The following is a 72,089-nucleotide window of genomic DNA, read 5'->3' on the forward strand; positions in this document are numbered from 1 at the left end:
ATCGTCACCGGCGCGACACCTTGATCTCCATCGTAGCATCGTTGTCGTCTCGCCAATCTTATGCTTCCACGACTATCGCTACCGCTTAGTGATAAAGTAAAGCATTACAGCGCGATTGCATTGCATACAATAAAGCGACAACCATATGGCTCCTGCCAGTTGCCGATAACTCGGTTACAAAACATGATCATCTCATACAATAAAATTTAGCATCATGTCTTAACCATATCACATCACAACATGCCCTGCAAAAACAAGTTAGACGTCCTCTACTTTGTTGTTGCAAGTTTTACGTGGCTGCTACGGGCTTAAGCAAGAACCAATCTTACCTACGCATCAAAACCACAACGATAGTTTGTCAAGTTGGTGCTGTTTTAACCTTCGCAAGGACCGGGCGTAGCCACACTCGGTTCAACTAAAGTTGGAGAAACTGTCACCCGCTAGCCACCTTTGTGCAAAGCACGTCGGGAGAACCGGTCTCGCGTAAGCGTACGCGTAATGTCGGTCCGGGCCGCTTCGTCCAACAATACCGCCGAACCAAAGTATGACATGCTGGTAAGCAGTATGACTTATATCGCCCACAACTCACTTGTGTTCTACTCGTGCATATAACATCAACACATAAAACCTAGGCTCGGATGCCACTGTTGGGTTTCGTAGTAATTTCAACAATTTTCCTACGCATACGCAAGATCATGGTGATGCATAGCAACGAGAGGGGAAGAGTGTGATCTACGTACCCTTGTAGATCGACAACGGAAGCGTTAACTTGGTTGATGTAGTCGTACGTCTCCACGGCCCGACCGATCAAGCACCGAAACTACGGCACCTCCGAGTTCTAGCACACGTTCAGCTCGATGACGATCCCCGGACTCTGATCCAGCAAAGTGTCGGGGAAGAGTTCCGTCAGCACGATGGCGTGGTGACGATCTTGATGTACTACCGTCGCAGGGCTTCGCCTAAGCACCGCTACAATATTATCGAGGACTATGGTGGAAGGGGGCACCGCACACGGCTAAGAATATGATCACGTGGATCAACTTGTGTCTAGAGGTGCCCCCTTGCCCCCGTATATAAAGGAGCAAGGGAGGAGGAGGCCGGCCCTAGGAGGGGGCGCGCCAAGTGTGGAGTCCTACTAGGACTCCCTAGTCCTAGTAGGATTCCACCTCCCATATGGAATAGGAAAAGAGGAAGGGAAAAGGAGAAGGAAGGAAGGAAGGGGGCGCCCCCCTTCCCTAGTCCAATTTGGACCAGACCAAGGGGAGGGGTGCGGCCACCCTTGAGGCCCTTTTTCTTCTTTCCCGTATGGCCCAATAAGGCCCAATACGTATTCCCGTAACTCTCCGGTACTTCAAAAAAATACCCGAATCACTCAGAACCTTTCCGATGTCCGAATATAGTCGTCCAATATATCGATCTTTACGTCTCGACCATTTCGAGACTCCTCGTCATGTCCCCGATCTCATCCGGGACTCCGAACTCCTTCGGTACATCAAAACTCATAAACTCATAATATAACTGTCATTGAAACCTTAAGCGTGCGGACCCTACGGGTTCTAGAACAATGTAGACATGACCGAGACACGTCTCCAGTCAATAACCAATAGCGGAACCTGGATGCTCATATTGGCCCCCACATATTCTACGAAGATCTTTATCGGTCAGACCGCATAACAACATACGTTGTTCCCTTTGTCATCGGTATGTTACTTGCCCGAGATTCGATCGTCGGTATCTTAATACCTAGTTCAATCTCGTTATCGGCAAGTCTCTTTACTTGTTCCGTAATACATCATCTCACAACTAACTCATTAGTTGCAATGCTTGCAAGGCTTATGTGATGTGCATTACCGAGAGGGCCCAGAGATACCTCTCCGACAATCGGAGTGACAAATCCTAATCTCGAAATACGCCAACCCAACATGTACCTTTGGAGACACCTGTAGAGCTCCTTTATAATCACCCAGTTACGTTGTGACGTTTGGTAGCACACAAAGTGTTCCTCCGGCAAACGGGAGTTGCATAATCTCATAGTCATTGGAACATGTATAATTCATGAAGAAAGCAATAGCAACATACTAAACGATCGGGTGCTAAGCTAATGGAATGGGTCATGTCAATCACATCATTCTCCTAATGATGTGATCCCGTTAATCAAATAACAACTCTTTTGTTTATGGTTAGGAAACATAATCATCTTCGATTAATGAGCTAGTCAAGTAGAGGCATACTAGTGACACTTTGTTTGTCTATGTATTCACACAAGTATTATGTTTCCGGTTAATACAATTCTAGCATGAATAATAAACATTTTCATGATATAAGGAAATAAATAATAACTTTATTATTGCCTCTAGGGCATATTTCCTTCATTCCCCCCAAGCCAAGTGGGGGGCGCCCCCACCCCTAGGGTTTCCCAACCCTAGGCGCAGGGGAGGCCCAAGGGGGGGTGCACCAGCCCACTAGGGGCTGGTTCCCCTCCCAATTCAGCCCATGGGGCCCTCCGGGATAGGTGGCCCCACCCGGTGGACCCCCGGGACCCTTCCGGTGGTCCCGGTACAATACCGGCGACCCCCGAAACCTTCCCGATGGCCGAAACTGGACTTCCTATATATAAATTTTACCTCCGGACCATTCCGGAACTCCTCGTGACGTCCGGGATCTCATCCGGGACTCCGAACAACTTTCGGGTTACTGCATACTAATATCTCTACAACCCTAGCGTCACCGAACCTTAAGTGTGTAGAACCTACGGGTTCGGGAGACATGCAGACATGACCGAGATGCCTCTCCGGTCAATAACCAACAGCGGGATCTGGATACCCATGTTGGCTCCCACATGCTCCACGATGATCTCATCGGATGAACCACGATGTCGAGGATTCAATCAATCCGTATACAATTCCCTTTGTCAATCGGTATGTTACTTGCCCGAGACTCGATCGTCGGTATCCCAATACCTCGTTGAATCTCGTTACCGGCAAGTCACTTTACTCATACCATAATGCATGATCCCGTGATCAACCACTTGGTCACATTGAGCTCATTATGATGATGCATTACCGAGTGGGCCCAGAGATACCTCTCCGTCATACGGAGTGACAAATCCCAGTCTCGATTCGTGCCAACCCAACAGACACTTTCGGAGATACCTGTAGTGTACCTTTATAGTCACCCAGTTACGTTGTGACGTTTGGCACACCCAAGGCACTCCTACGGTATCCGGGAGTTGCACAATCTCATGGTCTAAGGAAATGATACTTGACATTCGGAAAGGCTACAACAAACGAACTACATGATCTTTGAGCTATGCTTAGGATTGGGTCTTGTCCATCACATCATTCTCCTAATGATGTGATCCCGTTATCAATGACATCCAATGTCCATAGTCAGGAAACCATGACTATCTTTTGATCAACGAGCTAGTCAACTAGAGGCTCACTAGGGACGTGTTGTGGTCTATGTATTCCCACATGTATTACGATTTCCGGATAACACAATTATAGTATGAACAATAGACAATTATCATGAACAAAGAAATATAATAATAACCATTTTATTATTGCCTCTAGGGCATATATCCAACACCCTTTGTATGTGAACGTAGAGCTTATCACACCCGATCATCACATGGTGTCTCGGCACGACGAACTTTCGCAACGGTGCATACTTAGGGAGAACACTTATACCTTAAAATTTAGTGAGAGATCATCTTATAATGCTACCGCCGAACTAAGCAAAATAAGATGCATAAAGGATAAACATCACATGCAATCAAAATATGTGACATGATATGGCCATGATCATCTTGCGCCTTTGATCTCCATCTCCAAAGTACCATCATCATCTCTGATGTCTACTACACAACCTTCTTCTTGTAGACGTTGTTGGGCCTCCAAGTGTAGAGGTTTGGATAGTAGCAAATTTCCCTCAAGTGGATGACCTAAGGTTTATCAATCCGTAGGAGGCGTAGGATGAAGATGGTCTCTCTCAAGCAACCCTGCAACCAAATAACAAAGAGTCTCTTGTGTCCCCAACACACCCAATACAATGGTAAATTGTATAGGTGCACTAGTTCGGTGAAGAGATAGTGCTACAAGTGCAATATGGATAGTAGATAATAGTTTTTGTAATCTGAAAATATAAAAACATCAAGGTAACTAATGATAAAAGTGAGCGTAAACGGTATTGCAATGTGTGGAAATAAGGCCTAGGGTTCATACTTTCACTAGTGTAAGTTCCCTCAACAATAATAACATAATTGGATCACATAACTATCCCTCAACATGCAACAAAGAGTCACTCCAAAGTCACTAATAGCGGAGAACGAACGAAGAGATTATGGTAGGGTACGAAACCACCTCAAAGTTATTCTTTCCAATCAATCCGTTGGGCTATTCCTATAGGTGTCACAAACAGCCCTAGAGTTCGTACTAGACTAACACCTTAAGACACAAATCAACCAAAACCCTAATGTCACCTAGATACTCCAATATCACCTCAAGTATCCGTGGGCATGATTATACGACATGCATCACACAATCTCAGATTCATCTATTCAACCAACACATAGAACCTCAAAGAGTGCCCCAAAGTTTCTACCGGAGAATCACGACGAAAACGTGTGCCAACCCCTATGCATAGGTTCATAGGCGGAACCCGCAAGTTGATCACCAAAACATACATCAAGTGAATCACGTGGTATCCCATTGTCACCACAGATACGCACGGCAAGACATACATCAAGTGTTCTCAAATCTTTAAAGACTCAATCCGATAAGATAACTCCAAAGGGGAAACTCAATTCATTACAAGAGAGTAGAGGGGGAGGAGAAACATAAGATCCAACTATAATAGCAAAGCTCGTGATACATCAAGATCGTGCCAAATCAAGAACACGAGAGAGAGAGAGAGAGAGAGAGAGAGATCAAACACATAGCTACTGGTACATACCCTCAGCCCCGAGGGAGAACTACTCCCTCCTCGTCATGGAGAGCACTGGGATGATGAAGATGGCCACCGGAGAAGGATTCCCCCTCCGGCAGGGCGCCGAAACGGGTCTAGATTGGCTTTCGGTGGCTACGGAGGCTTCTGGCGGTGAAACTCCCGATATTGTGTTCTTCGGAAGTTTTAGGGTATATGAGTATATATGGGTGCAAGAAGTACGTCGGTGGAGCTTCGGGGGCCCCACGAGGCAAGGGGGTGCGCCCTAGGGGGGTGGGCGCGCCCCCCACCCTCGTGGGCACCTCCCTTCTCTCCTGACGTCGGGTCCAAGTCCATCTGGTAGCTTTCCTTCCAAAAATAACTTCTCAAGTTGATTTCATTCCGTTTCGACTCCATTTGATATTCCTTTTCTTTGAAACACTGAAATAGGCAAAAAACAGCAAATCTGGGCTGGGCCTCCGGTTAATAGGTTAGTCCCAAAAATAATATAAAAGTGGATAATAAAGCCCAATATTGCCCAAAACAGTAGATAACATAGCATGGAGCAATCAAAAATTATAGATACGTTGGAGACGTATCAAGCATCCCCAAGCTTAATTCCTACTCGTCCTCGAGTAGGTAAATGATAAAAGAAAGAATTTTTGATGTGGAATGCTAGTTGGCATAATTTCAATGCAATTCTTCTTAATTGTGGTATGAATATTCAGATCCGAAAGATTCAAGACAAAAGTTCATATTGACATAAAAATGATAATACTTCAAGCATACTAACTAAGCAATTATGTCTTCTCAAAATAACATGGCCAAAGAAAGTTCATCCCTACAAAATCATATAGTTTAGTCATGTTTCATTTTCGTCACACGAGAATGCTCTCATCATGCACAACCCCGATGACAAGCCAAGCAACTGTTTCATACTTTAGTAATTTCAAACTCATAAACTTTCACGCAATACATGAGCGCGAGCCATGGATATAGCACTATGGATGGAACAGAATATAATGAGTGGGGTTATGTGGAGAAGACAAAAAGGAGAAAGTCTCACATCAACGAGGCTAATCAATGGGCTATGGATATGCCCACCGATTGATGTTAATGCAAGGAGTAGGGATTGCCATGCAACAGATGCACTAGAGCTATAAATGTATGAAAGCTCAACAAAAGAAACTAGTGGGTGTGCATCCAACTTGCTTGCTCACGAAGACCTAGGGCACTTGAGGAGGCTCATTGTTGGAATATACAAGCCAAGTTTTATAATGAAAAATTCCCACTAGTATATGAAAGTGATAACATGAGAGACTCTCTACTATGAAGATCATGGTGCTACTTTGAAGCACAAGTGTGGTAAAAGGATAGTAACATTGTCCCTTCTCTCTTTTTCTCTCATTTTTTTGGGCCTTCTCTTTTTTTATGGCCTTTCTCTTTTTTATTTATTTATTCCTCACTTGGGACAATGCTCTAATAATGATGATCATCACACTTCTATTTATTTACAACTCAATGATTACAACTCGATACTAGAACAAGGATGACTCTATATGAATGCCTCCAGCGGTGTACCGGGATATGCAATGAACCAAGAGTGACATGTATGAAAGAATTATGAACGGTGGCTTTGCCACAAATACTATGTCAACTACATGATCATGCTAAGCAATATGACAATGATGAATGTGTCATGATGAACGGAACGGTGGAAAGTTGCATGGCAATATATCTCGGAATGGCTATGAAAATGCCATAATAGGTAGGTATGGTGGCTGTTTTGAGGAAGATATAAGGAGGTTTATGTGTGAAAGAGCGTATCATATCATGGGGTTTGGATGCACCGGCGAAGTTTGCGCCAACTCTCAATGTGAGAAAGGGCAATGCACGGTACCGAAGAGGCTAGCAATGATGGAAGGGTGAGAGTGTGTATAATCCATGGACTCAACATTAGTCATAAAGAACTCACATACTTATTGCAAAAATCTACAAGTCATCAAAAACCTCGGCACTACGCGCATGCTCCTAGGGGGATAGATTGGTAGGAAAAGACCATCGCTCATCCCCGACCGCCACTCATAAGGAGGACAATCAAATAACACCTTATGTTTCAAATTTGTTACATAACGTTTAACATACGTGCATGCTATGGGACTTGCAAACTTCAATACAAGCATTTCTCAATTTCACAACTACTCAACTAGCACGACTTTGATATTATTACCTCCATATCTCAAAACAATCATCAAGCATCAAACTTCTCTTAGTATTCAAAACACTCATAAGAGAATTTTATTATTAATCTTGTATACCTACATATTAGGATTTTAAGCAAATTACCATGCTATTTAAGACTCTCAAAATAATCTAAGTGAAGCATGAGAGTTCATCTATTTCTACAAAATAAAACCACCGCCGTGCTCTAAAAAGATATGAGTGAAGCACTAGAGCAAATGACAAACTACTTGGAAAGATATAAGTGAAGATCAATGAGTAGTCGAATAATTATGTAACTATGTGAAGACTATCTAACATTTAAGGATTTCATATCTTAGTATTTTATTCAAACAGCAAGCAAATAAAAATAAAATGACATTCTAAGAATGGCAAACATCATGTGAAGAAGCAAAAAACTTAGGATCAACCGAAACTAACCGATAGTTGTTGAAGAAAGGTGGGATGCCAACCGGGGCTTCCCCAAGCTTAGACGCTTGAGACTTCTTGAAATATTATCTTGGGGTGCCTTGGGCATCCCCAAGCTTGAGCTTTTGTGTCTCCTTAATTCCTCTCATATCACGGTCTACCTAAATCTCAAAAGCTTCATCCACACAAAACTCAATAAGGACTCATGAGATAAGTTAGTATAAACCATTGCAAAAACCTTATCATACTCTACTGTAGAAAATCACTAAAATTATTATTCAACATTGCATACTAAATGGCTCTATTTAATAGTCCTATCCTCAAATAGAATCATTAAAGAAGCAAACATATGCAAACAATGCAAACATAACAGCAATCTGCCTAAACAAGATAGTCTGTAAAGAATGCTGCAACATCCATACTTCCCTAGATCCAAAAATTATGAAAGAAAATTACCACTGTAGTAAATTTATGAGATCTTAATATGCAAAAGGTTTCAAAATTTTATCACATTCTGACTTTTCTAGGGAATTATTGCAACAACGGTAAACTTTCTGTTTTCAAACAACAACATGTATACTTGTAACATAGGCATAGTAAAGACTATCGATGCCACTTTTATTGGAATAAAATATGAAAAACATTGTTCTAAATAACAGAAAGCAAATCCTAACAAAATAAATTGACGCTCCAAGCAAAACACATATCATGTGGTGAATAAAAATATAGCTTCAAGTAAAGTTACCGATGAACGAAGACGAAAGAGGGGATGCCTTCCGGGGCATCCCCAAGCTTAGGATCTTGGATATCCTTGAATATTAACTTGGGGTGCCTTGGGCATACCCAAGCTTGGGATCTTGCCACTCCTTATTCCATATTCCATCAAATTTTTACCCAAAACTTGAAAACTTCACAACACAAAACTTAACAGAAAACTCGTAAGCTCCGTTAGTATAAGAAAATAAATCACCACTTCAAGGTACGGTAATGAAATCATTCTTTAATTATATTGGTGTTAAACCTACTGTATTCCAACTTATCTATGGTTTATAAACTATTTTACTAGCCATAGATTCATCAAAATAAGCAAACAACACACGAAAAACAGAATCTGTCAAAAACAGAACAGTCTGTAGTAATCTGGATCAAACGTATACTTCTGGAACTCATAAAATTCTCAAATAAATTGCTGGACCTGAGGAATTTATCTATTAATCATCTTCAAAAATAATTAACTAAATAGAACTCTCCAAATAAAAATGGCAGTAATTCTCGTGAGCGCTAAAGTTTCTGCTTTTTTACAGCATGATCGCAAAGACTTCCCCCAAGTCTTCCCAAAGGTTCTACTTGGCACAAACACTAATTAAATGCATAAAACCACATATAAACATAGGATAGATGAATTATTTATTACTAAACAGAACAAAAAATCAAGGAACAAAAGTAAAGTTGGGTTGCCTCCCAACAAGCGCTATCATTTAAAGCCCCTAGCTAGGCATGATGATTTCAATGATGCTCATATAAAGGATAAGAATTGAAACATAAAGAGAGCATCATGAAGAATATGACTAGCACATTTAAGTCTAACATACTTCCTATGCATAGGGATTTTGTGAGCAAACAACTTATGGGAACAAGAATCAACTTGCATAGGAAGGTAAAACAAGGATAACTTCAAAACTTTAAGCACATATAGAGGAAACTTGATATTATTGCAATTCCTACAAGCATAAATTCCTCCCTCATAATAATTTTCAGTAGCATCATGAATGAATTCAACAATATAACCAGCACCTAAAGCATTCTTTTCATGATCTACAAGCATAGAAAATTTACTACTCTCCACACAAGCAAAATTCTTCTCATGAATAATAGTGGGAGCAAACTCAACAAAATAACTATCATGTGATTGAAAATTAAGATCAAGATGACAAGGTTCATTGTTATTATTATTATTTAAAGCATACGTGTCATCACAATAATCATCATAGATAGGAGGCATGCTTTCATCATAATAAATTTTCTCATCAAAACTTGGGGGACAAAAAATATCATCTTCATCAAACATAGCTTCCCCAAGCTTGTGGCTTTGCATATCATTAGCATCATGGATATTCAAGGAATTCATACTAACAACATTGCAATCATGCTCATCATTCAAATATTTAGTGTCAAACATTTTATAGATTTCTTCTTCTAGCATTTGAGCACAATTATCCTTTCCATCATACTCACGAAAAATATTAAAAAGGTGAAGCGTATGAGACAAACTCAATTATATTTTTTTATAGTTTTCTTTTATAAACTAAACTAGTGATCAAACAAGAAACTAAAAGACTCGATTACAAGATCTAAAGATATACCTTCAAGCACTCACCTCCCCGGCAACGGCACCAGAAAAGAGCTTGATGTCTACTACACAAGCTTCTTCTTGTAGTCGTTGTTGGGCCTCCAAGTGCAGAGGTTTGTAGGACAGTAGCAAATTTCCCTCAAGTGGATGACCTAAGGTTTATCAATCCGTATGAGGCGTAGGATGAAGATGGTATCTCTCAAGCAACCCTGCAACCAAATAACAAAGAGTCTCTTGTGTCCCCAACACACCCAATACAATGGTAAATTGTATAGGTGCACTAGTTCGGCAAAGAGATGGTGATACAAGTGCAATATGGATAGTAGATAATAGTTTTTGTAATCTGAAAATATAAAAACAGCAAGGTAACTAATGATAAAAGTGAGCGTAAACGGTATTGCAATGTGTGGAAATAAGGCCTAGGGTTCATACTTTCGCTAGTGTAAGTTCCCTCAACAATAATAACATAATTGGATCACATAACTATCCCTCAACATGCAACAAAGAGTCACTTCAAAGTCACTAATAGCGGAGAACGAACGAAGAGATTATGGTAGGGTACGAAACCACCTCAAAGTTATTCTTTCCAATCAATCCGTTGGGATATTCCTATAGGTGTCACAAACAGCCCTAGAGTTCGTACTAGAATAACACCTTAAGACACAAATCAACCAAAACCCTAATGTCACCTAGATACTCCAATGTCACCTCAAGTATCCATGGGCATGATTATACGATATGCATCACACAATCTCAGATTCATCTATTCAACCAACACATAGAACCCCATAGAGTGCCCCAAAGTTTCTAACGGAGAATCACGATGAAAACGTGTGCCAACCCCTATGCATAGGTTCATGGGCGGAACCCGCAAGTTGATCACCAAAACATACATCAAGTGAATCACGTGGTATCCCATTGTCACCACAGATACGCACGGCAAGACATACATCAATTGTTCTCAAATCTTTAAAGACTCAATCCGATAAGATAACTCCATGGGGAAACTCAATTCATTACAAGAGAGTAGAGGGGAAGGAGAAACATAAGATCCAACTATAATAGCAAAGCTCGCGATACATCAACATCGTGCCAAATCGAGAACACGAGAGAGAGAGAGATCAAACACATAGCTACTGGTACATACCCTCATCCCCGAGGGAGAACTACTCCCTCCTCGTCATGGAGAGCACCTGGATGATGAAGATGGCCACCGGAGAAGGATTCCCCCTCCGGCATGGCGCCGAAACGGGTCTAGATTGGCTTTCGGTGGCTACGGAGGTTTCTGGCGGCGGAACTCCCGATCTATTGTGTTCTTCGGAAGTTTTAGGGTATATGAGTATATATGGATGCAGGAAGTACGTCGGTGGAGCTTCAGGGGCCCCACGAGGCAGGGGGCGCGCCCTAGGGGGGTGGGCACGCCCCCACCCTCATGGGCACCTCCCTTCTCTCCTAGCATGGGGTCCAAGTCCATCCGGTAGCTTTCCTTCCAAAAATAACTTCTCCAGTTGATTTCGTTCCGTTTCGACTCCGTTTGATATTCCTTTTCTTCAAAACACTGAAATAGGCAAAAAACAGCAAATCTGGTTTGGGCCTCCGGTTAATAGGTTAGTCCCAAAAATAATATAAAAGTGAATAATAAAGCCCAATATTGCCCAAATCAGTAGATAACATAGCAGGGAGCAATCAAAAATTATAGATACGTTGGAGACGTATCAATCTCTATCGTCACCGGCATGAAACCATGGTCTTCATCATCTTGATCTCTATCAACGTGTCATCACATGGTCGTCTCACCAAGTATTGCTCTTGCAACTATTTCTATCGCATAGCGATAAAGTAAAACAATTATTTGGCGCTTGCATCTTATACAATAAAGAGACAACCATAAGGCGTCTGCCAGTTGCCGATAACTTCAACAAAACATGATCATCTCATACAACAACTTATATCTCATCACGTCTTGACCATATCACATCACAACAAGCCCTGCAAAAACAAGTTAGACGTCATCTACTTTGTTGTTGCAAGTTTTACGTGGCTGCTACGGGCTGAGCAAGAACCGTTCTTACCTACACATCAAAAACCACAACGCGGTATAGTGATTGGTTTTTGATATTCAGAAAGAACCCTGTTCATTGAATCCGATTCAACTAAAGTTGGAGAAACAGACACCCACTAACCACCTGTGTGCGAAGCACGTCGGCAGAACCAGTCTCGCGTAAGCGTACGCGTAATGTTGGTCTGAGCCGCTTCATCCAACAATACCGCCAAATCAAGAATCAACTAGTGACGGCAAGCAATATGTATATATCCATGCCCACAACTCCTTTGTGTTCTACTCGTGCATGTAACATCTACGCATAGACCTGGCTCGGATGCCACTGTTGGGGAACGCAGTAATTTCAAAAAAATTCCTATGCACACGTAAGATCATGGTAATGCATTGCAACGAGAGGGGAGAGTGTTGTACACGTATCCTCGTAGACTGTAAGCGGAAGCGTTATGACAACGTGGTTGATGTAGTCGTACGTCTTCACGATCGACCGATCCTAGTACCGAAAGTACGACACCTCCGTGATTTGCACACGTTCGGCTCGGTGACGTCCCACGAACTCTCGATCCAGCTGAGTGTCAAGGGAGAGCTTCGTCAGCACGACGGCGTGATGATGGTGATGATGATGCTACCGTCGCAGGGCTTCGCCTAAGCACTACGATGATATGACCGAGGTGGATTATGATGGAGGGGGGCGCCGCACACGGCTAAGGGATCAATGATCAACTTGTGTGTCTATGGGGTGCCCCCCTCCCCGTATATAAAGGAGTGGAGGAGGGGGAGGGCCGGCCCTCTACTATGGCGCGCCCTGGGGAGTCCTACTCCCACCGGGAGTAGGATTCCCCCCTTTCCATGTAGTAGGAGTAGGAGAGTAGGAAAGGGAAGAGAGCAGAGAAGGAAGGAGGGGGCGCCGCCCTCCCCCCTAGTCCAATTCGGACTAGGCCTTGGGGGGCGCGGACTGCCCTAGGCATCCCCTCCCTCTCTCTCCTAAAGCCCATTAGGGCCCATATACTCCCGGGGGGGTCCGGTAACCCCCCGGTACTCCGGTCAATGTCCGAACTCACTCGGAACCATTCCGATCTCCAACATAGTCATCCAATATATCGATCTTTATGTCTTGACCATTTCGAGACTCCTCGTCATGCCCGTGATCACATCCGGGACTCCGAACAATCTTCGGTTCATCAAAACACATAAACTCATAATACCGATCATCACCGAACGTTAAGCATGCGGACCCTGCGGGTTCGAGAACTATGTAGACGTGACCGAGACATGTCTCCGGTCAATAACTAATAGCGGAACCTGGATGTTCATATTGGCTCCCACATATTCTACGAAGATCTTTATCGGTCAAACCGCATAACGATATACGTTGTTCCCTTTGTCGTCGGTATGTTACTTGCCCGAGATTCGATCATTGGTATCTCAATACCTAGTTCAATCTCGTTACCTGCAAGTCTCTTTACTTGTTCCGTAATGCATCATCCCACAACTAACTCATTAGTCACAATGCTTGCAAGGCTTATAGTGATGTGCATTACCGAGAGGGCCCAGAGATACCTCTCCGATACACGGAGTGACAAATCCTAATCTCGATCTATGCCAACTCAACAAACACCATCGGAGACACCTATAGAGCATCTTTATAATCACCCAGTTACGTTGTGACGTTTGATAGCACACAAGGTGTTCCTCCGGTATTCGGGAGTTGCATAATCTCATAGTCTGAGGAACATGTATAAGTCATGAAGAAAGCAGTAGCAATGAAACTATAACGATCATCGTGCTAAGCTAACGGATGGGTCAAGTCAATCACATCATTCTCTAATGATGTGATCCTGCTTATCAAATGACAACTCTTTGTCCATGGCTAGGAAACTTAACCATCTTTGATTAACTAGCTAGTCAAGTAGAGGCATAATAGTGACACTCTGTTTGTCTATGTATTCACACATGTACTAAGTTTCCAGTTAATAAAATTCTAGCATGAATAATAAACATTTATCATGATATAAGGAAATATAAATAACAACTTTATTATTGCCTCTAGGGCATATTTCCTTCATGAAGCGCATCCAATATCATCCCCAGCCAGTCGTGGTCCCACTGCCTAGCCAGCGGGTGTCAGTGTTGCAAGAAGGCAAGAAAATTTGAAGCAGGAGTCAGAGGCCCTGCGAAGGAAGACCCACTCAATCACCATTCTATTAAGCGTTTTCCAGAGAGTCCAAGCTAATGCCGTGAAAACTTGCCATAAAACCTGCCTTTTCCACCCTATATGGACAGCTCTGGACTGGAGAAAGTCAGCCAAGTCTTGAGCCTCCCAATCTGGCCCAAGTGCCTCCCGGACAAAGCGCCACGATACTCATGTCGTCGTGCACGAGAAGAGGATGTGGGTCCCGATTTTTGGCCCCCACACAATGGGCGCAACCCATTATCTAGGTCGTGCTCTTGAGCACCTCAGTCCCTGATGGGTGGCGATCCCTCGGTAATTGCCACGCAAAAAATACTTCAATGGGAGTGGTGCCTTCCAAAGAGGTGCCACCCATGGGACACTCGGCCTACGTCACAATGTGTGATAGGCCGACGCAACAGAAAAGTCAGGAGAGAGGCTCAAAGAAGTAGAATTCGGGTAACCCGCAAGCGTGGGTTGGATGGTCGCCTATAAACAGGCAAGACACTTAAGTACTACTAGGGTGAAGACAAACCATAACATATGAGAAACATAGAAATGAAATTCATTAGATAAAGTCTTCATGGAGAGGAGAGAAAGTCTTCACAACATACAAGTACATAATTTAAAGGGTGAAAAATTGGAACCAACTGCTCAGAGAAGACATATTTTTTTGACCGGTTTAAGGTTTTTGTGACAACTTTACTTCTGGTTCAAGAGGCTGAAATTTAACTCAGAACACCAAGTATTCACCTTATTCTTCTTAAGCTAAGGTCACTTAGACCTCCCCCAATCACTCATGGTAAATCTCTAAAACCTTCACATACGCATTCTTCGGCTATCCACAATGACTCTTGAATGTTCTGGACATACGCCTAGCCATCTGAAAGATCACAGTCTTCAAGAGTAACAAGCGTTTGATTCACTTATAACAGATTCTTCAATGATGCTCAATTATTTTGGCTCTGGGTATTTGGGATTTTTACTCACTAGGATTCTCTCAAATGCTTCAGGGGGGTGGCTTTCTCTAAATGGCACCTGTCGCAAATTAACTTGAAGCAGCCAACCAACTAATGATGGAGTGGATGGCTATTTATAGTCAGGGTTAGGGGCAGAACCTGAAAATTTTCCCATTGGTTTCACTCATTAGCTTGTTATAAGGATTTAGTACAAATAAATAAAGTGTAAAGTCTAATTTATACCATCTTACAAAAAGAGTATCGCACTAAAACACAACATATGTAATAGAAAATACGACATCACTTATTGCATATTGTATTACATTAAAAATTGAAAGAGTATGAGACATACCGGTTGGATGACATTGAATTAGATAGAGATCGTGTAGAAAAAATCTTCAATATCATCATAGTTCTTTCATACTGCCACAATTACCAATAGAGTTGTTGACCAGAAGAATGCACATAATTAGGTGACTTATCTTGCAAAATAGTTGCTTTCAATTTGAACTCACCATGCATGTTGCTTGCCCCATCACAATACTATCCCTCTGACACGCATGTTCTTTGCCCCATCACAATATTATCCCTCTGACACGCATGTTGCTTGCCCCATCATAGTATTGTCCTCTGACCTATTTTATCCTTAACCAACTATAAGTGAATAAGTTTTGAAGAGTAGCATTGAGACAAATTGTTGATGTTTCCTGAACATGCTCGACTCCAACTAACTGTTCAATGATAAATCTATGTTTGGTAAGGTGTCTCAAAATAATTGTTGTTCACTCTTTGTCAGACATGTCGGTAGCCTCATCGATCTCTGATTTGTTCCCTTGTATAATTCAAAAACTATCTACATAGAAGATAAATAACTCATTAGGTAACATCTTTAACTCGTAATAAAACATAAATAGTAGGAAATAGAATGTCATGATGAAGTCGCCTTTGCAAAAATAATTAGTAATTTCCTTTGTTAAACCAGCATGGATTAAATCCCTATTCTTATCTCCAATACCCTATGTGGATAAATATAATTAAGCGGTGGCATGTAAGGTCCCTTCGTTAAATATCTGCACCTAATCTCATCTCGCTTCCTCGGATTTCTTTTGTACTCTGAAAAGATCTTCCGGCCAGTCAGATCATAAGGCAACTCATCCAAATTAATTTCTCTTTGAATGGAAAAGCTTCAAAAAACTTCTTACAGGGACATTTGATGCACTTTGACTGTGTCTAATGGGTGACCTTGAAGTGCTAGCATCCTTATCTCAAATCTTATGATCGATTTTTTTGGGGAAATAAAAGTCGATAGCCTAGATCAATCAAAATACGTGAATAGTAGTTACAATATAAAACTATGGGCTACCGGCTACGGGATACACAACAGAGAGGAGATGTGAGAGATGTGACAAACTAACACCTTGGTCTAGGGGGGATTGCCCCTGCAAAGTTCATCCTTGTCACTAGGGTATCAAGGAGAACGAGAGAATAGATCGCAAAGTGGAGGAAGCGAATAGAAACACAAAAGGTCGTGCGGCTGCCCTATACATGTACAAAAATAGAATCGCGGCAGGCAGACAAGCACAGACATGTTAGGCTGGCTCGAAGGGAATTCACTTTGTGGGCTTATGGGCTTCGCACCGAGCGTTCCATTCCAAGTGTATGGGTTTAACCCTTATTTTTTTATTGGATTCAAGCACATACTATACGTACCTATACCATGGCCAGGAGAAATCATTGGATTTAGCTGAACCCAACACCCAAACGCTGGCTTCGCCCTAGGCGGGGTCGCAATCGGAGGTCTGTATATGACAACTGAATGGGACTGGCCCGTCAACTAGTTATTGCCAACTCATAAATGGTAAAAAATTGAGCTCTCAAATTCTTCACGGTAGGAGAACCAAACTGTTGGTTTCCTACCTCTTCAGTGAGAACATTAACTATAGTGTCCTGAAGAATATCATCTCTAACGCTAAAGAACATGAGCTGCTCTGCACGAGATTTCCAAGGTCTTCACTCAAAGAAATAGATTTGGATTGAACATCACTTTGAAATTATTTTCGTTGTATCACTTGAACCCCTCTTAATAGTACGGTGTTCCTTGTGACTCAATTAAGAGGAAAAAGAACTCACAAAAGACAATTTCTTCATGTTTTCTCAGCTAATTCTCAAAGGGCGCACCGAATTTTTCAATGTACCACATACATTTTTAGGGTTTGTCTACGTCGGTTAACCAAATCTTCAGAGACTTTCACTTATGTATACTCACAATCACATTAGTTCCTTGGTCACTTTTGCCACCAATACTCCAAAACCACAAAGGGGCACTAGATGTACTTCCACTGGTCGAGGATAAACTGTGTGTCAAAAAATGAACATACAATTGAGTTAGGTCGAAGGACAATTTCTATGTCAAGAGTGCACATTTAATAGATTAGAAAATGGATCTTCTACTTACTCTCCTTTCCTTCTTCTCATATTTTCCCAAGAAAAGAGTAGGAAAAAAAGCTCGTGAGGCAACAAAAGGCAACAACCCATGTATGTGATTCTCCCACAACCCATTAACGAAGGCGTGCAAACGAAGACAAAAATATCAACAATGGATCAGGCAAAAACTAGAACCATGCGGCCACATGCAAAAATATACAATACGAATTTTGGAACTACAAAAATCTTACAGTGAAAAACTCGCACGTGAGTTAAGAATTTCTATCTAGATGAGGATTAGCAAACCTGATTTTATTATTAAACATTTTTACTGTGTTATCACTAGAAAATAAAATTTGGAATTTTCCCAATAATAAGCAGAACACACATGGTTCTACCTGGCTAATATCCTGGTTGAGATGGCCACTCTCAAGTTTGCACACAATAGCTGCCATGCTTCCAGATTGCAGCCAAGTCCTAACACATGTTCCTTTCCTCATGGAGGTCGTTATCATTGCAGCTTGGAGCATTTGGATCATAAGGAATAAATTGATTTTTGAAAATGAAGCTCCCACTTTTTGGAAAGTGGCGCCAATACTACAAATATGAATTAGTGTTGGTGGGGTTTATGGTCATGAAAAGGAATCCCACACAATTTACTGATTGGTTTTTGATCTCTTCATCTAGCTTTTTAAATAGTTTTCTACCAGTTTTTTTGTAAAAAAAACTAGTCCAAAAGGTGTTCTCTTCAAGTTGCGACTTATTACGTCAACATTGCTCCTCATCTAATCAGATCACATTGGGAGATAGAGAAGGAAAAAAACTACCCGGCGGTAACTAGGTTTGTGATTCCTACTAGTTTCCCCCGCCTTCGGTCCCCATTTCGGCTTTCAAGGCAGAGGTGGGGGTGACAAGTAGAGATCAATTATCAAAGTATATAGGTTATTTTTTCATCTATGTTTGAATTTTGTTCTTTGGCCGCAAAGTCTCGGTAGTGGAGGTGGTGTTGTCCGAAATAAAAGTCTTACGGTTCTATGCCCGTCTTGGTGTGGCTGTCGGATCTGATGCGACCTACACAAGTGAGCTTGTGGCGTTTTGGTCCCGCAGATAAATGGTTCTTGTGGATTTTTGTCTAGTGCTTTAACCTATCTTGACGTTGGTAGCAGCAATAGTATTTTGTCAAGCATGCTCTTGACACTAGGTATGTTAATTTGTTCCTTTGTGCTCCGAGTCTTCTTCCTCGACAGTACATCGATGAAGCAATAGTTCAACAACCTGTCTTGCAATGGATGTGTCGCAAGCCACAATTTGTTGAATGATATTAGGTTCTCATATGTTGGAGTAGGTGGCACATGTGACTCTTTTAAACCTTTGAGGTTAGCCTAGCTTGTGCAGGTTTGGTCTTCTTCGGTTTCTTCATCACATGGATGGAGAAAAGTCGAGATGACAGAAGGATCTGGGGTTAGCAACCACAAAGGATGTTGATATAACTTTATGTTTTATCTTGGCCCTCTGTTGTCTCGTTTTTGTTCAATCTGATATCAGAGGGTTTACTCTCAAGTTCAGACGCTCTAATTAGTATAACAACGATGACGTTTTATGTCCGTACATCAAAGCGTCTGTAGTCCAACGGTTACGATAATTGCCTTCCAAGCAATAGACCCGGGTTCGACTCCCGGCAGACGCAATTTTATTTTTTCTAACTGATTGTTCATATACTTAGCTTCTTTCCCATTGATTTTATTTTCGCAATAGTGGAATTTTTTTTCGTGAAACAAAGAACAGAAAATGCACTGTAATCCGTGCAACTCTCGGACCCAAAAATACCTGTCCTCGCACCCAGTTCCCGAAGTTGAGAAGAACGGTCTGCCAGAAAAGTGTGCCGGATCATGTACCTCATCTCGCCGGCACCCCGCATGTTGCTGCAGCGCGATCTCGCCCGCGGCATGGCTCCCCGCGCCTCAGCCGGGATGAGGTGCCCAGCCAGCCTAGCTGCTCTCGACTCGATCACCGCCCCACGCGACGCGCGCTGCGCGATTCCTGGCCGCAGGAGCGGATGCCGTGGGCCGCCGCCGATCAAATTCTTGACGCTGGAGGCGTCCACTCGATCGCTCTCTCTATCTGCTCACCGGTCCTTAATCCCCCGCTTATCGGGGCGTAAGCTCTGCTAAGCCGCCATTGCCGGTGCCAATGATTGAGCCGAAATCCGCGCGTGGTCAAGCACATGAGGATGGCTCGACGCCCATGCGGCGGTGTCTCCATCCCTGGGCAATTGTGCACGAGCTGAATCCGCGATGGATGCCACCCGTGGGGTCGCGTCCATTTGTATTGTCCAGTTGTCGCTGCGGCGGCGAGGCCTGCCGTGCAAGTTGGAGCAAAGCGTTCAACTGCTGTGATGCCAACACACGACAGCCACCGGTTCTTAATCTTGGAACGGGCTATTCATGTCGAGATGAGTGCTTACATGTGTAAACTCAGCAGCTAAGAGCATCCAAATTTGGTCACCGAGGAACGATTTGAGTGCTCAACTTACTCGAGACACACTTGAGCGTCCATATTAGCGGCATATCTCATCTCAAATGGACTCATCCTAACGGAAAAGCAACATGCCAGGGGACAGTCATGTGGCAATGTTCCTTGGGCAAATTAATTCCATGTCAGGAGGTTTAACAACTGACAGCACACAGAAAAAATATAGTACTCCGCTACTATATATAGCAACAGCATTGTTGAGCTCCCGCAACCTGCAACACCAAGCAAGCTAGCAACTACTGATGAACTCGCTCACACTGACACTGGCTAGCAATCGATACTGAAGCAAATACTAGTAGCATTCGAGCTAGCTGATCGATGCCATGGGTGGGAAGCTGCAGCAGCTGATGTCGAGGCTCCACCTGGCCAAGGGCGGCGGCGGCGGGAAGGGCGGCGGCGCGGTGCCGAGGGGCCACTTCGCGGTGTACGTCGGCGAGGCGAGGGCGCGGTTCGTGATCCCGACGGCGTACCTCAGGCACCCGTCGTTCGTTGCGCTGCTGGAGAGCGCCGAGGAGGAGTTCGGCTTCGACCACCACGGCGGCGGGATTATCATACCGTGCTCTGAGAGCGACTTCGTTGAGCTCGTCGGCAGCCTGAGCTCCTCGTCGCCGTCGTCGTCGTGGCGGCATTGATCGCTGCTCGTTTCTTCCTGGCGAGGAGATCTTGTTAATTCTTTTTTAGTTCGTGGCATTGGCAATATGTACATAGCTTTCTTTACCGTCGTGGCAACTTTGCATGAGCCAATGCTCCAAATTCAGGCATTCTGGAGTAGCTGGCGAATGCTTGTTAATCGTATTCTCAAGAAGAAAAATGTTTTTTAATCGTGATGGTCCATGTTTTGGATCCTATGGTCGATCTGACTCGGTGTGAATCTATAAAGGAACGCAACGCATGGATATCAAATGATATTCGTGGGGAACAACTGAAACTAGTAGAATGCCTGTGCGTTGCCACGGGCTCTTAAAATATTTTAATGGAGTTATACAAAGATAATGCATGTTAAATTTCATACATAGATGGTTACCGTAGTAGCAAGGTCGCTCCGTTTGATCTGAGCACCAAGTGAATCCAATACTTGAATCTCTTGTTTTTTGGCATTGACGACTGCTAGATACCATTGGTACTCAAGAATGTTAATCGGAATGAATAACTGGTGTAAATATCGTACAAGAGTAGTCACACTTAGATATAAATAATAATAAATCATTATACACATGGATTAATTAAAACAATACATTATTATATGCATGGATAATGAGACGAAATAAACAATATCTTGTTGTACATAAGTATTAAAATATTGTAAAATATGATGATATTTTGATGAGTCTGTGTCTTTTTCTCTGTCTTCTTTTACCTGACTAGATACAAACGTGCTAATAATATGTATCTTTTCACCCTCCCTGTCTCGTAGATAAATCATTTATCACCTGTAATTCCATATTTAGAATATATTTATGTTATTAGATATTATATGGTTTATATTACTAAGTACAAAGTTTATGCAATTGGCCTTACACCATCATGCAAAAACATATAATATTAAGGCATTCCAAATCGTCATTTGATAACAAGACTTCTCCAATGTCCACAAACTTGGTTTTCTTGGAGGTGACATGATTGATTCGATGATTGTAATATTTTTAGGGGTACAAACATAGTCCATCGGCATGATACAAAAAAGAGCCAAATCAATATAAAAAATAAGCCAAATTAGTTGAATACAAAAGGCAATATGGTGAAGGAAAATTGATAGTACTATTAAAAAAATACTTTGTGTGATAACATTTAAATTGGCGTCCTTTTTTCTTTTTACGAGATATATCACCGCTTCCACACCATTATGTTGTAAAAAACTCGGTGAATTTTGGCCCCTTCCAGCAACGTCGCTCCGAAACCCTTGTGGATGGACTCCTTTGAGCGTCTCCAAAATCCATATCTATGTCTCCTGTATTCTGAAAAAATAATAATAAAACTATGCATCTTTTTGTATTATTTTTTGCAACATATATATAAAAAAGGATTAGCTATATGCACCCTTCTTGTGATGTTTCAGTCTGGTCCGTCGTTACATCATCCAAATCCATCACGTTTTGTTATCTCTGATGAACAAAGTGGAACACATAAAATATAAATGATATTTTATACTGCATTACATAAGCATCGTAAAATATATACTCACTCTGTTCCTAAATATAAGTCTTTTTAGAGATTCTAATGCAGACCAAATACGAAGCAAAATGAGTGAATATACACTGTAAAATATATCTATATATGTGCGTATGTAGTCTTTATTTTTAACAAGATCTATTTTTAGGAACTGAGGGAGTAGTAAAAACAAAAGTGAGACTAACACATTTTTCTATTTGCAAAAAGAATAATTTTTTTTACCCACCCAACCTAATCCCAGCCACTCTCTCCCACTCACACCCACTCACTCTCTCCCCACCGCATCACCGGCCTCCTCTTCTCCGACGCGACGACGGCGCCTGCATGGCTGCATCTCCGCTGCTAGCTCTGGCTTTTGGCCTGACCTCCGCATCTTCAAACCCCACCTCTCCCCGCCCACTCTCTCCCCCTCACATCCGCTCACTCTCTCCCCGTCCTCTTCCCGCCGCGTCGCCGGCCTCCCCTCTCCCCCACGACGGCGGCGCCCGCATCTCCGCCGCTAGCTCTGGCCTTTGGGCCGACCTCCACGTCTTGAAACCCCAATCCCTTCCAGTTTGAGCCAGCCCCGATCTCATCCCTGCCGCCTCCATCTTCGTTGTAGACAGCCCCACCCTCATCCGCTCCGGTCTCGTACGCGACGTGATGCTCCATCCATTGGTACGCGACGGCGGTGGTTCGGTCCCGGAGGCGTCTCAGTATCGTCAGGCCCGGCGCGGAGCAGGCGTTCAAGATCGAACTCTCCGACGCGGAGGTAAGCGCCGTGATATCCGTGATTTGGGGAGGAGTGGTCCAGATGCGGTCAGGCTCGAATTGGTGTGGTTTCGAGAAATGCGTGCCATTGTTGTGGGCTTGGAGGAGTAATGTTTCTGTTTCTGCAGATATGCGGACCGAGTGGCTGTGCGTGAGGGCAAGATGGAGGCTAAAGGCTGGTGTGGAGGAGGTACTCTTCAGTTGCTTCATTGGTGTTTATTTAAGTTTTGTGCTTCTGTTAGATGTAGCCGAGTTGAAAATGTGCCGTGCTCACTTCGCCCAATTTAATTTTCTGTTTAAGGATTAGTTATTGAATGGTAGATGCTATGTACAAATGCTCGAGTATGGCACGGATAGGGCAGTTTGCATTGCATTCTGTATTTTGGGACACAGTATTTTTTGGCAAGTTTTATACTAATAGTGACTTGACCAGTAGTAGATGAAATTGCCGTATGATCTAAGCATGCCTCTTCTAAATGTACTTTAATATGGTGCTCCAAATTTGTAAGAAATAGCAACAAATCTCGACACCTTTTGCAAAGGATTGTGGTGCTAGCTATCATGGAACAGAGCCTAATAAAACTATGAATACTCTGTCTTGACTTGGTGTAAAGATGAATCCCCTACCGTGTAACATTTCTCTGTTAATCTCTCCCTCATGTTTTCTGTTGGTTTAGTTAAAAAAAATTGACCGCAACAGTATTTTTTTAAATGCTGCAGAAAAACTTCAATATGATAGATACCACAGTAACTTAAACAACAGTATTTTTTTAAGCCAAACACTTGAAAGCATGTAGTACTATGGCTTTTTCCAGAAACCACAAAACACATGTTAGAGCTTGTATTCTCTTGCAATATTTTGAAACCATTAGTAATCTTCAGTCAGACTATGAAAATTATAGGCTAATTCGATGAACAGTTTGGCACCTCCTGAGTATAGTAGTGTGTAAGGATGTGGCAAAGCTTGCAGTCTGAGGTCTCTGCAATTTTTATTTTGAAAGTGAGTAAGCTTAGGAGTGTCTCGTCATGTTTCATAGCTAACTATGTAGTAGCTACGTGTATTTCCTGATTACATATTAAAAGTGCAACTATCCCTAGGTGGTTTTGGTAATTCATAACAACATATAGCTCATTGAACTAATACTATTCCAAGATAATTATTTCAGGAAAGCTCAATGATTGGCATGGCATGGATGTGAAAGTGGAACCCTCAAAATGCTAAGGACAATGGATTGGCTCAAGCTCAAAAGCTCAAGACTCTTCATTTTATATTTTAGTGATCCAAGATCACATTGAGTCCATAGGAAAAGCCAATACTATTAAGGAGGGATGAGGTGTTGCTTAATGAGCCTCTTGCTCCATGTGCTTAGTGATATGCTCCAAAACCCTCAACTACTTTCCCATATCCACATATGACCTAAACTCTAAGCCAAACTCGGTCCTACCGATTCTTCCTATCTGGCGCCACCGAGTTTCACTTGTCATTAGCCACTGCCAAACCCTAGCAATTCGCTTCTACCGATAAGGATCTCGGTCCCACCGAGATGGGGTTGCAAACTCTCTGTTTCCCTTTCGTAACTTTTCGGTCCCACCGAAAGAGCGAATCGGTCCCACCGAGATTGCAATGTAAACTCAGTGTTTCCCCTTTGTAACTTTTCGGTCTCACCGAGTTCCACTCGGTCTCACCGAAAGAGCAAATCGGTCCCACCGAGTTTGCCTGACCAACTCTCTGGTTAGCTAATTACCAAATTCGGTCTCACCGAGTTTATGTAATCGGTCTCAACGAGATTACGTTATGCCCAAACCCTAACCGAATCGGTCCTACCGAGTTGCATGTCAGTCCCACCGAAATTCCTAACGGTCACTAGGTTTACTATTTCGGTCAGACCGAGTTTTCTGATTTGGTCCCACCGATATTGGAAAACTGTGTAACGGTTGGATTTTGTGTGGAGGCTATATATACCCCTCTACCTCTTCCTCATTGAGGGAGAGAGCCATCAGAACACACACATCATTCCAACTCATATGTTCTGAGAGAGAACCACCTACTCATGTGTTGAGACCAAGACATTCCATTCCTACCATATGAATCTTGATCTCTAGCCTTCCCAAGTTGCTTTCCACTCAAATCTTCTTTCCACCAAATCCAAATCCTATGAGAGAGAGTTGAGTGTTGGGGAGACTATCATTTGAAGCACAAGAGCAAGGAGTTCATTACCTACACACCATTTGTTACTTCTTGGAGAGTGGTGTCTCCTAGATTGGCTAGGTGTTACTTGGGAGCCTCCGACAAGATTGTGGAGTTGAACCAAGGAGTTTGTAAGGGCAAGGAGATCGCCTACTTCGTGAAGATCTACCGCTAGTGAGGCAAGTCCTTCGTGGGCGATGGCCATGGTGGGATAGACAAGGTTGCTTCTTCGTGGACCCTTTGTGGGTGGTTGCTTCTTCGTGGACCCTTCGTGGGTGGAGCCCTTCGTGGACTCGCGCAACCGTTGCCCTTAGGTGGAGCCCTGTGTGGACTCGCGCAACCGTTACCCTTCGTGGGTTGAAGTCTCCATCAACGTGGATGTAGGATAGCACCACCTATCCGAACCACGGGAAAAACATCCGTGTCTTCAATAGCATTTGAATTCTCCAAACCCTTCCCTTTATATTCTTGCAAATTGCATGCTTTACTTTCCGCTGCCAATATACTCTTTGCATGCTTGCTTGAATTGTGTGATGATTGCTTGACTTGTCCTAAAATAGCTAAAATCTGCCAAGAACTAAAATTGGGAAAAGGTTAAGTTTTTATTTGGTCAAGTAGTCTAATCACCCCCCTCTAGACATACTTTCAATCCTACAAGTGGTATAAGAGCTTTGGTCTCCATTTGCTTGATCTCCATAGCTTTTGGTGGTCATAGCCTTGGTTTCACAACCTAGGAGAGTATGGCGTCTAGCGAGGGAAATTATCACCGTAGAGGTCCTTACTTTGATGGTACTAACTTTGCTAGTTGGAAGCATAAAATGAAAATGCATATTCTTGGACATAACCCCGTTGTTTGGGCTATTGTGTGTGTTGGTTTGCAAAGTGACTTCTTTGATGGGAGAGAACCAAACCGTGAAGCTACCGCGGATGAGTTGAAGATGTTGCAATACAATGCTCAAGCTTGTGATATTCTCTTCAACGGATTATGCCCCGAAGAATTCAACAAAATCAGCCGCCTTGAGAATGCAAAGGAAATTTGGGACACTTTGATTGATATGCACGAAGGTACCGACTCCATCAAGGAATCCAAGTTGGATGTGCTTCAAAGCCAACTTGACAAGTTCAAGATGAAGGATGGTGAAGGTGTCGCTGAAATGTACTCTAGGCTTGCTCTCATCACAAATGAGATTGCCGGCTTAGGAAGTGAAGAGATGACCGATAAATTCATCATCAAGAAGATCCTAAGAGCCTTGGACGGAAAATATGATACCGTGTGCACATTGATCCAAATGATGCCCAATTACAAAGATCTCAAGCCAACGGAGGTGATTGGAAGAATTGTTGCTCATGAGATGTCACTTAAGGATAAAGAGGAACTTCACAACAAATCAAGTGGTGCCTATAAAGCCTCATGTGAAGCCCCTACATCATCAAGTGAGAAACAAGACTTCAATGAAGAATTGAGCTTAATGGTGAAGAACTTCAACAAGTTCTACAAGAGTAGAAGCAAAGATAGAAGCTCCAAATCAAGGTCCTACAATGACAAAAGATCTTCTAGTCGAGAGCGAAACTGTTACAATTGTGGAAGACCCGGACACTATTCCAATGAGTGTACGGCTCCCTACAAGAGAAGAGAAGATTCTCCAAAAAGAAGAAGCAAAGGATCACCACCAAGAGAGAGAAGGAGTAGAGATGATCGTTATGAACGAAGATACTCACGGAGAAGTAAGGATTCGGAGAGGAAGGAAAAATCATCAAGGAGCTACACAAGACGAAGACATCAAGCTCATGTTGGTGAATGGGTATCCGGCTCCGACTCCGACAGCCACTCTGAGAGAAGTTATCACTCCGACTCCGAAGATACTCAAGATGAAGGTGTTGCCAGTCTAGCACTTGTGTCAACCAACTCCTACGACATATTTGACTCACCAAATGAAGGAATTGGAAGATGCTTCATGGCCAAAGGTCCTAAGGTAACACACCCCGAGTATGTTGATTTCAATAGTGATGAAGATGACTTGTTAGGTGATGATTTGCTTGGTGACAACTCTAGTGATGAATACTATGATGAAAGACCAATTAATCATGCTAATCAAGATAAAACGAGTGACAATGATAAGGAGAAGATTGAGGCTCTAACTAAAGAACTAAAAACTCTTAAGTTGGCTCATGACACTATCTTCGAAGATCATCAAGAACTTTTAAGAGCTCATGAGAAACTACGCTTTGAAAAGCTCAATCTTGAGCAAGAGCATGAGTTCTTAAAGGCAATCAATGATGATCTCCGCAAGAAAAGTTCTCCTTACATTGCCAAGCGTTTATTCTTATCCACTTACATGCCTCAAGTCAAGTCTAACAAGAAAGATTCTTCCTCTAGTTGTAACAATGATCATGCTAAATTCAATATTGTTGCTTCTAGTAGTTCTCTTGATTCCACTAATGATTCTCTTAGCCAAGTTACACTTGAGCAAGAAAATAGCTTATTGAAGGGAATTATAGAGAAAGGAGTGTACAAAAGCCTTGCCGGGAGTAAGCAATTCGAGGAAATTGTGCGCAAGCAAGGAATGCACCAGAAGAATCAAGGTGTTGGTTTTGAATGAAAGTTCAATGCCAATGGAGTTGAATGGGAAGAAGATCAATACCCCAAGACAAAGTTTGTCCCTCAACAACAGAAGTATACTTATTTCAAGGGGACACAAGCTCAAGATGATCTTCCACCACAAGACTACGAGCAAAAAGGCAAGGACAAGCTTCAAGAGGAAATTGATGCATTTGAAGAAGCTCCTAAGACCTTAGTCAAGTGGATTCCCAAGACTTCCTCAAGTTCCACTTTATCAAGTACGACTACAACTCCAAGGATTCCCATCAAGATGATGTGGATCCAAAAGAAGAAGAACTAGAGAGTTCTTGAGGGTGACTCCGCCAACATACTTCACTCTTATTATTTTGGCAAGAACAAGTGCAATCAACTTCCACATCTTGCACTAGTTCAAGGAGTCACAAACCCTCTTGTTGGTAAGACAAGGGACAAGGTAACCTAAAAGTTTTCATGGACATCATCTTTTGTGTGCATCACTCTATGTCTATGGATATCCTTGTTTGTTCCTTGTGGGACTAACCCATGTAGGTATTGAAAGTGCAATTCACTCAAATGGATAGCTCCAAGAGATCTACATCAACATTGAGCATCCACATCTTCAATATCTACATGAAGTCATCATCGACAAAACCCAAGGTTAGTTCATCCCTCTTAGGGGGGATATCACATCTAGGGGGAGCTTTACTCTAAGACTTGAGCTAAAGCAACTCTAAAGATGTGAACAAAACAATGCTTTATGTAAAAGTGGCAACCCCACTTGAGCTTAAACGATGAGTATGACCTACGATCAAGTGTTCTCACTTGACTCCTAAGTCAATATACTCATATATAGATGACCTAGTCATCGCAAATTGCTTGATAGATGCTAGAATTGGTTGTGCATGCTTTGCCACATATTTCATTTGCTATCTTATTGTGTGAGCATGCTGATTGCATATTTTACTCATTCGAGGACATCCACTTGTTGCTTTGATTGTTCGGCTTTATCTTCTTTTGCCAAGTGGATGGACAAGAATGCCTAAGAACCTCCTCTAGCTATCTATGCTTTTCTCGTCTCAAACTCTATTCATGTTGCATCACAAAATTTGATCAAGTCAGATTCGAACCACTCTGTGTGAGGAGCGCTCGGAGTCCCCGATTCGTCATAGACTTAAACTTCCAAAACCTCTTTATGATTCTCGGTCTGACCGATACTCCACTTTCGGTCCTACCGAGATCATTAAGTTGATCTAAGTTTTCGATCTCGGTGCAACCGATTTGAACCTTTCGGTCTCACCGAGTTTCAGTAACTGCACGCAGTTATGAATCTCGGTGCCACCGAGTTGTTCAACTCGGTCACACCGACAGGGTCGGGCTATATATAGTCACGGGCAAAATTTGGAAATTTCTCCGAACCCCTTCGCCCGCGCGATAGCCTGCTCTGCCCCCGAGGTCTCCGGATCGTCTTCTCGCCGCCAGCAGTCTCCAGTCGCTGGTCTCCGTCGCCGTCAACGGGATTTCTGCCCCGCCGTTGCCGCAGTAGCAAGTCCCCGCCGAACTAGGGTATGGACTTGATCTTTGTGCTATTCCTCAATCTGATTCCTAGCACATTGTGATCACATTGTTTCTGGCCACGTTTGATAAACTTCTATCCAGTCAAAACGCTCATAGATTAGGTTTGATTTGAAAATTCTAGGTTTAGGTTTCCGCCGAAACCATCTCGGACCCACCGAGTTGAAAAACTCGGTCCCACCGATTTGGCTTATGCCATTGCACAAGTAAAACTCGGTCTGACCGAGAATTACTTATCAGTGTGACCGATTTTTAAACTCTGTGAAACCCTAGCAGTCTCGGTGCCACCGAACTGTGACTCGGTCTGACCGAGTTCACTAGTTTAGGTTCCAAAACTGCTTCGGTATCATCGAGTTTGAAAATCGGTAGATCCGAGATGATTTCAGTGGGAAACTAAAACTAAGTTTTTGGATCATTCTTTTTGCAAAAATCTCTACATTTTGTGATGCTCATCCACTCTATCTCCTCTATAATCTATTCACAGGGTCAGCAGTCAGTTTGCAACATGTCAGACCAGAGTGACAGCCAAAACTTGTCAGAGCAACAAGTGCAGTTGAGTGAGGGCACTAGCCCCTCAAGTTCCTCAGATGATGGCAGCAGGAGCACACCCAGCAACCTGCCTAAACCTGCCACGAGACAAAGGAAGAAGAAAACCTCAGATTCTGAAGATGAGGACTATGTGGCAGAGGAAGAGGCCACTTCCAAGAGAGTTGAGCCAGCTCAAGGCTCAAAGCCAGGCCTGAAAATCAAAAGGCCAGCAGGCAAGCAGCCCATGTCAAAGGCTAGAGCCTCAACTGAGAAGCCTGCTCCCATCGAGCCCGTTGCAGCTGAGGGCAAGAAAAGGAAAGAGAGAGTGAAGAAGACTGTGGCTAGAGTGCTTGGGAAGGCCTCCATCATGGTAGAAGAGGAGGAGGAAGAAGAGGCAGCTGCACCAGCGCCCAAGGCAGCCAAACTTATGGGAGATGCCATAAGGTCAGGGGGAGCTGCATCCAAGCCCAAGGAAGCACCTAAGGCTGCATCTAAGCCTAAAAGTGCACCAAAGAGAAACACAAGAAGTATCCCAGCCATTGAGAAGAACAAGGCCCCAGTGCCTGAGACTGTTGCAGAGGAAGAGGAAGAGAGTGTCCTTCAGAAGCTCAAGCCCAAGATCCCAGACCACAACGATGCTCATCCTGTGGCTGAGGATATGAAGCCAAGGAGAGACTCAGGGCTCAGGAAATGGAGAGAAGCAGATCCATATGCTTCTAGGAGAAGGACTGCAGTGGACTACAGATTTCATACCAAGGAGCAGCAAGATTTCTATGAGACAGTGCTACTTGACAAGAAGCCAATTGTATGTGACATGAGATGGGTCGACTAGACCTATATCAAGGATAATGAAGAGTACTTCCCAGGAGTTCAGGACAGCTTTAAGGCGTGTGGAGTAGAGGACTTTGTTGGGAAAAAGCTCACAAAGTGGAACGAGGAACTCATCATGCAGTTCTACTCCACAGCTCACTTTTATCCAGATGGGAGGATTACATGGATGTCTGAGGGTACGAGGTACCACTCTACTGTTGAGGAATGGGCGAAGCTGATCAATGCCCCAGAGGAGCAAGCAGATGACTTGGACATTTATGCCAAGAAAAAGATGGACCACAACTCCATGTCCAACATGTACAAGGAGATTCCGAATGAAGCACTTGACACGTTCAAGTTTGGCTCAGTGCATTATCTGCTCTCAGGATTGCCTACGATCAACTGGATCCTTAGGCACACCCTTCTGCCCAAGTCTAGAGATCACAAGATGATCAGAGGTCACGCGATCAATTTGCTTCATGTTTTTGATGTGCCTCAAAAATTCAAAGTTATGAGCCTTATAGTGGAAACAATCAAAAGGACTGCGGCAGATCAAAAGAGGAGCTGTGGATATGCCCCTCAGATTCAGGAGCTCATCAACTCCAAGATGGGCACGGGCGTATATTTGTTGGATAAGGAACACCTGCCCATCCGTCCCGATTTTGAGAACAATGAAGTTGTGATGACAGAGAATGAACCATCATCTGCCCATGCACAAGCTCAGAAGGAGAAGGCGAAGAAGGAGAAAGCTGCCAGGATGCCTACTCAAGCGGAGGCATCTGACTATTTCTTGAAGACCAAACAAGAGCAGCTCAGTTACTTGATTGCGTCCACCCTGCGGATTGAGCAGAGTATAGCCACCCTGACTCAGAACCAGGCGATTTTAGAGAGGATCATGGAACAGAGGTTCTATGACTTGGACATCAAGGTAACAGAAGTTCAGTCTGCAGTGGAGCAGCTCCAGGACGACATGAATGAGAGGAGAGGCAGGACCACGACTCATGCTTTTGCGAGGGTGCCACGAGGTCCGAGGTCGTCTGCACTGCCAGTTGCTGACACCAGAGCTACAACGTCTGCACCAGCCACAGCCTCCGTTCCACCAGCTCCAGCATCCACTTCAGCCTCGACTCCGACTACGTCTACCGAAGGCTTCGTCCTTGGAGTGATCCGGACTCCACCACCACCTGAACATCAAGCCTGAGCGTCGATCTAGTGCTATGCATTTTCTAGGAACTTTTTGGTAACTTGTTGCCAAAGGGGGAGAAGATGTATAGATCATAGGCTTCGAGAGAGAGAGTGTTGCTTTTCTCTCTTGCTTTATTTGGTGGTTTTTCGAACCTTGTTTGCTTGTGTGTGAGATACTACGTCCTTATGCTTGTGAGACATCGATGATCATGTGTTTGATCATAAGCTACACTTAATGTTTGCTTAATGCTTGCTTAAATATTACCATTCTATCTATCGTTTGTGATCATTCACTATTCTTGGTGATGAGTGCATGCATTTCAATCTTATCATTTTGAGCGCTCCACCAAGATGTATGTGACATGGAAGAGTAACCCATGACTCTAACTCTTTGTGCATTTGCAGTCCAAAGCAAATTTTAAATATGCACAAATTTAGGGGGAGCTCTTACTTATCACATACTTCTCAAAGAGACGATATATTTCATGCTTATTATCATTTGTCGAAGCTTTGATCTATATGTTGTCATCAATTACCAAAAAGGGGGAGAATGAAAGTGCAACTATCCCTAGGTGGTTTTGGTAATTCATAACAACATATAGCTCATTGAGCTAATACTATTCCAAGATAATTATTTCAGGAAAGCTCAATGATTGGCATGGCATGGATGTGAAAGTGGAACCCTCAAAATGCTAAGGACAATGGATTGGCTCAAGCTCAAAAGCTCAAGACTCTTCATTTTATATTTTAGTGATCCAAGATCACATTGAGTCCATAGGAAAAGCCAATACTATTAAGGAGGGATGAGGTGTTGCTTAATGAGCCTCTTGCTCCATGTGCTTAGTGATATGCTCCAAAACCCTCAACTACTTTCCCATATCCACATATGACCTAAACTCTAAGCCAAACTCGGTCCTACCGATTCTTCCTATCCGGCGTCACCGAGTTTCACTTGTCATTAGCCACTGCCAAACCCTAGCAATTCGGTTCTACCGATAAGGATCTCGGTCCCACCGAGATGGGGTTGCAAACTCTCTGTTTCCCTTTCGTAACTTTTCGGTCCCACCGAAAGAGCGAATCGGTCCCACCGAGATTGCAATGTAAACTCAGTGTTTCCCCTTTGTAACTTTTCGGTCTCACCGAGTTCCACTCGGTCTCACCGAAAGAGCAAATCGGTCCCACCGAGTTTGCCTGACCAACTCTCTGGTTAGCTAATTACCAAATTCGGTCTCACCGAGTTTATGTAATCGGTCTCAACGAGATTACGTTATGCCCAAACCCTAACCGAATCGGTCCTACCGAGTTGCATGTCAGTCCCACCGAAATTCCTAACGGTCACTAGGTTTACTATTTCGGTCAGACCGAGTTTTCTGATTTGGTCCCACCGATATTGGAAAACTGTGTAACGGTTGGATTTTGTGTGGAGGCTATATATACCCCTCTACCTCTTCCTCATTGAGGGAGAGAGCCATCAGAACACACACATCATTCCAACTCATATGTTCTGAGAGAGAACCACCTACTCATGTGTTGAGACCAAGACATTCCATTCCTACCATATGAATCTTGATCTCTAGCCTTCCCAAGTTGCTTTCCACTCAAATCTTCTTTCCACCAAATCCAAATCCTATGAGAGAGAGTTGAGTGTTGGGGAGACTATCATTTGAAGCACAAGAGCAAGGAGTTCATTACCTACACACCATTTGTTACTTCTTGGAGAGTGGTATCTCCTAGATTGGCTAGGTGTTACTTGGGAGCCTCCGACAAGATTGTGGAGTTGAACCAAGAAGTTTGTAAGGGCAAGGAGATCGCCTACTTCATGAAGATCTATCGCTAGTGAGGCAAGTACTTCGTGGGCGATGGCCATGGTGGGATAGACAAGGTTGCTTCTTTGTGGACCCTTTGTGGGTGGTTGCTTCTTCGTGGACCCTTCGTGGGTGGAGCCCTTCGTGGACTCGCGCAACCGTTGCCCTTAGGTGGAGCCCTGTGTGGACTCGCGCAACCGTTACCCTTCGTGGGTTGAAGTCTCCATCAACGTGGATGTAGGATAGCACCACCTATCCGAACCACGGGAAAAACATCCATGTCTCCAATAGCGTTTGAATTCTCCAAACCTTCCCTTTATATTCTTGCAAGTTGCATGCTTTACTTTCCGCTGCCAATATACTCTTTGCATGCTTGCTTGAATTGTGTGATGATTGCTTGACTTGTCCTAAAATAGCTAAAATCTGCCAAGAACTAAAATTGGGAAAATGTTAAGTTTTTATTTGGTCAAGTAGTCTAATCACCCCCCCCCCCCTCTAGACATACTTTCGATCCTACACATATTATGATATTCTCATAACTATGCCCATTATCCTGATTAATGTGTGCTTCTTCTCAAATAATTGATGTTGTTGTTGCTGCACGTATTTTAAATGCAACACTCGTTGTTCCCAAATTGGACCAAACCTCCTTCTGGAAAGCAGCAGGTTTTTTCAAGTACCTGCAATTTCTTATCCTAGTCTTCTAGGTCTGCTCATGTTTTTAAGAAGACTGAAACGTGTTTCTTGTGTTTATACCATTTCTCTGCACTCTGCAGTGACTTTGCTGAAATTTTTAATGCCGACTGGTTCATCTCATTTCTATCAAAGGATGTAAGGATTGTGAATGGGCTTCCAAAGATAGGAGGTAAACTGTGGGCTCCTATTCCTGAAAAATTTCAAAATTACTTTGCTTCCAAACGCACACAAGCTTTCTGTGAAGTAGAGTTTCTCTGTTGGCTTTTGAACCATTAGCTATTGCCATGGATGTTTACTGTACACCTTTTTTTCAGCATCACTACGATTTCCAGCGACTACTTGCAATGTTCCATGTAGGGTTAAGTATTAATATCTGGTACAGATTAAGGGGAGTTCCACCACCTTTATTCCGAGATACAAGTTTTTTTTAACTGAAATTAATTTGTAATGGGATGGAAGGGAGTTAATATTGCTACTAAATATTTAACGGTTTTGCTACTAAATATTGAACCGTCCAGCCTAAGGCAGTGAAGTCACCGCCCTTAACGGTTTGTCCATCTATACCATTAATCCAGTGGGATATACTCTGGTTGCTTTGCCCATCTGTACCATCAATTATCGAAGAACCAATGGCCACATTTCATTGTTGATTAACAGTGACTAACTTAACTTGAGATGCAAATAACCAATTGGTGTAACTGGAGTTCTAATACCAAAGATAGTCTCGGTCATGATCAAGCAACCAGAGTTATTCTGCATAAGGGAAATAAATAAATAGTAAAATAATAATAACATTGACTGTGCATGCTTTCGGGCCGCATCATAAATATTTATATAATGTAGAACACTCTAGTGGAGTCTAGTTTTACAACAACGGAGTGACCCAGGCAGTGTGCATTATTTGTACAAGAAAACAAAGCCGAGTTTAGATGTTGTAGATGATTGATTACAAAACAACAAAAGAATAATATGCATAAGCAAACCAACAAAACGGAAAATAATGTCACATACAGCAAAACTTGGCAACTTGCAAAGTCTCAAATTTGAGGCAATATTATTAAATCACGCCTTGTAGTATAAACATAATAAAGTTCAATTGCTAACATCGAAATATAGAGATCTGTACAAGAACATCGAAAGCACCAAATTATCTGTAGCATAAGAGTAAATCCTCTGTCATATCTAAGAGCGGACTTTAGCCTGTAAGGACTTCCTTATAGATGATGTTCTTCATCGAGGTCTGTAAGGACAAGACAGGTCTTTTTCGCTTCTTAGATTTACCGCTTTGCTTCTTGGCATTCTCCTTCTCCTTCTCCTTCTCAATGAGGATCTTTATATTTTTCTTCGCGGTGGCTCGAGACAATGCGACATAGAGTTAACCATGAGAGAACACCGGATTAGGTAGGTACACGCCAACAATCGGAATCGTCTGTCCTTGAGCCTTGTTAATCGTCATAGCAAAGCTAAGCCTTACAGGAAATTGCTTCCTCTTGAACTTGAATGGAAACATGTCGTTGTCAGACGGGCATAGGGGTATTCGAGGAAGGAATGCCCTCCTACCTGCCTGTTGTCCGATCACTATTTCTGCGTCGATGGCGTTCCTCTCGAAACCTCGCACCACAAGCCTCGTCCCGTTACACAGACCATTAGCCGGATCAATGTTCCTCGGAAGTATGACAGGGCAGTTGAGCTTCAGTTTGAGTGCATGCGGAGGCAGACCGTTGGGAGTCAATCCATTTAGGAACTCAGGAGCATAGTAGCCATACGGGTCGTCTTCTGCACTATCAAAGCTATGGTAGATTACTTCTTCTCCCCGAAAATGCTCTACCATGCGCATGTTTATCTTGTCGACGTTGTCGTTCGTGGTGGAGAGGATTGCGCGTGAAGTCATGTAATTCGGATTGGACATGTTCTCATCTAGTCTTGGGAACACATGGTCAATCAGCTTCTCCAGGTCGTCACCCTCGCCTATAGACGACACACAAATATCTTCAGGGAGTCGTATGTTTCCTTGATCGTCAACTTCCTCGGTGCCATTGCCTACCCTTAGCAAGTAATCCGCAAACCAGGTGTCATTATGAGCCCTCATGTTGGTGATGAGCCTTAGCTGGCGCATACCCTTCCAGAGGTGTGAACTTCGGAGGGTTGCATCGATTATCTGACTCCGGGACCCCCTCCTGACGACCGGAAGCACCTGTCTGAAGTCCCCGCCAAACACAACAGTTTTTCCTCCAAAGGGTCGGTCCCGTCTTCCCATGATGTCACGCATGCTGTTGTCCAATGCCTCGACCGCCTGTCGCTTAGTCATGGTGGCCTCATCCCATAGTATCAATGAGGCCATCCTCAGTAGCTTGGCGGTACCACTCTGCTTCGTGAAGGTGCATGAGGCGCCATCGTCGCAGCTCAACGGGATCTTGAACCTCGAGTGGGCAGTCCTGCCTCCAGGCATGATAGAAGCGGCGACGCCTGACGTCGCGGTAGCGATAGCGATGCTTCCCTCGCTTCGAACCTTGGCGAGCAGCGCCCTGTACAGGAAGGTCTTCCCTGTACCTCCCGGGCCATCAACAAAGAACACACCCCCATCACCATATTCAACAGAAGCTAGTATCTCATCGTATGCAGTCCTCTGCTCTGAGTTTAGCGATGAAGCCAATTTAGTGTCGTTGATGTCAAAATCGACGTTGGATTCCTCGATCACTTCTCTGGCCTCGCCCTCGGTTGGGTCGAACGCTTCGTCAATGCATGGAAGAGCGAAATCAGCTATGTCTTTGCCCATGGACTGCAACATACCCCTAATGTCAAGCAATACCATCTGTTCCACCTTAATCGGGTACGTGTGTGATCGCCGATAGTCATCAGACATAGGTTCGAAGTGCCTATCCCATAAACCACGCACGTCGCCTGGCTCACAGTGCACCAAAATTGTTGCAAAGAGTCTCCTGAGCGAACATGGCATCGCCCACTGCTCTGCCTCGGTAAGACAGTCGTCGAGCGTGTTATCTGCCTCGATGAGTCCCAACCTTTCGGCAGCCTCTCTAAAGCTCCCGCATAGCCTACCATAAACGGTGAGTAGGTCCTCATAGGATGTCTTGCCAGCAACATGGTTTAGCAGCACACGCAGATAGTATCGCTCCCCCTCTGCAGGATTGGCAGACACAATTCGACCTATCTGATAATGCTCCACCCGCTCTTTCCAATACTTCTTACCCTTCTGCCATGTGAACCTTCCAGGAAAATCCTTGTACAATATATTCCTAGCCCACGGGTGGTTTTGTTTAGCTTTGAAATACTCTGTCAACATGGATTTGGAAGCATTCTCAGAGGCGACTACGTCGGTCAAGTGAGCTTGCTCATTGAATGCCACCCTGTGCATATTCGGGAGATGAAGAGGCAACTGTAGGACAGGCGGGTCATTGGCACACAAGGGGAAGCCAAATATCCTCCACATCGCCTCTGGAGGAGTAACCCACCTCGCGTCTACGTATCTTTTGATCTCATCAATATTACCATCGGTGTTGGGCTGGTCGATGCTGAAAGAAGCCCTATCATGGCCCTTGTATATGTACTTGTAAAGGTATTTGACGGCATTTATGCTAGAGCAAACCTCAACGTTGATGTGGCAATTGAACATCTGCAAAAGGTAAGGGTTATACGGCACAACCCATCTGTTGTCCAACATTTTACTCCGGACCTTAGCCTGCCGACCATTATCTCGACGACGATAAACTGGGTATGAGTCCTTGCCCTGGGTTGTGTTTTCATTGAACGGCCGCGGGTATCTACACTTGCACTCGTTCTGTTGTATGCACACATTTTTTGGGTTGAGAGCACCGCATGGTCCATGCATCATATGTTTCACCACCAAGGCGTGGAGTTCAGGATACTTCTGCTTGTCTGGGAGCTCGGCAGAAATGAGCCGGTCGTACTGCTCTGGAACGACAAGCTTGTAGGCAGAATCCATGATCAACAAAAAGTGTGCATGGGGGAGGCCCCTCTTCTGGAACTCGACTACGTATACATGTGCGACAACAACACCCAGGATATTCTTCTTGAACAACATCTCTTTCATAGCCTCTAGCTTGCCATGAAACACATGAGCCACAAGATCAGGTCGGTCTTGCGCTGTCTGGCCAGGAAACAACTCATTTGTTATCTCTTCCCAGTTAGGGTTGCAGGTCATGGTCAAGAAGATGTCAGGCTTCCCGTAGGTATGGACAATTGCCATGGCATCCATATGCCTCCGCTTCATGTCGCGGTCGCCACCTGGGTACGTTCCAGGGAGCACTATCCTTACTCCAACAGTGCTTGCCCGGGTCTCCCCGGATGTAATTGCATCAACAACTCCTTTATACAGGTCGGCACGGATCTTTGTCTGGTTTTTCCTGTACCATTTCAACCTACAACTCTCAATCTTGATGTACATGTCTACCCCCCATTGCTGGAGCAATCGTGCTCCACAGAGTATGGGATTGAATATCCCAGGTCGTGTCTGGAGCATGTAACAGTAGTAGTCTCTCACCGAGACGCATAACCTGCTATTCCCCTCTGCACATGGATGAGTAACGCGGACATTAAGATTCATATGAGAAGTATACAATTCATCTAAACGAAAGAATACGCATAAGGCTTACCTGCATCGTCATCATCATCATCATCACGCCTACCTCTTGGTTGTTGCACAACCGGCCAAGGGACATCACGTGTAGGAAGTTTCAGGTGCCAACCAAGCTCCCCCCTTGGGTAGAAGAGTGGGTAAGAGAGCGGGTCATACGAGCCAGCCGTCACATGTATACTGTGCCTCTGGTTGTCATTCCCGCAAAGTGTAATCCTACGGTCGAACCTCTTTGCTAGGTCAGTGCCCTCCACCCAAATTGCAGCGACCTCAGATGACAGAGGTCTATTATACTTCCGTTGGTCTAGTCTCTGGTCAGTGTTGAGGTCTATCCTGTAATCGTCGAGGTTGTCCCTATGCGCACCCAAACCCCTAAACTGCTGGGAGTACGGGTTTTCCCTGAGTATGTCCACTAACTTTCTGACGACATCCTGGTCTAATTGCTCGGTGGCAGCCTTGCGATGGGTTAGGCCTGGGTCATCGTCGTAGAAGTACAACTGTAGATGCTCTGGACGTGATGTTGGCCCGAAGGAATGGACGTTGTGGTAGATGGTGCCGTGCGCCCGGAACATGTACACCCCAGACTTCATGTTTGTGTAGCTTTCATAAAGGCTGACGCCGAGGGTTATGAAGGAGAAGTGGCCGTTGAAGAACCGTATGTTCTCCCAAAAATGCCTTGAGTCCGCACCCATGCTAGACCAAAGCCTCATTAGCTCCGGGATGGGCTCTGGTTGCTTCAGCTGGATCTGCCCACTGCGACAGGAGAATCCCGGGGCCTCGGACACAAACTTCTTGGCCTTGCAGTGATCACAATTTGCGGCGTGCTTCAGTATGTGTGTGTGGTCTGGGAGGTTTGAGTAGACATAGTCCAATGGATCATGGTCGACATAGGTATTGTGACTTGAGTCTTCCAATTCGTCGTGCTCCATGTCATCAGCATCTGAGCCTGTAAACAATGGCTTATAATTAGTGTGATATTCCCAACGGGTGGATGTTGCTCAAGTGGGTGTACATACCTTCACCAGCAAACAGGTAATACTCATCGTCAAAGAGGCTGTCAGGGTTGACATCCTCATTCATGAGACAACTAAGGTAAGTGTCCATGTCGTCTGCTCAGGTGCAAAACCAATAAATGAGGGTTCAGTCTCAAGGGACGCAAGGAGAGTAAGGATGGGAGTGTTACCTTCACTTCTGATTGTGTACTCCGGCGTGCTAGATGAGGTCGAGTTACCGTGTGCTTCAACTATGACAGGTTGTCCGATCTCGGTCATTTCCGGTTTGGAGATGGAACTGACGGTTTGGGTCTTCACCCTACCTGCAAACCTTTCATTATGGCGATCTAGTAGAGCATTCCTATCACCACGTGGTACATGCGTACATGTTTTTTGCTTGCCAATATTCTCCCGACGCTTCTTCACCGCCATACTGCCCTTGCAAGCTCGCTCTCTCGTCCTACGCCAAGCTCTGGACTCATGACTCTGCTCGTCCACTCCATTATCCGCTATTGTTACTGGATCACTGGTTTGCTGGTCGGCACTTTGTAGGTGCTCATTGATTTCGATGATGTCGCCATCTATAGCACCATCACCGAAGGTTCTGCTTAGGTATGCACCTACAACATTATCGAATCATTGTAAATATCTGATGAATGATTACATGATGAAACATGATGGTTGATAGGATAACTACCATCGGTTTTGGTGTTGCGAATGTATGTGGGGACAACATTGACGGTAGGAGCATGTTCTATTTGTTCACTGTATTGTTGCGCGAGGGTTGAAAGCGTGAGAGTCGGACAATGTGCATGAGGGTTGGACAATGTGCTAGTTAGATCTGGACGTGGCATTGCGATCGATTCAGCACACGGGGTGTTTTTCTTTGCAGCATACTTTGCCTTTCTCTTTGCACTTGACTCCCCCCTCTCATCCGAAGTCATGGTTTTAGGGTGTTGCATGCGCCATTCTCGTAGCTTCTGATTTTTTTCTTGAAGATCGATCGTTCCGTCACCCACTTTTTTCCAATAACTTGCTCGCCTCCGTGCGTTTCTCTGCTCAATTTGCTCGTTTGTTAAGACACCACATGTGAGTGTAGTGGAAGGAGGCAATACTGCATCATCATGTGACAATGATGTATTGCTCGACCTAGTTGGGTTGGCTGGTAATACAGCAATGTGAAAACATAATCAGAACTTCATTGGTCAATAAGAATGAAGCTAGTAGAATATCAACAAATATCAATATCGACTATACGAACTTTGTTTCATCTATTGTTTTATTTTTGAAGGTTGGACAAAGATTCAAATGGTTGAGTTGAATGAAAAATATATTAACCATATATTCTGAAACAGAGCGGGTATGTAATATAATTGCAGTGCTGAAACAGAAAACATTCTAACCTGATACCGTAAGGGCAGGCAGATTTTCATGTAGATGCTTGACGGCGGCCTCATCTTTTTTCTTTCGATAAGTAGCTCGCCTCCGAGCTTTTATCTCTTCCCTTTTATCGTCAAGGTCCACAGAGGATGTTTTATACCCATTAGTGATATCACCGAGAGCGGTATGAACATTTTGCACATCTGCTTGTATATTGAAGGTGGTACACTCGTCATTTATCTTCCGATAATAACCTTATAGTTTGCAACAAAGGGCCTATATATATCATCGTACTGCTGAAACATACTATATTCATACCTGATATCGCAAGGGCAGGCAGATTTTCATGTAGATGCTTGACGGCGGCGTCCTCTTTTTTCTTCCGATAAGTAGCTCGCCTCCGAGCTTTTAGCTGCTCCTTTTTTTCGTCAAGGTCCATAGAGGTTGGTTGATACCCATTAGTGATATCATCGAGAGGGGCCCGGAGAACATTTTGCACAACTGGTTCCCGTACAACGGTAACCTCATCATCTTTCTTCCGATAAGCTGCCCGCCTCCGCGTGTTTATTATCTCCCTCTTTTCCTCGTTATGTTGCATGCTAGCTAGTTAATTGTCATTGAAGGAGCAACATGTGAGACTTGTCGAACCAAAAAAGCATGATGTATTAATTGTTTACTGTATTGATTAAAAACAAACATTCATACTAGACATTGTAAGGGAAGTTTGAATGTCACCATGGAGCTTGACCGCATCATCCTCTTTTTTCTTCCGATAAGCAGCTCTCCTGGCATTTATCTGCTCCCTTTTTTCGTCAGACAATTTACCTTTCATAGTTTGTTTGGCGACATTCACTCCAGATGTTGTAGTCATGTAATCGGATGTTGCATCGGACACGGGTAAAACTTGTAAGGCATCACGTATTGACGCATTAATCCCCACATGTCTTCCTCCATGTATATGAGACGCATCTTCAGCTACTGGAACAACACAAAAGCCATAAACTGGGTTAATACCCCTGTAAGCATGATATACGGTTTACATAGAAATGCCGCCGTCAGTTAATACCATTTGAACTTTGTGCTACATCTGTGGCACAAACTTGTGTGAGACAACTGGGAGGCACAAACGAAGGTTCATTACATTTTGCGGGGCTGTCTGCTTGATGTAAAAATAACAGTTATTGGACAGAACGAGTCAGTGTAGTGCTAACTGAAGAGCGTCAATTAAGCATTTTATGTTTAATACTCACCTGTAATCAGATGGGAAGGTCGTTGAACATTTGTGCTATCACCATCAGTCGGTTGGGGAAGAACCGGTTGTTCGGTTTGTTCAAGTATCCTCCGTTCTGAAGGATGTTCGTAAAACCGTGGGTATAATTGATCACATTAAAAGCATAAAATTATGATTACTATATCCGCACAAACTCATACATGGACTACTTGGGTAAATCTCATCAACATTTGCCCCCTCCATCTGATCTGCAACGACTTCATTACTCATCAACAAAGCAGCGCGGGATAGTGCTTGACATATACAGCAAGATTTATAGACGAAGTTATACCTGGAGGTACATCTGACAAAGTCGTTTGTTCCGCTGCTTTGCTTTGTGGATTCCCTATATGTACCTATGAATTGACAGCAAAAAATAGAGATTTACTAATGGTTTAATGCAGGTTGCTATTCATCAAATCGTGCCAAAGTACTTCAAGATGGCTACTGGTTTGTGATCTGATTTTTTGAATGGACTTTCCTATATATGATATTGCAAATAGGTACGTACATATTGCCAATGGTTGCTGAAGAGCACAAACACTTGATGTGTGTATAGTACGCACACTTATTGAAATTTCAGTACTTCATATATAGACTTTGGTTGTCACCATTTTCAGTAGGGATTTTGCTTAGTTACTTCATATAGACTTCATATAACTTAACTGTTTGCATTCAGTACTTCATATACACTTCATATGAAATTTCAGTACTTCACATAGACTTCATATAACTTATCTGTCTGCATACAGTTTTCTGGTCAGACTGAGTTTCCTATGGAAGTATACTAAGCACACCTGATGTTCACACTTGATTTTGCTTAGGTACTTGCATGAATTACTTACCTGTTTGCATTCAATTTTCTGGGAAACCAGATTTTCCTCTTGAAGTATAATAAGCACACCTGATTTTCCTCTTGAAGTATACATTCAATTTTCTGGGTAACCTGAATTACATCTCCTGTCCTTTTCCAGCACAAGAGATCTACCCCAGCACCGCTTCCCCATCTCTGGTGGTTCCTTTGGCTTCCTCCATGGCTGCTGAGAAGATGGGTCACCAATTTGCACCACTGTACCTCATGGCCAATTTGCACCAGCATTAACGAGGTCGCAGCCGAGGCCGTCCGTCGTCGTGCCAGGCTCAATTTGGAGGACACCAAGGGTCGTATACCTATTGATCTTCTCTCTTGCCCTGTATCACAGGCTAATGGGTATTCTCCCAATTCAGGTAGCATGCCTCTCTTCTGTTTCGTACGACAGCTAATTTGTCTATAATTCTTTATGATGCGCTTACAAATCCTCCTTACCTTTTCCCATTTTAGTTGCAACGGAAGTCTTCAGCTAGGGAAGTGGATCAAACTATCAACTGGGAACTGGCAATGCCCACATATTAGATACTGCATGACTGCTTATCTCTGAATATCCGGATGTCCAAGACGACCAACATTGTGCCAGGCTAAAGTTTATGGCGTCCTGAGATGTAATCCATCAGGAGCCGTTTTGATCGACTAAAGTTTATTATGTCCAGGTCATGACACAAACACATGTGTAGACCCGCCTTGTTTTGATCCTCTAAAGTTTACTACGTCTAGGTCCCGGATGAGACCTAGGCAGCATACCTGAGATTGAAAGCGCACTGCCCTCGGAGGGCGGCGACAGCGTCTCCTGGGGTTCGGCGGCGGCGGCGATCCCGAACGTCGGCGGCGACAGGGGATCAAACCGCCCCGACCTGGAGACGTGGATCAAACCGCCCCGCCCTGGAGACGCGGCGGCAAACCGCCCCGACCTGGAGACGCGGATCAAACCGCCACGCCCTGGAGACGCGGCGGCGGCGTCTCCCCTCGGACGACGGCTTAGGTACGAATCGAAGTTCGTCCGTGGTCGGCTGCAAGGGTCGGCGGCAGGGAGATCGTAGACGGGGCGGCGGCGAAGGACGGCGTACGTACTGGAGGGACTTCGATGTCTCGTAGGGACGGGAATCGTGAGGGTTTTTTTGGTGCGTTTGCGGGGTGAGAGGGGCAGCGGAGACGAAAAAAACCAGCGAAAAAAAAACGGTTGAAAATGGTGGGACGAAAATAAACCGTACTATTCAACCAACTCGTCCATTAGGAGTAGAGATTCTGTATTAATATTATTTTACGAGAGAACTCAAATTATGTATGGCAGTATGAACAATTCTCTCCATCTCATAATATAAGACATTATTACATCCTACAAAAATGGAATTCACTGTCCCAAACTGACAGCTAAAATGTACGTAGGATTTCAATTAACTTGTCAGCATTTGCAAAATAAATTGGTTACGTGCATCTTAACTATGCAAATGCCGGATGTAATACTTAAACTTTTTAAGTAATAAAGTGCCCTTTATTAAAAAAAATGCAAAATAAATTCTTCGCCAGATGTGAGTCTGTAACTGTCGACCCAGCCAGGAACAACGGTGTCAACCCTGCCTGTGCAACCTGCGGTTTCAACCCTGGGAGTCGCCAAGGGAACGTCCTATATATCGCACTTTGTGACAAATAGTTGGTGATTCGCACCCCTCCCCCCCCCCCCCCCCCCCCTTCTCACACCACACCTCCCGTTGTTAGGTGCACATGTCTATAAACTGGAAATAATGAACCTCAATCACCAATAAATAACACGGAGTTGTAAGAACTACTAGGAGCGACATATTTGAAGTATTTACAAAATTTGAAGCGTTTAAAAACATTCTTGAAACGCCGAAACTTTTCAAATTGTAAACATTTTTCTAAAAAAACTTGAGTTTTTTTAAATTCTCTAACATTTTGGAAAATCACATACATTTTTTGGAATCCATGATTTTTTTAAAGAAACATTTGTTGAGTTCTAAACAAAATTTGCAAATACTAGCATTTTTATTTTTTTTCCAACACTTTCTGAAAAATGTGAACGCTTTTTGAATCTGTTTTTTTAATCCGAACCAAATTTTGAAACACCAATATTTTTCTGAAATCCCCGAACATTTATTCAATCTGTACTCATTTTTCAAAAATAGGACCATTTTAAGAAATTCTAACTCAAATTTAAAAACACAAACTTTTTTAAACTCTAAAAAAATTAAAACCAAAAATAAAGCAGAAAAGACAAAAAAACAAAACAAAACAAAAAGGAAATGGTCCTGAAAACCTTCTAGAAGGTTCGAAACACCGGTTGGCTCGTTGTTGTAAAGTCGTCCAACCCATCTCGTCAGTTTGTCAAACTGTCCGACTTAGGCTTTGTTTGGTGGCTACGGGGAGACAACCCAGGGCAGTAAACCCCGAGAGGGAAATTTCAACAGCACATGGGCTTCGCGAGGGAGACGATATGAGGAGAATTTCCACGAGTGCACAAGCATGGAACTTCTACCCGGGAAAAGAGGAGGGTTCGGGCCGGCCCGCCCCGTGGATCGGGTAATCCAAATGTGGCGCTGGTTCTCCCTAGCCAGAGATTCCACGTGGCTTTCAGGCACTGGAAAAAGGTAGGGATCCCTAGGGAAACCCTGCAACCAAATGAGCCCTTATATGGAATTTCGTCAGCAAGGAACACCCTATTTCAGGGAATATCCTCCTCTTCGGCACATTTTGCGTCAAAGGGATGACCAAGCAAGCAACTAGGAGGGTTGACCCATTAGCTAGCGCTGGGATTTATGTATGGTTTCCTCCTGTTATAAAAAAGGTTCCTGAACCTTCTAGAAGGTTCTTGAACCTTTTACCTGTTGCTTTCTTTTTACTAGTTTTCTTGTTTCTTTTGTTTTTTATGTATCTTTCCCCTTCTTTACCTTTCATTTTTTTGTTTATTTTTCCCATAAATTCACAATTTCAAAAAATGCTCAGAATCTTAAAAAAAGTAGAATTTTAAAAACTGTTCTCTGTTCCCACAAAATGATCATAATTCCAAATTTGTGTTCACTTTTTCAAAATTTGTTTGAAAATTGCTCCAAATTCAAAGAAAATTGTCATGTTTACAAAAAATGTTACTCTTTAAAAAAATGTTCAATATCTGTTTGGAAGTTTTAGAAAATGTGGAATTTCAAAAAAAAAACTCACGTTTTGACTTGTTTTACGTGTTTTCCCTAATAAAGTTCATAAATTTCAAAAAACGATCGGGATCTCACATTTTTATGTGTTTTTCAACTGTTTAATATATCTTATTTTAAAAAATGTATTTAAAAAATCAAACAATTCAGAAGGTGCAACTTTGCTACTGTGCATTCCCTACAGTGCGTTTGCTGCAGTACATCGCTACAACCGCTAGTGGGTAGGCGCAGTTGGGACTCTGGTTCGCCCCGCTACTTTTGGACGCAGCAAGCGCCCTGTTTGAGGTTCCCTGCGTCAGATCGGCGCGCAACGCACAAGGGGTGCAAGCTGGACCGGCTCGTTTTTTAGTTTTTGTTTTTTTGAACACGGCTCATTTGCACCGCCTTCCTCTCCTTTATAAGCAGGGTATATATATACACGAGGGCTTGGCTTTTTATTTTTCTTTTGTTTAGTTACCGTTTTAGTTGTTTTTTCTAACGGTCTTGTATTGGGTTTCTTTATTCCAGTTTTCCTTTGCTTTGGTTCTTTATTTATTTTTTATTTCAACATTTTTTAAATCATGATATTTTTGGAATACATAAACATTATTGTAATCTGAGAAAATTTATTGAAATACACAACTATTTTTTTAGCATAAGAGAACCTTTCTCAACTTCTTGAACTTTTCGTATCCACAAACATTTTTATATCGATGAATATTTCTTGTGTACGGACACTTTTGAAAATTAGCCAAGTCTCATAGTTAACAGTTGCAGTGGAACTATATAGACTTCACTTAGGCTAGTTTATTGTACGGCAGAGCCATGCCTAAGTCAAGGTAATCCTCCTTTGAAATACTTTGGTATTTCTCCTAGATAGATCATTATACAAAAAGTATATAAGAGCACATGGAGCTATCTCATTATCTTGCCGTAAACATTATTATGGTGGAGCATGAGAATATTTTTTAAAATTCATGACTAGAATACATGAACTTTTCTCAAAATATGAGAAACACTTAATCATACTTGATTCTAAATTCATTGATATTTCACAAATATATCTTTTTAAAGCACGAATGGTTTCCAAATTTAAAATATTTTAAATTCATCAATGTTATTAAAATTCACAATGAAAATTTATTTTTTAGTATAATTTTTGTTTTGCAATTTCCATATTTTTAACCAATAAAAAATCTAGCAAGCATTTTTTTGCTACACCTGCTAAAAAACAAAAGAGAAAGGAAAATAAAGAAAATTGAGATGTGTAACGCTCGAACTGGACCGCCTACCCATGAGCTCTGCCTATGAATTTCAATGTGATGGTTGTCTAAACCATGAATGCCGATGGCAGATCATTTGGGGTAGCTGCAGTGGTCTTCAACCACAAACTAGGTTTGAATATTTTAATAGAGAAGCAAAGTTGATACCACGTGAGTTAGCTTTTTCTAGTCACGGTGGGTGGGCGTAACTTAGCTAGTAACAAGCATACTTTAAGAAAATTTTGCTTACATGGCATGTAATTAATGAGAAATGGTAACATAATACATTAATATAACATAGCGTTTTTCAAGACAAGATGAGTCTACAATCTAATAAATGAAGTCTTCTATAACATTAGTACTATGGGGGTGTTTGTTTACAGGGACTTATTAATGTAGGAATTTAAAAAAGTCTTTTTTAGTTCCATCTAAACCAAACAGGAGGGACTTATAAGGACTTAAAGTGGGCATTTAGAATTTATGAAAGAAGACCCTCAATGAGAGTCTTTTTAAGACTTTTAGTTGTAACATGGTCTTTTAGTCCATGTTTAGTCTCAGGAACCAAATAGGTAGAGAATTTTTAGGGACTAGCGACTTTTTAGTTGGGACTAAAAAAATCCTAAGACTTATGAACCAAATAGAATCTATATTACCTTACACCATGAAGATAGTAATTTAGGATGGTGTCATATGCATGACACTAGTATAAGTTACACTCTACTATGATCAGCCTAAAAAAACTACATGAGTTAGCTAGGTTGGTCAGATTTTCTACATGCACTACCTAGTTTGAAGAGGCTTCAGCGAGCCGACCCTCATTTGACCATTTTTATGTACCAATTATCATTGCCTCAAAACTAAATGTAACAACCATCACAAGTTGTTCACAAGCTAATAAAGAGAGGTACGTATTTATTTTAAAAGAAAGTTGATTTTGACTCAGCCGCAAAAAATAAAAAGGATTATGACAACAAGAAATAAGGCAACACTAAATTGTTGACCATGACCAACTAAATTTTCATGTCCCGGGCTATATTTCGGAATTAGTTTTAGGCTATCCATAATGGAGTAATATAGGTGGTAACATCACACTTATCTAGACAAATTAGATGACACGACAAGTAATTAATGATGAAAGAGAGGCATATATTAACATAGCTAGTTACTCAGGGGGTGTTTGGTTCAGAGACTTTTTAGTCCCAGAGACTAGAAAAAGTCCCTAGGAACCAAATGGGAGGAACTTTTTCTACAGGGACTGGAAAAAGACTCTACTGGAGAGTCTTTTTTATTAGTCCCTAGGACTAGAAAAAGTCCTAGGACTTCTGAACCAAACACCCCCTCATACTATGAGTAACATCATACATATCAAGACAAGACAAGCCTACAACCTAATAAATAAAGAGTTGCATGATGCCGCACATGTGTTACTCCCCGGCTCCCCGCTATAGAGGTAGTAACATAGACTAGTACCCCCTCCGTAAACTAATATAAGAGCATTTAGATCACTACTTTAGTTATCTAAACACTCTTATATTAATTTACAGAGGGAGTAATATATACATGTTATTAGTCTAAATTACTTCCCACTATGGATTGTCTTAGCTTACTATAGTCCTATTACTGTGAACAAATTATCGATTCTCAGTTTTGCTGGAGATTTTTTTTCTAAATTCTCATGTTTGTACTCCATAGAAAAAGACCAGCTAAAATTTAATGGTTGATCGTCGACACGAACGAAATGTATGTATCCATAATAGGAGTATGAAATTCTACATGATTATCGAAGTAACGGTTTGATGGCCACGCAAATCGAAGAGAAATCCCGCTTGTGAGCGTTGTCCCTTTCACAGCTCCATAGGCCACCAGCATAAAGAAAAGAGAAGCGGCTCCGTGCAATCTCCGTCTCAACGAAGAAAAGGAGCGGCCGAATCTCCAGCCCCACGATCTCCCCACGCGCACCCCACCACCGACCCGTCCCCAAAAACCCTACGCCGCGCAAACCCTAGCCGCCGCCGCCGCCGCCCCAATGGCCGGCCTCCTGCGGCTCGCCGGCGCCGCCAGATCCTTCTCCCGCGCGCTGGCCCCGGCCGCGCCGCACCACCGCAGGCTCGCGGCATCGGCGGCCGCCCTGGCGGAGGACGATGCGTGCTGGACCGAGTGGGAGGAGGAGGAGGAGGAGGCGCGGCGGCAGCGCGCCCGCGCATCGGCGCCTGCCGCGGAGTCTTGCCCGGCGGACGGCGGTCCCAGGGGCGTGCAGTGGGTGGTGATGGGCCGCCCCGGCCCGCAGAAGCACGCCCACGCCGCGCGCCTCGCCGAGGTCCTCGCCGTGCCGTACATCTCCATGGGCACGCTCGTCAGGCAGGAGCTCAGCCACACATCCTCGCTCTACAAGAAGGTCCGGCCTCGTGCTCGCTCCGAATTCTCCGATTCTCATACGGGGTATTCGAATGCCTTTACTGCATTTGGTTGCAATCTGAGCTGCCATCCCTTTCCCCATCGAGCAATTTTGCGGCCACGGGTCCTCCCCGCGTTACTAACCATGATCATTTGAGTCGGATCGGCGCTAGAAATTCTGGAGATTTTTCTCGCTTTGACTAATTTTTGGCGATATCTCAAGGGGCTTCGTTAATTTGGAACATCACCACGAATCCTTTGCCTAATTGATGAAAAGCCGCTCCATTTCCCCACAGACAAATTTTACGCTTCGTGCCCAATTTCTTGGGCGCTTCTCAAAATTTCTCGTGACTTATGCACGGACTCATGTGATCTTTTTCCCCCAAGTTCTCCAAGGCCACAACTTTTCGCTGGACTAGCAAAGTTCTCCAACTTTTCCCCATATTTCCCACGAGTTATTACACAAATCAAAGAAATTTTCTTGGCCACAATTTCCTGGTCCTTATTTAAAGGCTACCATTCAAACAATATCACATGAGTGTTTCCGTCCATATTTTTATGCTTAATATACTGGACCGTATGATGCTGGGAGAGGAGTGTGGCGGCCATGTCTTTCTCCGCGTCCTGCACTTGGCCCTGCATTTGCTTATGTTCACATGGTGCTGTGGGGGCAATTCGGGAATTCCACATGCGAGGGTTTTCATAAGCAAGTTTGGAACATTCAATTCTGGCATCTTGTGGAGGGCGGCCGTCTGCATATACATGCTTCCAACTTTGCCCTGCATTTGTCCGGCCCTCTTGTTCTACTTTTCTTGAACAGCTGGAGAGTAGTTGGTAGGGTTTCTTAATCGTACACAATGAGAACCATATCACAAAGGAGCCGGCTACGGCACGATGGCATGGAACGCACCGGCCGCTCTTCCTTCCACGTGAACCTGGCCCCTGTCATGGACACGGGTGCACGATCGTGCCAGGGAATCACGCGGCCATGAGCTTGTCGCGCTGCAAGGCCGCTAATGGAATATCCACTCATTATTTTTCTGTTTCATAAGTGGACACTATTGTATAACTATTGTACTACGAGTAGTATGTTGAAAATTACAGCAGTTGGTTGTGATTTTGTGGGTATTCGGTTGTGCTAAATGGTTTTTGCATTGCATATTGACAGATTGCTAATTCGGTGAATGAAGGGAAGCTTGTGCCAGAGGATATCATATTTGGGTTGCTGACTAAGCGTCTCGAGGAGGGATACTACAAGGGTGAAACTGGATTTATCCTTGACGGAATCCCACGTACCCGTATGCAAGCTGTAGGTCCCCAGTTACCTTATATGTTTGGACAAAAGAGCACTTACTGTTTTCATGTGTTTAACCAGTTAGCCTAGACGGAATCCACCTAGACAATATAGTCCATTGATGTTTAGATGCTTCCAGTGTTCTGACTGTTCTCATATTTTAGGAGATTCTTGATGAGATCGTTGACATCGACTTGGTTCTGAACTTCAAATGTGCTGATAACTGTTTCATGAAGAAGCGATCAGGAGGTGACATATGTTCCCACTGTGGGCAGCATTTTGGTGTCAGCAGTCTGGTGTCTAGGGAGCGTAATCTCTCCCTTGGAAGCTCTACATGGCCTGCTCAGGCACAACATGCTTCTGTTATAGGCCTGGAAAACCCAAGGATGGAGAAGCTGCGTGCTTATGCTGAGCAGGTATTTTCATCTTGGCCATTTTTTTTGAATATTTATGGTTGGTTATGATAGATCTCAGCTTTGCTTTGCACTTAGGGGACCACACGAATTTCAGTTTTATCTAACCAAAACCAGTATTTTTTTATGGTATCTGAAACACAAGAAACATATTGAGGGTTTTATGCTATTACAACTGAACCTGATAGTGGGAACACATGGTTAACTATAGCAATATGATTATATGGAACATTCAATTTGCAGACCAAGCAGCTGGAAGATTACTACAAGAAGCACAGGAAACTTGTGGAGTTGAAGACATCCGCTCGCCCTGGTGAAACCTGGCAGGGGCTCGTGGCTGCCCTCCACCTCCAGCATCTAGACCCATCCCCAACACCACACAAACTCACTGTGTAATTATCATCCATTGAGTCTAAGGATCTACATTGTGATCCTCACCTGCGACAGACGTAGTATGTTTCTATGTTTTGTGAGTTCTGGCTGAGGAGTCAGTCGGCTGTGGTGCTTTGGTCTTCGGTTATAGATATAATGTAAGGCTCTGGTCTTTATTGTTATAGATAAAACGTAAGCGATTTTGTAGACCCGCTTGCTTATATGTTTGTAACGGAGAGCTTTGAACTTGCAAGTGCAAGTGTGCGGTGTGCCAGGCTCCGCTGTGCTGTTGTTTTGAGTACCAGTTTTGATCAATATATAAGTTACTGTAAATGTTGTGCGCAACTGGCATCTCCTGCTATGGGCTTTTAACTTGCGAAGATGGTGTAAGGGAAAGGTAAATGGCAAACCTGACAAGTTTTTCTCTTATTATGGAGCTCCACCGCTCACTTGCCTTTTTGATTATACCATGCCCTGTTTCATAGTCCCATGTCCTTGAAACTGCAGGTTTGTTGCACAAAGTATGACTTTATCCTGTGCTGTGTTAGTTGTCGAAGCCGCATGGGCCTAGTTGTGCACGCTGTTAAGATATTTGGATGCTTTTTTGTTTGTTTGCAAAATGTGAAGAGATTTGGGTACATATTCTAGAACCTCTCCATTTTATGCTAATGAATAGGGCTTTAATTAATTAGGAGAAGGAACTACATCCACATTGTCAAATGTTAAAGTTCACAAGATATGTGAAGAAATTTGAGGGAATGAAACCAACACAAAAACAATTAAATCTTATGGTATTTGACTAGACTGAATTATTTTCAAGCTTCCGGGCAGATGGCCATGCATATAATAGCCATGCACAATGTGGAAACAAAGGTGGAGGTGTCCACTATATCTCTACTTTTTTTTTGAGTGAACTAGAACAATGCCCGTATGTTGCAACGGGATATAAACCTTCTATTATGTCGGTTTGTGACTTACTTGTCTATAATAACGCGATTATGTAAATAAATGATCATCAAATTCTGCGCATGATTTACCTAATATTTTGATCCAAAGTTTGGTAAGTAATTAAAGTGGAACCGGTTTAGAAGGTAACTCAATTAAGTTGATTTATTATCATATAAGGAAGGTTGGACGAAGGGTGTTGGGAAGAAAGATGAAATGGGAATCTTACGTTCTTTTTAAGTAGTATAGTATATAGTATATAATATAAAAGACTATATCTATGATACCTTCTCTGCACCTTCTCTCTCTCCCTCTAGTTTTGTTTCCTTTGCACACGATCTTTTTTTTTTTTGGAATAATCTAAATCAAAGCGGTACTTTCTTTTGTTGTTCTATTGATAACCATGTCTTGCATTAGCTCAATCAAATTTTACCAAAATCATGTCTTGCATTAACTCAATGAAACCAAATCAAACATCATGAAAACCTCAACTAAATAAGAACTTTGTTTGTCTTCCCCTGCCCATATCCAAATCAAATAAAATGTCACCAAAAACCTCAACTGAATCAAAACTTTCCTCGCCTCGTGTACACATACTCAAAGCAAATCAAATCTTACCAAAATCTAGAATATAATGGGTGTAAGATATATACCAGACTGCGGAACCCCCCCTCGGTTGCAACGAACGGACAATTAGTTAGTTGAATATTATGAGTGAGTCCATTACAAACAAGTACCTTGGTTTCCTCCTATTGTAGGGGTGGATAGACTGAACTGTTTCCAACATTTGATTGATAGAGTTTTGTGCTCGCTTGAGAGGATGGAAGGGAAATAAGTTGTCTTTTGGTGGAAAGGAGGTTTTGCTTAAGGTTGTCATCCAAAGCTTGACCATCATGCAACGTCTGTTTTCAAGCTACTCGTGCAAATATGTGAAGGGATTACTACTGCTATATCCCAATACTGATAGAGAGATGAGGATTGGAGGAAGCATATTCATTGGATTTGCATGGTGGAAGATGTGCGTCCCTAAAATTAAAGATGGCGTGGGGTTTAGAGACTTGCATTGTTTCAAAAGCAATGTTGGAGGTTACTTATGAATCCCTTTGTGCAAGAATCCTCAGAGCTTAGTACTTTCCTTCTGGCGATCTATTGAACTATGAATTGAAGAAGCACAACTCTTATACTTGGCAAAGTATATGGACATGTATGCATACCCTTAAATGAGGCCATATTTGATGGGTTGGTGATTGTACGAAGACAATATCTGGGATGACCCATGGATCCCATCCAACCCTTCGAGGATGATTATGACTTGAAGAAATAATATCGTGTTCACAAAAGTTTCTGAGCTCATGGATGAGGGTAACCGAGCGTGGGATACTGAGTTGGTAAACGATATGTTTGCCAATGGATGCTCAATGTTCCCTCTAGCTCAACACGTTAAGGAGGAATTTGTTGCGTGACAGTTCAATAAAATGGCATGTTTTTTAGTGAGCTCGGTGTACTCTTGCGAGTGGGAAAATCAAGATGGAAAGAAGCTGAGAAGAACGAATCAACTCGGTCCTTCATCTAGCCCAGTCTGGAATATCTTATGGTCTTCAAATGTTCCTGCCAAGGTTAAAATTCATTGTTGGCGATCTCTCTTGGGTGATATTCCCTGTTATGGAGTCCTAGTGAATCGACATATTCGAACAAAGGGGTGCCCATTATGCAGCATGGATCGCAAGAGTATCCGCATGCTTTTTTCCAATGCTCGCGTGTTCATGAAATTTGGCGACACTTGGGTCTCGGTCGAGCAGCCGATATTGCATATACTGAAGGGTCCTTGTTTCTTGCGGAACTTTTGCTGGATAACTCATCACCGGTGCCACTTCTCCCAAATGTTCTCCAGGCTGGTCTTGTTGACAACACTGGCTGGTATGTTTGGTGGGAGCACCAGTAGGCAACTCGTGGTGAGAAAGTTCAACTTCCCACCAGGTCTGCTCAACCAATATCTTCAATGGCTACAAACTTCTCGATGGCGAAGAATAAAAACAATGCTCGTGTTGTTATACATGGGTGGACACGACCGAAGATGATTGCGCGAAGCTTTATGTAGATGCGACTTTTGATATTGAGATTAAAACTGAGGGAATTGGGTCTGTTCTCAAAGATGATTGGGGCTAGTTTGTGTCTGCTTCCAACTAAACACTTGTCATTGTCAGTGACATGACGCCGACGGAGGCAGTTTCTCTACAGACGGCCTTTCCCTAGCAAATTCTATGGGGTGCAACATGCTGGTTGGTGAAATCTTATTGCATGAAAGACGTGGATATCATGAAGAATGGTGGACATTCACTAGGGCCTGCCGCGATGATCTACGACAATTGTTTCTTCCTCTGTCATGAGTTTAGTGATATTTCCTTTGATTTTTGTCCCATTAAGGCCAATATGGTGGCACATGTTTTAGCTAGTAAGTTGAATAACTCTAGAGTTTGACAGGAGGAACCTCCTGTTAAACAAAAGTGCTAGAGTTATCTGACTTACTATTTCTTGTGGCTGCCATCACAAACAATGTAAGCGTTTTGCCTTATGAATAAAAAACACCATGAAGGCTTCCCCTAAAAATGGTATCTGTCTTTAAAAGTCTAATATTTCCTGGAAGAGTGTGACACGAGCCAATGTATTCAGACTGGCTAAGTCAATTGGACTTGATTGACAACATCCCTATCTCTTTGCGCCAATAGCTTTATGTCCTCAATTTATTTTCAGAGGATTCATCGTCTGTCTTTTTGGAGAGAATCACATCTTGAAATATGCGAGTATGCGGTGAACGAGTTGCAATGTCAAGTCTAGTCAAACACTACATACAAAAGTGTGTTTGGTTTCATGATAGGAAAACAAATGATTTTTTCCAAGGAGTCAACCGAGATTTTTCTTTTAAATTTATGAAAAAATTTCCTATATGATTAAATCATGTGATTAAACAAAATCTCATATGGGGATTCTTCTATGGATTTCAACATGGCCAAAAATCTAGACAATCTTCGAGTCCAAGAATCCCTAAGACATGTATTTTGGTGTATGATTACTCATCTATGATAGACTTGTGTTATTATGAATTTGTTATTACCTCGAATATTTAGCATGTCAACCCCGGACCATTTGGTCTCCCCATTACAATGGGTACAATGGGAAGGTACGACGTGCGTCAAAGCTATTGAAGCAACTGCTGGAATGGGCACTAGTCGGATGATCTTCGAGTCAAAACTTGCTCCAACTGGTCGATGCCTCATCATTGGCGATTATGATTAGTAATCTATAGGTCTACTCCTAAGAAAGTCGTTAGCCTTTTGTTTTTGCCTCCTTTGAATTTTTTTTGTAAACGTGAGTGTAATAAGGTAGCTCATGGCGATGTTGCGTCTAGCTTTAGGGCTGACATGCTCCGCTCATGCTAGCAGGAGCAAGCTTCTAACTTTGTGCCCGACTTGGCCATCGGCGAGTTGGTCATTGATGTCTACTACACAACCTTCTTCTTGTAGACGTTGTTGGGCCTCCAAGTGCAGAGGTTTGTAGGACAGTAGCAAATTTCCCTCAAGTGGATGACCTAAGGTTTATCAATCCGTAGGAGGCGTAGGATGAAGATGATCTCTCTCAAGCAACCCTGCAACCAAATAACAAAGAGTCTCTTGTGTCCCCAACACACCCAATACAATGGTAAATTGTATAGGTGCACTAGTTCGGCGAAGAGATGGTGATACAAGTGGTATATGGATAGTAGGTAAAGGTTTTTGTAATATGAAAATATAAAAACAGCAAAACTAATGATAAAAGTGAGCGTAAACGGTATTGCAATGATAGGAAACAAGGCCTAGGGTTCATACTTTCACTAGTGCAAGTCCTCTCAACAATACTAACATAATTGGATCACATAACTATCCCTCAACATGCAACAAAGAGTCACTCCAAAGTCACTAATAGCGGAGAACGAACGAAGAGATTATGGTAGGGTACGAAACCACCTCAAAGTTATTCTTTCCAATCAATTCGTTGGGCTATTCCTATAAGTGTCACAAAAAGCCCTAGAGTTCGTACTAGAATAACACCTTAAGACACACATCAACCAAAACCCTAATGTCACCTAGATACTCCAATGTCACCTCAAGTATCCGTGGGTATGATTATACGATATGCATCACACAATCTTAGATTCATCTATTCAACCAACACAAAGGACCTCAAAGAGTGCCCCAAAGTTCTACCGGAGAATCACGACGAAAACATGTGCCAACCCCTATGCATAGGTTCATGGGCGGAACCCGCAAGTTGATCACCAAAATATACATCAAGTGAATCACGTGATATCCCATTGCCACCACAGATATCTACGGCAAGACATACATCAAGTGTTCTCAAATCTTTAAAGACTCAATCCGATAAGATTACTTTAAAGGGGAAACTCAATTCATTACAAGAGAGAAGAGGGGGAGGAGAAGCATAAGATCCAACTATAATAGCAAAGCTCGCGATACATCAAGATCGTGCCAAATCAAGAACACGAGAGAGAGAGAGATCAAACACATAGCTACTGGTACATACCCTCAGCCCCGAGGGAGAACTACTCCCTCCTCGTCATGGAGAGCACCGGGATGATGAAGATGGCCACCGAAGAAGGAATCCCCCCTCCGGCAGGGTGCCGGAACGGGTCTAGATTGGTTTTCGGTGGCTACGGAGGCTTCTGGCGGCGGAACTCCCGACCTATTCTCTGTTCTGGAAGTTTTACGATACGTAGGTATATATGGGTACAAGGGGTACGTCGGTGGACCGAAGGGGGGGCCACGAGGCAGGGGGGGCGCGCCCAGGGGGGTGGGCGCGCCCCCTACCCCCGTGAGCACCTCCTTCATCTTCTGACGTAGGGTCCAAGTCTATCCGGTAGGTTTCCTTCCAAAAATAACTTCTCCAGTTGATTTCGTTCCGTTTCGACTCCGTTTGATATTCCTTTTCTTCGAAACACTGAAATAGGCATAAAACAGCAAATCTGGGCTGGGCCTCCGGTTAATAGGTTAGTCCCAAAAGTAATGTAAAAGTGGATAATAAAGCCCAATATTGCCCAAAACAGTAGATAATATAGCATGGAGCAATCAAAAATTATAGATACGTTGGAGACGTATCAAGCATCCCCAAGCTTAATTCCTGCTCGTCAAGGGGGAAAAGAGGAGGAGGGGGCCGACCACCTCTCCTAGTCCTAATAGGGCTAGGGGAAGGGGGAGGCGCACAGCCCATCAAGGGCAGCCCCTTCTCTTTTCCACCAAGGCCCACTATGGCCCATATAGCTCCCGGGGGGTTCCGGTAACCCTCCCGGTATTTCGGTAAAATCCCGATTTCACCCGGAACACATCCGATATCCAAACATAGGCTTCCAATATATCAATCTTTACGTCTCGACCATTTCGAGACTCCTCGTCATGTCCATGATCACATCCGGGACTCCGAACAACCTTCGGTACATCAAAATGCATAAACTCATAATGTAACTGTCATCGTAACCTTAAGCGTGCGGACCCTACGGGTTCGAGAACAATGTAGACATGACCGAGACACGTCTCCGGTAAATAACCAATAGCGGGACCTGGATGCCCATATTGGCTCCTACATATTCTACGAAGATCTTTTATCGGTCAGACCGCATAACAACATACGTTGTTCCCTTTGTCATCGGTATGTTACTTGCCCGAGATTCGATCGTCGGTATCCAATACCTAGTTTAATCTCATTATCGGCAAGTCTCTTTACTCGTTCCGTAATACATCATCTCACAACTAACATATTAGTTGTAATGCTTGCAAGGCTTATGTGATGTGTATTACCGAGAGGGCCCAGAGATACCTCTCCGACAATCGGAGTGACAAATCCTAATCTCGATATACACCAACCCAACATCTACCTTCGGAGACACCTGTAATGCTCCTTTATAATCACCCAGTTACGTTGTGACGTTTGGTAGCACCCAAAGTGTTCCTCTGGCAAACGGGAGTTGCATAATCTCATAGTCATAGGAACATGTATAAGTCATGAAGAAAGCAATAGCAACATACTAAACGATCGGGTGCTAAGCTAATGGAATGGGTCATGTCAATCAGATCATTCAACTAATGATGTGACCTCGTTAATCAAATAACAACTCACTGTTCATGGTTAGGAAACATAACCATCTTTGATTAACGAGCTAGTCAAGTAGAGGCATACTAGTGACACTTTGTTTGTCTATGTATTCACACATGTATTATGTTTCCGGTTAATACAATTCTAGCATGAATAATAAACATTTATCATGATTATAAGGAAATAAATAATAACTTTATTATTGCCTCTAGGGCATATTTCCTTCAGTCTCCCACTTGCACTAGAGTCAATAATCTAGATTACACTGTAATGATTCTAACACCCATGGAGCTTTGGTGCTGATCATGTTTTGCTCGTGGAAGAGGCTTAGTCAACGGGTCTGCAACATTCAGATCTGTATGTATCTTGCAAATCTCTATGTCTCCCACCTGGACTAGATCCCGGATGGAGTTGAAGCGTCTCTTGATGTGTTTGGTCCTTTTGTGAAATCTGGATTCCTTTGCCAAGGCAATTGCACCAGTATTGTCACAAAAGATTTTCATTGGACCCGATGCATTAGGTATGACACCTAGATCGGATATGAACTCCTTCATCCAGACTCCTTCGTTCGCTGCTTCCGAAGCAGCTATGTACTCCGCTTCACATGTAGATCCCGCTACGACGCTTTGTTTAGAACTGCACCAACTGACAGCTCCACCGTTTAATGTAAACACGTATCCGGTTTGCGATTTAGAATCGTCCGGATCAGTGTCAAAGCTTGCATCAACGTAACCTTTTACGGTGAGCTCTTTGTCACCTCCATATAAGAGAAACATATCCTTAGTCCTTTTCAGGTATTTCAGGATGTTCTTGACCGCTGTCCAGTGATCCATTCCTGGATTACTTTGGTACCTCCCTGCTAAACTTATAGCAAGGCACACATCAGGTCTGGTACACAGCATTGCATACATGATAGATCCTATGGCTGATGCATAGGGAACATCTTTCATATTCTCTCTACCTTCTGCAGTGGTCGGGCATTGAGTCTTACTCAATTTCACACCTTGTAACACAGGCAAGAACCCTTTCTTTGCTTGATCCATTTTGAACTTCTTCAAAATTTTGTCAAGGTATGTGCTTTGTGAAAGTCCAATTAAGCGTCTTGATCTATCTCTATAGATCTTAATGCCTAATATGTAAGCAGCTTCACCGAGGTCTTTCATTGAAAAACTTTTATTCAAGTATCCCTTTATGCTATCCAGAAATTCTATATCATTTCCAATTAGCAATATGTCATCCACATATAATATCAGAAATGCTATAGAGCTCCCACTCACTTTCTTGTAAATACAGACTTCTCCGAAAGTCTGTATAAAACCAAATACTTTGATCACACTATCAAAACGTTTATTCCAACTCCGAGAGGCTTGCACCAGTCCATAAATGGATCGCTGGAGCTTGCACACTTTGTTAGCTCCCTTTGGATCGACAAAACCTTCCGGTTGCATCATATACAACTCTTCTTCCAGAAATCCATTCAGGAATGCAGTTTTGACATCCATCTGCCAAATTTCATAATCATAAAATGCGGCAATCGCTAACATGATTCGGACGGACTTAAGCATCGCTACGGGTGAGAAGGTCTCATCGTAGTCAATCCCTTGAACTTGTCGAAAACCTTTCGCGACAAGTCGAGCTTTGTAGACAGTAACATTACCATCAGCGTCAGTCTTCTTCTTGAAGATCCATTTATTCTCAATTGCTTGCCGATCATCGGGCAAGTCAACCAAAGTCCATACTTTGTTCTCATACATGGATCCCATCTCAGATTTCATGGCTTCAAGCCACTTTGCGGAATCTTGGCTCACCATCGCTTCTTCATGGTTCGTAGGTTCATCATGATCTAGTAGCATGACTTCCAGAACTGGATTACCGTACCTCTCTGGTGCGGATCTTACTCTGGTTGATCTACGAGGTTCAGTAGTATCTTGTTCTGAAGTTTCATGATCATTATCATTAACTTCCTCACTTATTGGTGTAGGTGTCGCAGAAACAATTTTCTGTGATGTACTACTTTCCAACAAGGGAGTAGGTACAGTTACCTCGTCAAGTTCTACTTTCCTCCCACTCACTTCTTTCGAGAGAAACTCCTTCTCAAGAAAGTTTCCGAATTTAGCAACAAAAGTCTTGCCTTCGGATCTGTGATAGAAGGTGTATCCAATAGTTTCCTTTGGATATCCTATGAAGACACATTTCTCCGATCTGGGTTCGAGCTTATCAGGTTGAAGCTTTTTCACATAAGCATCGCAGCCCCAAACTTTAAGAAACGACAACTTTGGTTTCTTGCCAAACCACAGTTCATAAGGCGTCGTCTCAACGGATTTTGATGGTGCCCTATTTAATGTGAATGCGGCCGTCTCTAGAGCATAACCCCAAAATGATAGCGGTAAATCAGTAAGAGACATCATAGATCGCACCATATCTAGTAAAGTACGATTATGACGTTCGGACACACCATTACGTTGTGGTGTTCCGGGTGGCGTGAGTTGCGAAACTATTCCACAGTTTTTCAAATGTACACCAAACTCGTAACTCAAATATTCTCCTCCACGATCAGATCGCAGAAACTTTATTTTCTTGTTACGATGATTTTCAACTTCACTCTGAAATTCTTTGAACTTTTCAAATGTTTCAGACTTATGTTTCATTAAGTAGATATACCCATATCTGCTTAAATCATCTGTGAAGGTGAGAAAATAACGATATCCGTCACGAGCCTCAATATTCATCGGACCACATACATCAGTATGTATGATTTCCAACAAATCTGTTGCTCTCTCCATAGTACCGGAGAACGGTGTTTTAGTCATCTTACCCATGAGGCACGGTTCGCAAGTACCAAGTGATTCATAATCAAGTGGTTCCAAAAGTCCATCAGTATGGAGTTTCTTCATGCGCTTTATACCGATATGACCTAAACGACAGTGCCACAAATAAGTTGCACTTTCATTATCAACTCTGCATCTTTTGGCTTCAACATTATGAATATGTGTATTACTACTATCGAGATTCAATAAAAATAGACCACTCTTCAAGGGTGCATGACCATAAAAGATATTACTCATATAAATAGAACAACCATTATTCTCTGATTTAAATGAATAACCGTCTCGCATTAAACAAGATCCAGATATAATGTTCATGCTCAACGCTGGCACCAAATAACAATTATTTAGGTCTAATATTAATCCCGAAGGTAGATGTAGAGGTAGCATGCCGACCGCGATCACATCGACTTTGGAACCGTTTCCCACGCGCATCGTCACCTCGTCCTTAGCCAATCTTTGCTTAATCCGTAGCCCCTGTTTCGAGTTGCAAATATTAGCAACAGAACCAGTATCAAATACCCAGGTGCTACTGCGAGCATTAGTAAGGTACACATCAATAACATGTATATCATATATACCTTTGTTCACTTTGCCATCCTTCTTATCCGCCAAATACTTGGGGCAGTTCCGCTTCCAGTGACCAGTCTGCTTGCAGTAGAAGCACTCAGTTTCAGGCTTAGGTCCAGACTTGGGTTTCTTCTCTTGAGCAGCAACTGGCTTGCTGTTCTTCTTGAAGTTCCCCTTCTTCTTTCCTTTGCCCTTTTTCTTGAAACTAGTGGTCTTGTTGACCATCAACACTTGATGCTCTTTCTTGATTTCTACCTCCGCAGCTTTCAGCATCGCGAAGAGCTCGGGAATAGTCTTGTTCATCCCTTGCATATTATAGTTCATCACGAAGCTCTTGTAGCTTGGTGGCAGTGATTGGAGAATTCTGTCAATGACGCAATCATCTGGAAGATTAACTCCCAATTGAATCAAGTGATTATTATACCCAGACATTTTGAGTATATGCTCACTGACAGAACTATTCTCCTCCATCTTGCAGCTATAGAATTTATTGGAGACTTCATATCTCCCAATCCGGGCATTTGCTTGAAATATTAACTTCAACTCCTGGAACATCTCATATGCTCCATGACGTTCAAAACGTCGTTGAAGTCCCGATTCTAAGCCGTAAAGCATGGCACACTGAACTATCGAGTAGTCATCAGCTTTGCTCTGCCAGACGTTCATAACATCTGGCGTTGCTCCAGCAGCAGGCCTGGCACCCAGCGGTGCTTCCAGGACATAATTCTTCTGTGCAGCAATGAGGATAATCCTCAAGTTACGGACCCAGTCCGTGTAATTGCTACCATCATCTTTCAACTTTGCTTGAATAGATCACGTGGATCAACTTGTGTGTCTAGAGGTGCTCCCTGCCTCCGTATATAAAGGAGTAGACGGGGGGAGGCTGGCCGGCCAAGGAGGGAGGCGCAGGAGAGTCCTACTCCCTCTAGGAGTAGGATTCCCCCCCAATCCTAGTCGGAATAGGATTCGCGGAGGGGGAAAAGAGGAGGAGGGGGCCGGCCACCTCTCCTAGTCCTAATAGGACTAGGGGAAGGGGGAGGCGCACAGCCCATCTAGGGCAGCCCCTTCTCTTTTCCACCAAGGCCCACTATGGCCCATATAGCTCCCGGGGGGTTCCGGTAACCCTCCCGGTATTCCGGTAAAATCCCGATTTCACCCGGAACACATCCGATATCCAAACATAGGCTTCCAATATATCAATCTTTACGTCTCAACCATTTCGAGACTCCTCGTCATGTCCATGATCACATCTGGGACTCCGAACAACCTTCGGTACATCAAAATGCATAAACTCATAATGTAACTGTCATCGTAACCTTAAGCGTGCGGACCCTACGGGTTCGAGAACAATGTAGACATGACCGAGACACGTCTCCGGTCAATAACCAATAGCGGGACCTGGATGCCCATATTGGCTCCTACATATTCTACAAAGATCTTTTATCGGTCAGACCGCATAACAACATACGTTGTTCCCTTTGTCATCGGTATGTTACTTGCCCGAGATTCGATCGTCGGTATCCAATACCTAGTTCAATCTCGTTATCGGCAAGTCTCTTTACTCGTTCCGTAATACATCATCTCACAACTAACATATTAGTTGTAATGCTTGCAAGGCTTATGTGATGTGTATTACCGAGAGGGCCCAGAGATACCTCTCCGACAATCGGAGTGACAAATCCTAATCTCGATATACGCCAACCCAACATCTACCTTCGGAGACACCTGTAATGCTCCTTTATAATCACCCAGTTACGTTGTGATGTTTGGTAGCACCCAAAGTGTTCCTCCGGCAAACGGGAGTTGCATAATCTCATAGTCATAGGAACATGTATAAGTCATGAAGAAAGCAATAGCAACATACTAAACGATCGGGTGCTAAGCTAATGGAATGGGTCATGTCAATCAGATCATTCAACTAATGATGTGACCTCGTTAATCAAATAACAACTCACTGTTCATGGTTAGGAAACATAACCATCTTTGATTAACGAGCTAGTCAAGTAGAGGCATACTAGTGACACTTTGTTTGTCTATGTATTCACACATGTATTATGTTTCCGGTTAATACAATTCTAGCATGAATAATAAACATTTATCATGATTATAAGGAAATAAATAATAACTTTATTATTGCCTCTAGGGCATATTTCCTTCAGTCTCCCACTTGCACTAGAGTCAATAATCTAGATTACACTGTAATGATTCTAACACCCATGGAGCTTTGGTGCTGATCATGTTTTGCTCGTGGAAGAGGCTTAGTCAACGGGTCTACAACATTCAGATCTGTATGTATCTTGCAAATCTCTATGTCTCCCACCTGGACTAGATCCCGGATGGAGTTGAAGCGTCTCTTGATGTGTTTGGTCCTTTTGTGAAATCTGGATTCCTTTGCCAAGGCAATTGCACCAGTATTGTCACAAAAGATTTTCATTGGACCCGATGCATTAGGTATGACACCTAGATCGGATATGAACTCCTTCATCCAGACTCCTTCGTTCGCTGCTTCCGAAGCAGCTATGTACTCCGCTTCACATGTAGATCCCGCTACGACGCTTTGTTTAGAACTGCACCAACTGACAGCTCCACCGTTTAATGTAAACACGTATCCGGTTTGCGATTTAGAATCGTCCGTATCAGTGTCAAATCTTGCATCAACGTAACCTTTTACGGTGAGCTCTTTGTCACCTCCATATAAGAGAAACATATCCTTAGTCCTTTTCAGGTATTTCAGGATGTTCTTGACCGCTGTCCAGTGATCCATTCCTATATTACTTTGGTACCTCCCTGCTAAACTTATAGCAAGGCACACATCAGGTCTGGTACACAGCATTGCATACATGATAGATCCTATGGCTGATGCATAGGGAACATCTTTCATATTCTCTCTACCTTCTGCAGTGGTCGGGCATTGAGTCTTACTCAATTTCACACCTTGTAACACAGGCAAGAACCCTTTCTTTGCTTGATCCATTTTGAACTTCTTCAAAATTTTGTCAAGGTATGTGCTTTGTGGAAGTCCAATTAAGCGTCTTGATCTATCTCTATAGATCTTAATGCCTAATATGTAAGCAGCTTCACCGAGGTCTTTCATTGAAAAACTTTTATTCAAGTATCCCTTTATGCTATCCAGAAATTCTATATCATTTCCAATTAGCAATATGTCATCCACATATAATATCAGAAATGCTATAGAGCTCCCACTCACTTTCTTGTAAATACAGACTTCTCCGAAAGTCTGTATAAAACCAAATGCTTTGATCACACTATCAAAACATTTATTCCAACTCCGAGAGGCTTGCACCAGTCCATAAATGGATCGCTGGAGCTTGCACACTTTGTTAGCTCCCTTTGGATCGACAAAACCTTCCGGTTGCATCATATGAAAGTGACAACATAGGAGACTCTCTATCATGAAGATCATGGTGCTACTTTGAAGCACAAGTGTGGTAAAAGGATAGTAGAATTGCCCGTTCTCTCTTTTTCTCTCATTTTTTATTTTTTTATTTTTTATTTGGGCCTTTTCTCTTTTTTATGGCCACTTTTTTTCTCTTTTTTTATTTGGACTTCTTTGGCCTCTTTGTAACGCTCTCGATGCGGCTATATCTCCTATGTGTCGAAGCACGACTTAGAGGCATAACCGCATTGAAAGAAATGTCGCAAGTAAGGTAATCTTCACAACAACCCATGTAAATATATAAAAGGGGAAAGGAAACATAATTGTCTTACACTCGCCACGTCACACAAATACATGATTAACATTACAATCATCCAATACACTCATGGTCCGACTACGGTACCAAAATAAAAGATCAACCCCAACAAGCGACATGGTCCCCAATCGCCCCAACTGGGCAGCACTACTGATCATCTAGGAAAGACACATAGTAACGACGAGAGTCTTCATCGAACTCCCACTTGAGCTCAAGCGCATCATCTGGAACGGTATCATCGGTCCCTGCATCTGGTTTGGAAGTAATCTGTGAGTCACGGGGACTCAGCAATCTCGCACCCTCGCGATCAAGACTATTTAAGCTTATAGGTAAGGCAAGGTAATATGTGGAGCTGCAGCAAGCGACTAGCATATATGGTGGCTAACCTGTTCGCAAAAGAGAGCGAGAAGAGAAGGCAAAGCACGAACGAAGAACTATGATCAAGAAGTGATCCTATAACAACCTACGTCAAACATTACTCCAACACCGTGTTCACTTCCCAGACTCCGCCGAGAAGAGACCATCACGGTTACACACACGGTTGATTCATTTTAATTAAGTTAAGTTTCATGTTATCTACAACCGGACATTAACAAATTCCCATCTGCCCATAACCGCGGGCACGGCTTTCGAAAGTTCAAATCCCTGCAGGGGAGTCCCAACTTAGCCCATCACAAGCTCTCACGGTCAACAGAGGATATTCCTTCTCCCGAGACATTCCGATCAGACTCGGCATCCCGGTTTTACAAGACATCCTCGACAATGGTAAAACAAGTCCAGCAACACCGCCCGAATGTGCCGACAAATCCCGATAGGAGCTGCACATATCTCGTTCTCAGGGCACACTCGGATAAGCAATCCGTACAACTAAAATCAGCCCTCGAGTTTCCCCGAGGTGGCGCTGCAAGGGGCTCTAGTTTGGACCAACACTCAGAGGAGCACTGGCCCGGGGTGGTTTAAATAAAGATGACCCTTGGGCTCCGGAAACCCAAGGGAAAAAGAGGCTAGGTGGAAAATGGTAAAACCAAGGTTGGGCATTGCTGGAGGAGTTTTATTCAAGGCGAACTGTCAAGGGGTTCCCATTATCACCCAACCGCGTAAGGAACGCAAAATCCGGGAACATAACACCGATATGACGGAAACTAGGGCGGCAAGAGTGGAACAAAACACTAGGCAAAAGGCCGAGCCTTCCACCCTTTACCAAGTATATAGGTGCATTAAGATAGCAAGATAATAAGGTGATATCCCAACAATAAACAATGTTCCAACAAGGAACGATCTCCAATCTTCACCTGCAACTAGCAACGCTATAAGAGGGGCTGAGCAAAGCGGTAACATAGCCAATCAACGGTTTGCTAGGACATGGTGGGTTAGATGTTTGACATGGCAATTTGGGAGGCATGATAAGCAAGTGGTAGGTATCGTAGCATAGGCATAGCAAAAGAGCGAGCATCTAGCAAGCAAAGATAGAAGTGATTTCGAGGGTATGATCATCTTGCCTGCAAAGTTGTCAGAGTTGACTTGATCCTCATAAGCAAACTCAACGGGCTCCTCGTTAGCGAACTCGTCTCCCGGCTCTACCCAAACAATACAAACAAGCAAAAGGAACACAATCAACCACGTGCAATGCTCGAACAACATGATGCAAAACATGGTATGCTATGCGGGATGCGATATGTGATGCATATGCAAGATTTGACAAGGAATGATTGAACCTGGCCTCAACTTGGAAATCCAAGAGTGCCACTGGAAAGGTGTGGTGATTTCGGTTGAAATCGATATAAAGATCACCGGAATCGGATGCACGGTTTGGAAATGGCAAGCAAAACAAATATGGCACCGGTGTGCGATAATCAGCAAGTAGCCATCTAAAAGTATCAAGATAATTATGCTACAACACTCAAACATGATAAAAAAAATACATGGCATGGATCCACTCATGATGCTTGACAAAAGATGAACACTGAGCTACGGCCAATTCATCCATTAACAGGTTCAAACAAGCATGGCAAAAATGCAAATGAAAACAGGTTTCAGACTTGGTGAAATTAACACAAGTCTGGAATTTAACATCAGGTAGCACACTTTAGAGCATGAAAACTACATGCTACAGGAACTTAACATGGCAAAGAAAGGCATGGCATGAAGCTACTCAAAGCACTTAACAAAAGTCCCTTAGTGACATTAAGCCAAAAGGGATCATAAAATACAATTGCAATCATGTGAAGTTGGCAAAAACATAATCAAATCTCAGACTTAGAGAAAAACTGGAGCATGCAAAACAGTTAGCGAGTAGGCATGTTTACGAGCTCGATGCACTCACTATAGAGCATGGCATGAGAAACTAAGCATACACCCATCAAGAATACATGTCATGGAAGCTAGACATGGCAAGAACAACAACATAGCATGCACGGATCAATAACAACATCCTCGGCAAAATCGCTAACAAGTCAACAATCTGCCAGGAATCACGAAATAGCAAAAGTAGAGCTCGATTGACTCAAGCTAGTGTGCTCCATAAATGCAAACAAAGGCATGGATGGATAGAGCACCACAATGTTAACAAATCATCCTTACTGATCATCCTCAAAAGAGGCACGGATCACTAGGAAACAACATGAACATATGGCATAATGACAAACAGGACAAGGACTTAGTGAAATTCTAAGTCCCTGAAATCAGCATTACCGATTGCACTACTTTACAAGCTTGTGCTAGTCACCACACATATCACAAAAATACATGGTAAGCACCTCTGTAAAGATGGCATGGCATATAACAAAGCTCATGTAGAGCTCATGAGCATATCATGCACACATTAATCATGGCAAAAATGACAAATATCTATTTGATGAAACAGATCTGACAATTTTATCACATAGCCCTCTTCCAACAGCATTTCGGGCATCAAGATGAGCTCAAATGAAAATGATGCAATGAGATGAAATGATGTACTCTTTGAGACGAACATTTTGATATTCTACACACATAAATTGGAGCTACGGATGCAGAGTTATAGCATGCCAAAGTTTGCAAAAAAATATCTGGGAGAGGGGGAAGAAGTCAACCGCTAGGGTTTTTTTGGATCTGAGATCCAGATCGGCGGCGCGGATCCTGAGGTTGACCTTGAGCTCGCCGGATCCCTGTTCGCCGGAGCGGGCTGGCGTCGTCGGAGTTCAGAGGGACAGGTGGCCGGGGTACTCGCCGGCGACGAGGAGAACCCAGGCGGCGGCGGAGGACGGGGCCGGAGTGGACGGGGCGGCGCGGCGGCGAGGTAGACGAGGAGCAAGTTGCGACGGCCGGCCGGAGTTGCTGCGACGGCGAGGCGGGCGGCGGCCGGAGCGAGGCGGCGCGGGGCGGCGGGCGATGCGCCGGCGAGGAGGCGGATGGCGGCGGGCGCGCGCGGGCTTCGTGGGCTCTCCCCGGGCCGAGCGGGCCGGAGCGGGCGCGGGTGGCGGCGCGCCATGTGGAGGGATGCCACTGGTGCGGGGCGGCGGCGCGGTGGTGTCCGGCGTGGCGAGAGGGAGAGGACTAGGGTTAGGATAGGATGATCCGCGAATTTTCGGGAGAGGATCTATATATAGGCATAGAGGGAGCTAGGAAGCTCCAAATGGAGTGAGGTTTTCGGCCACGCGATTGTGATCGAACGCTCTAGGTGATGGAGAGGGTTTAGGTGGGTTTTGGGCTAAATTGGAAGGGTGTTGGGCTGCAACACCCACGAGGCCTTCTCGGTCCCTCGGTTAACCGTTGGAGTATCAAACGAAGTCCAAATGGCACGAAACTTGATAGGCGGTCTACCGGTAGTAAACCAAGGCTGCATGATAAGTCTCGGTCCAATCCGGAAATATTTAACCCCCACACATGAAAAGAGGTAGAAAAGGGCACCGGAGGAGATAGGAGCGCCGGAATGCAAAACGGACAACGGGGAAAATGCTCGGATGCATGAGAGAACACGTATGCAAATGTAATGCACATGATGACATGATATGAGATGCATGACAAAGGCAACAACACACGGAGACAAAAACCCGAACCCGAGGAAAATAAAATAACTTAGTGCCGGAAACGGCAAGAGTTGGGATACATATAAGGTAAATTACATCCGGGGTGTTACAACACTCCACCACTACGAAAGGATCTCGTCCCGAGATCTAGGACTGGAAAAATGCCGGGTACCCAGAACGGAGGTGATCCTCGTGTTCCCAGGTGGCTTCACGGTTGGAATGGTGTGACCACTTGACTTTGAGGAATTTGATTAACTTATTGCGAGTCTTGCGTTCAGTCTCTTCAAGAATAGCAACTGGGTGCTCATGATAAGAAATGTCTTCTTGGAGATCAATGTCTTCGAAGTTGACGGTGCGGTCAGGGGTATTGAAGCACTTGCGGAGCTGGGAGACATGGAACACGTCGTGCACGTTTGCAAAGTTGGGAGGAAGCTCGAGTTGATAGGCGAGATCGCCTCTCTTGCTGACGATCTTGAAAGGACCCACGTATCTAGGGGCAAGCTTCCCTTTGATACCGAAGCGACGAGTACCTTGCATTGGAGAGACGCGGAGGTAAACATGGTCTCCGATCTCGAAAGCCAAATCACGGTGCTTACTATCATAGTAGCTCTTCTGGCACGATTGTGCTGCTTTGAGGTTATCACGAATGACTTTGCACATTTCCTCTGCCTCTGTGATCAAGTCATTTCCAAGAAGTTGACGTTCACCGGTCTCTGACCAGTTAAGAGGAGTGCGGCACTTCCTGCCATAGAGAATTTCAAATGGGGCCTTGCACTCGCTTGAAAACTGTTGTTGTAGGAGAACTTGGCATATGGAAGACAATCTTCCCACTTCATACCCAAGGAGATAACGCAAGCCCTGAGCATATCTTCGAGAATCAGATTGACACGCTCGACTTGACCGCTAGTTTGAGGATGAAAAGCTGTGCTGAAACGGATGTTGGTGCCCATGGCCTTCTGAAAAGAATCCCAAAACTTGGAGGTAAAGATGCTGCCATGGTCTGAAGAGATCAACTGTGGAATGCTGTGCAGAGAGACAATCCGAGAGGTATAAAGCTCTGCCAATTGAGCTGCTATGATAGACTCTTTGATAGGCAGGAAATGAGCCACTTTAGTGAGTTTGTCGATGGCAACGAATATAGCATCATTGCCACGCTTGGACTTTAGAAACCCAGTCATGAAGGCCATCTCAGTGTGGTCAAACTTCCATTCTGGAATGGCAAGAGGTTGGAGGAGACCAGCTAGTCGTTGGTGTTCTACCTTCACTCTTCTGCAGACATCACATTCATTCACGAACTAAGCAATCTCGCGCTTCATTCGAGTCCACCAATAAGCCTGCTTGAGGTCCTGGTACATCTTCGTACTCCCGGGGTGGATAGAGAGGAGTGAATTGTGAGCCTCGTTCATAATGACTTTACGAAGGTCACCTTTAGGCACAACAATGCGATCCTCGAAGAAGAGAGTATCCTTGTCATCAAGGCGATAGCACTTGTACTTGGGTTGTCTCTTGGCAATCCCAATCTTCACCTTCTTCAC

The 72,089-nt window shown here is 43.4% G+C and overlaps 4 protein-coding genes and 1 non-coding gene across 5 annotated transcripts; 4 read left to right on the forward strand and 1 right to left on the reverse strand.

The window, feature by feature from the left end:
- The first annotated feature begins 19,149 nt into the window (after positions 1 to 19,149).
- TRNAG-UCC (transfer RNA glycine (anticodon UCC)) lies at positions 19,150 to 19,221 on the forward strand. The gene has a single exon. It is a non-coding gene; the product is annotated as a tRNA-Gly (tRNA).
- A 1,069-nt stretch (positions 19,222 to 20,290) lies between these two features.
- LOC125521550 (auxin-induced protein 15A-like) lies at positions 20,291 to 20,862 on the forward strand. Its single transcript, XM_048686611.2, has one exon. The coding sequence runs from the start codon at positions 20,390 to 20,392 to the stop codon at positions 20,696 to 20,698; it is 309 nt and encodes a 102-aa protein (XP_048542568.1). The 5' UTR covers positions 20,291 to 20,389; the 3' UTR covers positions 20,699 to 20,862.
- Positions 20,863 to 34,211: 13,349 nt separating this feature from the next.
- On the forward strand, positions 34,212 to 43,645 carry LOC147959956 (O-fucosyltransferase 6-like). The gene is made up of 4 exons (XM_087535774.1): positions 34,212 to 34,327; positions 34,428 to 34,516; positions 43,006 to 43,051; positions 43,576 to 43,645. Exons 1-4 carry the CDS (start codon positions 34,212 to 34,214, stop codon positions 43,643 to 43,645), a joined length of 321 nt encoding a protein of 106 aa, XP_087391900.1.
- On the reverse strand, positions 35,723 to 42,202 carry LOC147959957 (uncharacterized). The gene is made up of 7 exons (XM_087537378.1): positions 42,037 to 42,202; positions 41,650 to 41,832; positions 41,355 to 41,534; positions 40,143 to 40,571; positions 39,976 to 40,068; positions 38,979 to 39,905; positions 35,723 to 38,892 (listed from the first exon to the last, which is right to left on the reverse strand). The coding sequence occupies exons 1-7, from the start codon at positions 42,200 to 42,202 to the stop codon at positions 35,723 to 35,725; spliced, it is 5,148 nt and encodes a 1,715-aa protein (XP_087393504.1).
- Positions 43,646 to 49,767: 6,122 nt separating the features above from the next.
- LOC125521515 (P-loop containing nucleoside triphosphate hydrolases superfamily protein) lies at positions 49,768 to 52,686 on the forward strand. Its single transcript, XM_048686569.2, has 4 exons — positions 49,768 to 50,275; positions 51,443 to 51,583; positions 51,733 to 51,984; positions 52,225 to 52,686. Exons 1-4 carry the CDS (start codon positions 49,907 to 49,909, stop codon positions 52,375 to 52,377), a joined length of 915 nt encoding a protein of 304 aa, XP_048542526.1. The 5' UTR covers positions 49,768 to 49,906; the 3' UTR covers positions 52,378 to 52,686.
- Positions 52,687 to 72,089: the final 19,403 nt, after the last annotated feature.

The sequence above is a fragment of the Triticum urartu genome, chromosome 7A (assembly GCF_056163025.1).
Source record: "Triticum urartu cultivar PI428250 chromosome 7A, HENAU_Tu73, whole genome shotgun sequence".
Classification (NCBI taxonomy): Eukaryota; Viridiplantae; Streptophyta; class Magnoliopsida; order Poales; family Poaceae; genus Triticum; species Triticum urartu.

Bases quoted from the DNA above. Each gene is read 5' to 3' on its own strand.
- LOC125521550 (XM_048686611.2), top strand. From the start codon at position 20,390: ATGGGTGGGAAGCTGCAGCAGCTGATGTCGAGGCTCCACCTGGCCAAG.
- LOC147959956 (XM_087535774.1), top strand. From the start codon at position 34,212: ATGTGTGCTTCTTCTCAAATAATTGATGTTGTTGTTGCTGCACGTATT. The intron at 34,328-34,427 runs GTACCTGCAATT...TGCACTCTGCAG, and splicing joins AAAGCAGCAGGTTTTTTCAA to TGACTTTGCTGAAATTTTTA. The intron at 43,052-43,575 runs GTTTGTGATCTG...GTCCTTTTCCAG, and splicing joins GTACTTCAAGATGGCTACTG to CACAAGAGATCTACCCCAGC.
- LOC147959957 (XM_087537378.1), bottom strand. From the start codon at position 42,202: ATGACTACAACATCTGGAGTGAATGTCGCCAAACAAACTATGAAAGGT. The intron at 40,572-41,354 runs GTTAGAATGTTT...ATAATGTTGTAG, and splicing joins GCCTGCCCTTACGGTATCAG to GTGCATACCTAAGCAGAACC. The intron at 38,893-38,978 runs GTAAGCCTTATG...ATCCATGTGCAG, and splicing joins TGATGATGATGACGATGCAG to AGGGGAATAGCAGGTTATGC.
- LOC125521515 (XM_048686569.2), top strand. From the start codon at position 49,907: ATGGCCGGCCTCCTGCGGCTCGCCGGCGCCGCCAGATCCTTCTCCCGC. The intron at 51,584-51,732 runs GTAGGTCCCCAG...CTCATATTTTAG, and splicing joins CACGTACCCGTATGCAAGCT to GAGATTCTTGATGAGATCGT. The intron at 51,985-52,224 runs GTATTTTCATCT...TTCAATTTGCAG, and splicing joins TGCGTGCTTATGCTGAGCAG to ACCAAGCAGCTGGAAGATTA.